This window comes from Motacilla alba, chromosome 2 (genome assembly GCF_015832195.1).
Source record: "Motacilla alba alba isolate MOTALB_02 chromosome 2, Motacilla_alba_V1.0_pri, whole genome shotgun sequence".
Taxonomy (NCBI): domain Eukaryota; kingdom Metazoa; phylum Chordata; class Aves; order Passeriformes; family Motacillidae; genus Motacilla; species Motacilla alba.
In genome coordinates, this window is record NC_052017.1 from 15,119,999 (window position 1) to 15,191,235 (window position 71,237).

The following is a 71,237-nucleotide window of genomic DNA, read 5'->3' on the forward strand; positions in this document are numbered from 1 at the left end:
TATTATTTTAAACTCTGAATAAACTGTTACAGAATTGACTTGAAGGTCTAATTCTTTAGTTTGCCAACTGCAAGAAGATACTTTTCTTTGCCCAGTTTTTACAAGTACTTGAAGTATGCATTATTATTGACTACAGTATTTCCAATTAATAATGTATCAGAGAAAAGAGAAAACAGACTTGTAAATTGTTCAGATCACACCATTAGAAAAAAGTCTACACAAGATCATATACCAGTGCATCATTAAAGAGTCTAAAAGTACTGAAAATGAAAGAGTAATCATAAAATTGATGTTATCTCTGAATACAGTAATTTCCTTTACGGAATTTCTGTTAAGAATAAAGAAAACACTCTGTGGAATTGCTAACATTTAGTCTAATGCATGAGTGGCTCTCAAACTGGACAGGTGAAATAACTCACAAATGTACTTTTAAAGTTTGATATTTGCCTGCTCTCCATTTCCTTCCTCCCCTCCCCTCTCCCCCTTCCTCTGAAGAGACTTCTTTTTAAGTAGATGCAGAGAGCACTCAATGTTTCAAGTCAATAAAAAGCACTGACTCTGCTGGCCCAACTGATCTGGAAAGGGGACGGTCACTGTTCTTCTGAATATCTGAAAACCCAGGCAAGACTGGGATGATTCTCTGGATCTCTGCATAGGACAGATCCCTCTTCGGGAATGCTTTGATGTCACCTGGTAGGCAGCAGCTTTGGGGAGAGTGATGAAGCAAGAAGGGCATTCAAGAACCCCTGACTGAACCTGAAATACAGGTTTAAAGTGAAGCTGAAGGCAAAATAAGAAACAAGTGTGGGTGGAGACCAGTCCTGGGTAGAGAAAACAAAGGAGAGTTAACTAAAGACATTTTAAATCAGGTGGTAAACACAAGAGCAAACCCATTTTTCCAACACAAAACAGTGGCCTATCCTTGGAGAGCTATGGTGGTGCAATGCTTTATGAAACTGCACACCTGACTATCTAATTCCATTCTCTTTATTTTGTCTTGGCATTATCTACACGAATGGAAAACAATTGCAAAAATAGATACATGCACTTCGGTTTTACTGGCTTCCAAAACACGACTGGATTGGAAACAATGGTTCCAACACATTTATCTTCTTTCAGACTGTGGTTTCATGGAAAGGTGGTTGCTTCTTGAGCTTTTAATTAGCATATCATTTGTATGCTAACCAAGAGAATTCCCAAAGGCTTTTTCCCATACTGCTCCTGTCAGCCTTTTTTACAGAAGAGTGCCCAACTGAAAGCTATTTCCCAAATGCATCTGTAAAACTTACATTTGAATACTCTTCATTCATAAAACAGATGGAAAAGTGAGGAGTAAGGAGGAGAAAAATGTACAGAAAGAATGCAGACCTGTACAAAAATCATTATGATGAAAAACAGAGATTGCTTGATTCTCCATTCCTCATAATAGAAATTTTAAAATTTATGTTCTTTGGACTGCGTGTCACATTCAATTCCTAAAACAGAATATTAGCTATTATGTTTCTGTGCTTAAAGTCATTTTCCCACTGCTTTTTGTTGACTGCTTGCATTATTTAACCTTAAAGAGTCCAAGAGGCTTCTGATTGTTTCACTTCCTATTCCTTTCATCCTATTCTTCATCTTGCTGGAATTTTTTCCAAATGGTATCAACAGAGCTGCCAGTCCCCAAGGTTCCTTATTGATCATTTGCTGAGTTTTATCTTCCTTCTGTAAAATCCAGGCACTTTCTCTGGCCATAGCTATAAATTTCTCCAGCTGTGGCTGATTAACATTCTTGCTGATATTAAGGTCTTGTTCAAAGGGATTCCAGATATAAAGAGGAGACGACTCAGGCTTATTTACTTCCTTTCCCTGCAGACAGCATAAAGAAAAAGCCAAAGTTGCGTGTGTACATTATAGGCTGAGCAAATAACGAACCACTTGAGTTATTACATTAGAATTAAAAGTGTTTTGACCTATTGGAGAGCATTTTACAAAACACCCAGTCATTATTAATCAAGTTAATTTTCTTGTCAACTTGTCTGTATTATTCCTGTTCTCTGAATCCTCTCAGTGGTAGTTTTCTTTGCCACATTTAACTTAGATATCCTTCAAGGTAAAGAACACACAGCTACAGCTTAACCTATCTTTTTGGCCATTCTCCCATGTGCTGTCAAACAAACCTCCGACCTCACCTACTGTAACCTCCTACTCTTAATTCCACTTGCGTATGGGCAGCATCAGTGTGTCACATTAACCTGCACAGCTCAGTTTGATAAAATACTGCATGCACTTAAACTGTTCAAACCATTCCTCCCACACTGCTCAGAGAGATCAGAGTGCTGGTGTAAGTAAACAAGATTGCTTCATTGGCTGAAATTCTTCCAAGTTTGGTCTGTCTTTTAAGCACAGAGCTATTCAGGTCATGGTCCACTGTTAGGCACCTGTACAGTACAACACAAATAGCTGACAACTGTGTAGTTTGTTATTTAAATGCACTTCCATCCCAGTGCTTATGAGTGTTTCTTAGCTGACTGGTTCTGTATAGCAGAACCTTTGCCAAAGCTCCAGCAGGAATCCACCAGCTCCTGCTGGCCCAGGAAGTGTCTATGCACACCTTACACACACTTGCCCCAGGGCCAAGAGCACTGTCAGAGCAACAGCAGCAGCCCAGGTACCTCCCCTGACTAGCTCAGGCTCCAAATGTGTTTTTTCTTGCCTTTTTCAGGTAATAGCAAACTGAACTTCTTCACCTAAGTTTCTAGGATCAATCTGCAAAAAGGGCTCTTGAACTAGTGATCCACAATGCCCAAATAGGAAAGAGAACAAATGAGCATCCACACAGCAACGTGGCACTGAAACCCCACTCTGGAAGCAGCCCAGCAGGAACAGGTGTGAGTTACGAAGGTTACTTTTTCATGTATTTCTATTATACCTGCATGCACACACAGATCAACAGCATGACTAAAACACATAAAGCAAACCGAGGTGCTAGCACAGAATTATCACGCTGTGGCATACCTACTGAGCTGCAGCACAATTACTGTAGGCTGATACACACTGCAGTAGAAAACTGCAGTGTCAAAAGCATACCCAAAACTCAGCTGTAAGTTTTAAAGTAGGCTCTGGCTGGGTCTGGACTCCCAACTTTAAATGTGAATCCTGCCAGCTCAAAAGTGTTTGTCACAGACTTTTGCTATGACAGACATCATGACATTTTAAAAGTTTTCCTCCCACAGGAGCAAAATAACTTCGATTTTTTAAAACTGCCACTTTTATTACAGGGCTTTTCATTAAAATCACACTAGCTTTGCATCAGTTTCTGCCTTCCAGCATATCCAAGTAATGACACTGTAAATGCTCTTAATGGTATTGTAAGTTACTGGGCTCCAAGAGGAAAACACTCCTCCTTCACAGAAAGAACTCTGTTTCCATATAAATGGTTTCTTATATATAATTAAAGATTACAGAAATTGTTGCTTAGCATATGCAGTTTGTCAAATGGCAGACAGAGATTCAGCTGATAATGATGAGCAATTAAAATCCATTTACCTTTCGAAGATTTATGGAATTCCTTCTGAAATCAAAGTTTCCAAAATATTCAAAAAACTCACCCAACAATACATCTAAGGCAAAAGAAAAACAAGAGCCATCAGTAACATTAAGGAAAAGCTTGTTTTCAATATGGTCATAAAATAAACAAAATTTATGAAGATCTACCTACCAAGTGTTTCTGTGTTTTTTGTAGGTTTAATCTTCCTTAAATCACTGACAAATGAGCAATCATATCCTCCAATTATATGCTTGTCTTTTTCACCTGAAAGAAACATTGTGGGCATATTTTGAAATGCCATTTAGTAAAATGCCAGTGTATTTATAAAATTCAGATAACAAACTGAAATCAATGCTACCATACTACACAAATCAAATTAGGAATTCACACGTGAACTTTTAGGTTAAGATTCAAATTAAGTGGTAAAAGATTTAAAAAAAAAAGTCCATAGATGGGCAAAAGAAAAGCATCATGAGCAAATGGCACATTTTAAAATGTGATAAGATAAATGACATCTTTGTATCTCTGAAAACTTCTTATAAGTAACAAGCAGGGTATTTCTGCATAGAGGGCTGTATTACACACTTGACTGCACAACTCTCTGAGGTTACTACCTAGGTGAGGGTTTAAAAAAATCAGACTCAGAGCATTCACTGTCTTCTTCTGACAAACTTCACAGAATTAGGAACACTGTTGTAAATATCAGAAGACATGTTTTATGTATAAATCTTTCTACAGAATTCTGATGGAAATGTTTAAAATTATTTTAAAGCAACTGAACACAGACCTTTTCCTCCACTTCAAGCAATCAAAGCTTCCAAGGAATCAGCCAATAAAAAGAACACATGAGTAAGAAATCAAGAACTTGGGGTGTCATTCTCAATGCTTTCATACGATTCACTGAAGATAACACAGCCTGAATGCTGTGTTAGAAACCTCCAGAACAGCTTGTTTGTGGAGAGACAAGAATTATTTGCAAAGGGCCTGAACAGTCTCAAGGATATTACAAATTAGGAGGAGAAAACACAGCCTTTTTTTTTAAGCATTTGGTAGCTATAAAACAATACACATCATATCATCATATTTTGTGCAGTTAAGTCTGCACAAAATCCTTAACTCCAGAAATGTTCAAGACCCTAAAAGTCTTCTAAATAACAAAAAAAAAAAAAAAAATTCAGGAGCACTTAGCAAGTAAATTACATGTAATTATCTAAGGGACAGAATAAGTCTAACCCCTCTAAATCAAATCAGTATTGTATTGAAAGGGGATTTATTTTACCTTTAAAGATGCATTATTTTCACAAAAAAAAACCCATGTAAAACTTCTCTATTCCCTCAAACTTAAAACACAAATAATATTCATTAGTATTCAAGAGCATAAAGAAATTGCTTGGGTTTCTTTATCACTTTAGATAAAACAAATGTGCAATAAACAATCAACTGCAATAAACACAAACAGCTGTGCTTACCTGCCAGTTCTTTAAGCTGGTCTAGTGTTGGAATGATAGGTGGCGATCTCCTCTGCAGAAAAAACATGACCATCATGGTCAGGGAGAAGTTGGTGATCCAGGTGCCAGGAGCACTGTTAGTGAGCCCATGAACCCGGGCCCAGCAGCGCACAGTGAACACTAACGCTCGCACCCGGGAATCGAGACAGCCGTAGATGTACAGGAGCTCTGAACTTCTGATTGCAATGCTGAAGGAGAAATGGGATGACGCGTAAATGATGAGGGAATTATGAAGTATCAGATGCAGTATTCATTATTCATTATAAGAGAAGGGGGCTTTCATTTAAAAAAATTAACTTTATACATTTTAAAGAATAGAAGAGAATCACAGAATAGTAGAATAGTTTGGGTAGGAATGCATGGAATTATCCAGGATTAAATACGTTGTAGTTTTTCATAGCAGGAATTACACAGTTCTGGGTAAATAATATGCATTTGCACTGTTTCCTGTTTCCTCGATCCACATCACAGTGGGAGGGAAAAAAACCCCAAAATAAAAAACAACCACCATCAAGTACTGTGGAGTCCAACTATGCAGAACTGAGGTGAAAAAATGTAATTCACCTACAATTGCCTTTGGTATCTTAGATAATATCTTTATCCTAACACATAATAAAATGCAACTAGAACTTCTTTTACTGCTTTTATCTAAAAAGTAGTAAAATGCTGCACTGAAAAATAATCTAAGTGCAGAGACACAATGAAATCCACAAAACAAGTCAGTTTGGTAATTTTCAAATGATTACTGCTTAGTAGAGCTGAAAAAAACAACTAATCTGGAAGGATAAAGGTTTTCAGATGGATCAGTTTTTGATCTCCTTTATCACGCTGTTACACAACCATTCATGTATTGTACAAATGGGAGGGCAAGAAAAAGTAGAAAAAAATGGAAGTACAGCATGAGAGCAAAACTAACTTTGATTCAGTTTTAGCCTGAAGTGCTGAAAGTTGTTCTACAAATTCAGCATAGCCTTTTGGGGACATTTACTAGGTCAACATTTTGTAACACCTGGGCTTCTTCAATTTCAGCTGTGAGGTGCTTTAGGGTGTCCAGAGAGATGTGTTTCTAGTAAAAATTATAACAAGACAAGACATGCAGTCCCAACCAGCCAAACTATCAGCAGTGAGGTACAAGGAAGCTTGTACAGAACTACAGGCTGACTTTCACTGTGGCTGCATATAGAGAAGTAATTTCATTGTAAGAAACTTGTTCAATATTGCCTTAGCAACTCCTGCATATTCTGAAACAAAACTTTGGGTAATTCAGAAATCCGAGCGTATCTGATGCGACAAATCACAAAACTGCACTAAAACTCTTATCACAGAAACACAAAATAATCTGAGCTGGAAGGGACCCACAAGGATCATCAAAGTCGAGCTCCTGGCCCTGTACATAACAGCCCCAAGAGTCACACAATGTGCTGAGAGCATTGTCAAAAGCTTCTTGAACTCTAACAGGCTTGGTGCTGTGACCACTTCCCTGAAGAGCCTGTTCCAGGGCTCAACCACCTTTGAAAAACCTTTTCCTAATATCCAACCTGGATCTCCCAGGCCATTCCCTTGGGTCCTGTCACGTTTATCCTAAAGAATAATCACTCACATTTTTATATTCCCCAGCAACAGTGGAAAGGGTCAGCAACTCATTTTCGGCTATGTACACTTATGGCAGAGCTGTTCAGTGCAGTGCGGGGTTATTCTGACTGTAGCACGGGACAGCAGCAGCACAGAGGGGGCGGCGCAGCCATTTCTGTCACCGAGGGGCATCTCTGGGCAGCCGGCGCCCCCTGGCGGGCAGTGCTGCGAGCGGCCCCGCACGGCGGGAACGCCGCAAGCTCCCCCTCCCCGCGGGAATTCCCTCGGCATCCAGGGCACCTTCCCAGCAAACACGGGTACGCAGGCTCTTAAGAAGAAGGGAAGGACACCAAAATAGCTAGAAGCAAAATCCCTAAAAATTAACATTCTGGAGCTGCTTAATCTGAAAAGCAATCAAGAAAGGCTGTGCATATGCCATGGGGAAGTAATGACTAATGAACACTGACTGCCTTCTTTCCTGTTTTATAAGCCAACCTTCTTCCATAGACTGGTTTTGAGGCTTCAGCTTCAGCTAGCAAGTATTTCCTATGCTGGAAAAAGGAACTTAAGGACATCAAACTCTAATCTCTAGAAGTCAAAAAATATCCTTTTACTTTCAGAGCCAACATTCACATTTGTTAAGAACACAGAAAAGAGAAAACAGTTGATATTACAGGTTTTCAGAACACTTTAGGTACATGAGAATTCTCTGCAAACTTTTTAAAACCAGGTCTTACCTGTTGCTCACTGACAGATCACACTGGAATCCTGTTGGCTGATGGGAAAACTTCACAAGTGGACAGCGGGCATTGAGGATCTTCTGGACATTCACACACCCAGGACCAAAATTATCAAGGCAGTCACCAATCACAGAGAGAATCCTCTGAGTTGCTAATCTTTCCGATGGTAATCTTTTCATCTGATACTCCATTTCAAAGGGACCTTTTTTCTAACACAGAATTTTAAAAGCAAGCTGTTAGCTCTCAAACAAAAGAGACATTTAAAAATACTTCTGAAAGACCACCGCAATTTGCAAAGGAGTTTGTACAACTGGAACTGAAAGACAAGAATTATTCAAAGCAGTCCACAGAATTTAAAATAGGTTAAAAAATACAGCTCTCTCTTTTACATTATCTTCTGGTGATTCAATTTTTCCAGGCTAATAGTGATCAACTTACTATAAATCTACATGTTCAAACAGAAGTATAATAGTACTACATCTCATTACTGGCTAAAAACCATTATTCTGGAATTACCAGGAGAGTATAAATGCTCTGACTGAAAGAGGAGCATACGTTTACAGAGGGGCAACACAACCAAACTACCAATCATTTCAAACTAGCAGTAATTCCATGTAAAACCCTCAAAGAACAATGCATTGTTAGTAAATCAAGTAGCAGTGTAAGGAAAAATGTCTTCTTAATTTTAAAAAATAAAACAATTCAGCATGCAAATTACTTAAATTGTTCAAAATCAAGATACGATTCTGGAAAACTTAAAAAAATTACTTCATGTCATATATAGTTTCCCTGAAAGACAAAAATATTGTGAAGATATATTCTAACATCAGAAATTAACTTCTCTGTAGGTCTTCGTATTTTGATTTGCCATATTTGTAGTTTTTACTTCAATAAAATACCTGTGAAATCTCAGTTTTCTTTATAGTCTTGTGTTTGTAAGACATCAGCTAGTTTTATTTGCTAATCCTACACTTGACACTGACTTATCCTCCCCCTTGGAACATGTCATGGGTGAATGCACACTGTACAAATAAAATTACAGTGATGTAACAGTAACTGAGACACCAAGTACGTTCCTTCTGTCATCCACAAATTGGTGACCTCAGACAGGTGAAACAATTCAGAAGTTACGGACCTTGCAACCTTTCCCATAAGGTCAGTTCAGGGGCTGAATTTCTGAGTGTGGCAATCACCGAGGTGACTGTTCCAGCTCCCCTCCTGGAGTGGCTCTCCAGTCAGCAGCACGTGTGGTGGAACATGCCAGGACAGCAGTCCCTAATCCCATCTGGCTGTGAGGCTGCATGCTACAGTAGGGCTGGCTCTGAGTGAAAGGAGCCTGTAACTATCAACATCGAGGCAGTTAACAGGAAAGATAAAGATGGGTACTCAGCTGACCTGTAGGTGGGCAGGTGTTGATATTTATATTTGTGACAAAAACCACAATGGGCCTTTACCGACAGCAACTCACTAGTTCTCAAAATCTGAATGAAGACTGTTTTATAATGATAAAGTAGATATTCTTAGCAATTAAATGAACCTTCACACACAGCTTTGGCGCTAGCTAGGGGCTATGAAGTACTGATACACTTGCCACAACCCTGTGGTTCTTCCTCAGTTCTTGTCATGTAGGCGGAAACAGCAAATATGAAACTATTACTATTATTAAAAGTAAACAGTTACTTTTTGGTAAACTGATACAGTAACCTAAGCAAGAAGCACAACAGTTTAACAAAAACTGCTACTCTAAAATATCACAGAGCCCTGTTTAAAATCATTCACTAATCTCCCAAACAGCCCAGAGGTTAAAAATGCCCTATCTGTGGTCTAGCATTCACTCTTCGTAAAGAATGTTCCCACTCCTGCCCCTTTTCTTAAATTACAATTAGTAATCAGTTTGCCATAAGGCTCAAAACCAGTTATTTCATGTAAATAGGTGCTGAAATGCCTGATCCTCCTCATTGCTGGCACCTCCTGAAAGGCTACAGAAGTGAAGAAATCAGAACATACCTTTTCCACTGCTGCCAAATCACCCTGTATCTAAAGCTACCTCTCCTTTGTCTCCCCAGAGTAACAAGTCTCTCAGCTATTCACAGGCAATCACAGCTGCTCACTCATCAAATACTCTACATTTCACAATAGAACTTCTATGTCTACTGAGGATACATAAAAAGACAGCTAGTTACCAAAGATACTTTGAAAAAAGACATTTTATACTTAAAAGTTATTCCTTCAAAATTTAAGAGGCAACTTCACTGATTAAACATAAAGATTTTAACACTTCACAAACACGACAATCCTTCTCTTCAGCTGACATATTTGCTTTCACTGTGATTTATCACTGCAGTAATACTAAAAACTATATACATTTGAAAGATTATTTCTTTAAAAGTAACTTACATGGCAATATACAAATTGTACAGAAAAGCTGAGAGAATTTTCAATCTTCAAAAGTTTAAGCCCACTGTCTTCTAAGGAAAACTTAAAAGACAATGGGCTTAAACTTTTTTCCCAAACTTCAACAGTTTTTCCCAACAGCTTTTCCCAACAGCTTTTCCCCAAACTATCTGTCACCACGCAAGTAAAAAGAAATGTTTTCACAACACGAGAATCCCTTGCTTGATTATTCATTCAGACTCCGTCACCTGTAAGTATTCACCATGACTATCCTGTGTCCTGAGCTTTCACATCCAGTAACCATCCAGTTACTGGATTATGTACTGGGGTGTATATAGATTTATAGGCACTCAATATGTGCCTATAAATATATATACACCCCAGTACATAATCCAGTAACTTTCCTGGAGCATAAAGTCATCTCTTTAAGGTAAGGAAAAGAATGACAATCTTTCCAAAACACAGATGTGCACATGCACAAACTTACTTTGCTTTAGGACATGAAAGACCCTAAAAAACAAAGCCAAGCTTTAACAGAGCATGGCTGAAGTAAAGAAGCTACAGAGAAGAAAACACGACAATAGAATGGGAAGGTCTTTTCGGAAGACTCTGCTGAAATAATTTTGGATGATGAGGGTCTTCTTCATAGTGAAATTCACCCTAATAGTGCAAAGTTTTGTAAACACCAAATAATTTTCTTCCTATTGCAAAGAACATCATGTCGAGGTTACATTCAGTTTTTGAAAGTCTTCAGATCCAAACATTCAAATAAACTTGTTCACACCCTATAGTATGAACCCATTTAAAACCTAAATAAAAATAAACTGATTCCTGTGTGTGAAACAGCAAATGAGCTGCTCTGTTTAAGAAATCCAACAAACTGAAGATGCACAGCACAATCTTACCATTTTTGTAGCATGCTTTCCTGTATCACGGAAGTCCAGAAACATGTCCACATCAGATCCCAGTTTGCCAAATGTGTTGACTGAAGAGCCAAATGGCTTTACTGTGCTGTCAGGGAAATATGCACGTGCAAAATCCCGAACCAAAGAACAGGCCAGAAATCGCAGCTTGATGTTTTCTTCTGTAAGCTGATACTCATTCAGGAGAATGTACATCTGACTGCTTATCTAGTTCAGAAAAGAAACACCGTAAAAATACAATGACCCATCTTCATTAACATATATTTTCATCTATTTAATATCAATGCAATTAGAAGCTTATTTTTCAAAACTTCAAAAAGGTTTCTTTCATACAGAGAAATTATTTTCATAATTAAAATGAATAATTTCATTTATTTACTTCAATGTAGGAGAACCACTCACATAAAATGCTAATATGTTACCATTTTAATAAAAATAAATAGCTTTATCATGACCACTAGCAAATCTGAAATGAACATGTCTTATTTTTAATTAAGACAGATCTAGAAACCTCTACTTACACTGTCTGCAAGACAAAGCTTTTCAATGAGGTCTTTTACTGGAATGTGACACTGAGGAGAGAGGTGAAGCGGTGTCTCTTCAGCGTGTTGACTCACTGGGTTTTTCAGTGTGAAAGTAAAAAGTCTTGATTTAAATGGAACAACATGATGCTCTGAAGCACCTGGGATCCCAACAGCATCCTGCAATGAGGCTATACTGCTCTTTTCTGAAAACTCTATTAGAGCACTGATGCCCTGAAACATTAAGAATGGAAATACAGGGTGAGATAAATGCAGACAATGCTTGAACTCATTGTACTGATATTGCTCAGATGCTCCTAGGGCTCCTGAGACAGATTAGTATGAGAGCCCTGAAGCCAAATGCTAGGTTCCATATATCAAAACATTTTAGATGCTTTTTCACAACAGATTAAAAGTATTTAAGATCTGCTATTCTTGGAAGCAAGCACTAAACATAAAAGTTCTGCACTATATTCATCTTTAATACTCAAGAAGCACATAAAATAGAGCTACCACTATTGTCAGAACAATGAATGGTGCTATGTGAAAGTTTCAAAGATTTAGAGCAAAACAGGTTGCTGGCTATTCCTTAGAGGTGTTGCTTAGCTGACTTACGAATAAAAATCAACTGCTCAGCAACTTGTGAACATTAGCACAGACAAAAACAGATTTAATACACTAAGTGCATATAATTTGCTTAGCTTATGTATGAGGTCTAAACCAAATTTTTTTTCTGGTATTTCTTTTCATCTAAGTCTAGATTTTAGTTGACACCATTAATTACTTACACGATTTTCAAAAAAGAAATGACTCTTAACAGTCCCATGACTGGCTAAGTACTGCAATAATTTTTTTTCATTAAGTTTTGATGGGCATTTAATTAAAACAGTCCGTTCAGCTTGATCCAGTCGTTCTGTCTGGACTTCAGCAAATGTCTTCTTTCTGGTACTGACTTCAGCATCTGTGAGAAGAAACAAGCATCAAGGCTTTTCTACGTAAACAGAAAGATGTGTGGCTGGTTTTAATATACCTTATCTCTTCCTCTGGATTGAACAACTGAACAAAGGTTTGTCCTGGCTCTACAAGATCATGACAGTGAAAATGAAAAGACTGAAGAATAAATGAGGGACAATGAAGAATGAATGAAAGAAAGAAATGTACTTCTCTCACAAATGCATACATTTGCAATAACAAGGAGTAGGAAAGGTAGGAAGAAAACAATACTGACTTCCCTTGGTGCACAGGAAGCTTCATAATACAAGGAATCTTTTGTTCTTTAATTTGCTGCTTACCATCAAAAAACTTAGCACACCCATAAGAGTTAAGAAATGCCAGCTAGGCTGTGAGGCAGGTCTAGACCTTTGGCAAGCTTCACTGAAATTACAGTCTCTCCTAACTACCACAAAACCAGCACTTTGGAACAATTCAACACTTGCTATTTTTACAAAATCAGCACCTTCCTTTACGGTTAACACCTACTCAAAATTTTCACTTAATAATATACTTTCATCTACTCCAGTACAATAAACCCACAGCGCAGTCATATCTCATCGCACTACTGGCAATCTGTACTGCTGCTGACAGCCTCCAGAATTCACATGGAATCGAGGCATGCTGAACATCCAGAAACATGGAACTTCTTTCTCTCTTTGCATACAGGCAAAGAGGCCATCTCCCAAATCTGAAATTATGATCTTCCCTGCATAGCTATCAAACTAATCCACTGACCACATCACATCAGCGGAGCCTGTGAAGCTGTTGCCTGTTATTACTTCCCTTCTGTCATTTGGATTGGGAAGCTGGGGAGCATTTCCCAGCAGCTACCACCTGCCACAGGGATATTTAGTAAAGAGCTCTTTATTCTGTTTTTGGTTCTGAAGAACACATGGGATATCATAGCCTCAAGAAAACCTTTAAGTAACATTACATGATACTAGTATTACTTGATAGTATTTATTAAAAAAAAAAATCTTTCATTTTATAACTTTACTGAGCTCCCACAGTATTATTTACTGTTGTAAATAATAACCACAGTTATTATTAACAATAATAATAACTGTGGTTAATTAATAATAATAACTCTTTTAACAACCAAGTTTTATACTAGCATTTTTCATTTTTTTATCAGAAAACTAAGGAAACGCTTTATGAAGATGATAAATATCACAGGTTCCATGGAAACAGAGAAGGATCAAGTGACCAAGATGCATAAAAGACAAGTCCCATGGATGGGTGACATGGCATTAGGCCAGAAGGGCTGTGATTTTTGCCTGATTTACTACCCGTACATGCTTAGACACTACAGAGATGATGTGATCTCTCAACTTCTGGCTCTGCTGCCCTTTGCAGTCTTGAGCTCGGCACCGATGCTCACTGGTTCTTGGCTTGTACTGAAGACACAGTGCCAGTCAAACGCTTCCTATGCCCTTTTGAGGGGGTCTCTCAGGATGAGCCCCGTCACTTGATTCACCTCTGGCTCGTATCTACATTTAACAAGCCGCGTCCCGGGCACTGACAGCGGACTCCGGCCTCCTGGGCTGCAGCCCCAGACGGCCCAGGCCGACCTCACCGCCCGGCCGGGCTGCCCGAGCCCTGCGGGGCTCCTCACGCCCAGGACGCGGGCGTTGCCCCGGCGCCTCCGGAGGGGCCGAGCGGGACAGGCGGCCGCTCCCCTCCCCACGCCCCCCGGCACAGTCGGCTGCGCGGCACCGAGGCCCGCGGCGGACGCAGCGAGGCCCGGCGACCCGTGCCTACCTTCCCCCGGCTCCTCGGCAGCCGGCTGCGCGGCGGCGCCGGAGCGGCCGAGCCGGGCGTGCCCGCGGGCGCCGGGCCCGGGGAGGCGCAGGCGGCCCCGCAGCAGCGCCAGCGCCGGCCCTCCCGCGCGGAGCGCCATGGCCGGCAGCGCCGCGCCGCTCTGCGCAGGCGCCGCGTTCCACGGCGGCCGGCGGGGCTCAGCCCGCTCCGTGTGCGCCGGGAAGGGCCGGCGGTGCCCGGGGCGCTTGGGCGCTCTGGGGGAGGGAGCGAAGCTGATGGCCGGCCCAGGGTGCCGCCTGCTCCGGGCAGGCGGAACAAACCGCTGTCAGCAGTGTGCCCTGGCAGCCGGGAGGGCCAGCCCTGTCCTGGGGTGCATCAGGCACAGCGTGGCCAGCCGGGCAAGGGAGGGGATTGTCCCTGTACTGGAGCAGCCTCCCCCTGAGGCCTGTGTGCAGTTTTGGGCACCACAATGTAAGAAGGATATAAAGCTTTTAGTGAGCATCCAAAGGAGAGCAGCGAAGATGATAAAGGGCCTTGAGCGAAAGACTTAAAAGGAGCAGTTGAGGTCACTTTGACTGGTCATCTCCGCCTGGAGGAGATGGAGGGGAGACCTCATGGAAGTCAACAGCTTCCTCGGGAGAAGAGGAGGGGTGGGCACTGATCTCTGTGGTGTCCTGTGACAGAACCCAAGGGAATGGCCCGAAGTTTTGTCAGGGGAGGTTTGGGTTGAACATTAGGAAAAGATTCTTCAGCCAGAGGGTGGTTGGGCACTGGGACAGGCACTCCAGTGAAGTGGTCACAGCAGGAAGCCTGAGAGTTCAAAAAACTTTTGGACAATGCTTTCAGGCTCATGATGTGAATCTTGGTGTTGTCTTGTGCAGAGGGCCAGGAGTTGGACTTCAATGATCCTTGTGGGTCCCTTTCAGCTCAGCATATTCTGTGATTTTGTGAGCTTCCCATGTCAGGCTTGAGGCGTGGGTGTGAGCAGCTGCTTGCCCTGTGCAAGGAAGCACCCAGCAGTCCAGGCCAGGGCTGGCCATCAACCCCTGCGTGAGCCCTGCCAGACAAGGGCAGGAGGGTGAACATGGGCTTAGGGGTGAACCTGAAGGGTCAGATGGCCAAGGTGATGGGGGTCTAATATAGGTTTTGGAAGACCGACTTAAAAAAGGGAAGTAAAACCTTTGGCTTGTATCAGCGATGTTGTCCAGTGGGGCTAGGGAAGTGCACTTGGTACTGGTGAGGCCACACCTTGAGTGTGCCTCAGTGTGTCCAGTTCTGGGCCCCTCAATTCAGGAAGGGCATTGAGGTGCTAGAGTGAGTCCAGAGAAGGGCAACAGAGCTGAGAAAGGGTCTGGAGAATGAGCCATTTGAGGAATGGGTGAGGGAGCTGGGGTTGTTTAGCTTGAAGAAAAGGAGGTTGTAGCCAGGTGGGGGTCAGCCTCTTCTCCTCAGGTAACCAGTGACAGGACAAGAGGACATAGTCTTAAGATGGGCCAGGGTAGTTTTAGATTGGACATTAGGAAAAATTTGTTCACAGAAGGAGGTATTAGACATTGTAATGGGCTGCCCAGGGAGATGGTGGAGTCACCGTCCCTGGAGGTATTTAAGGACAATCTGGACATGACACTCAGTGCCATGGTCTAGTCAGTGTGGTAGTGCTTGGTTATAGGTTGGACTTGATGATCTCAGAGGTCTTTTCCAACCTAACTGATTTTGTGATTCTGTTTGTCTGGTCTGGGCCGGGGCTGTGAATGCAGAGATGCTGCAGTGAAGGCAGCCTGTGGGATCAGAAATTAGGGCAGAGAGCTGCAGGGCACCCAGCAAGCAGTCATTGGTCTGCAGCATGGTTCCCCAGGCATGTACTGAAGAAAATGTCATTTTCTTTGGTCTTAAAAAACATTTATGTAAATGTTTTTTACATAAGGGGCACATCTGTAGTATATGTTAGGGCACTTTGTGTGTTAGTAGGTCTTCAGAGCAGTGCTGTGTATACTCATGGCAGCCTCCCAGTAAGTCAGGGTCTGTAAGAAATTGCTATAACCTAATTATTTTGGTTTTGTATGCTAGGATGATCATTAAGACAGAGAGTAGATTGCTTTTAAAATAGAGCATTTCAATTTATATCCTACTTATGTACGCTATGGGGTACAAACTTGTGTTTCCTCCATCTCTCCATGGCAAGTTTCCTCTGGAATCCTAAGACTTGTCCTGCCTAAATTCATTGATGTTGAGAGAGGACCTCCTCCTCTTTCCCTCTTTGAAATTGGTCTAAAAATAGAAAAGGGTTTCATTAAAATTAATTGTGGGTTTGGAAAAACTAATAGGGCAAGCAAGTTCCTGAAAGAGGATACCCAAAGTACCCTAGCGTGAGAGCTGCTGCACATTAAGGATGTGTTACTCAGCCTCCTTAACCTCCCACTTTCAAGGTGCTGCCAATTCCGCCCTCTCCTTGGTCTGGCCTCTCCTATAGCCTAATTTATTCTTCAGTCCTTCCTCTCTTTTTTCTTTCTATAATCATCTTCAGCTTTCTTGCCTTTCTTTTTTCACATTTTTTTTCAGCAAATGCACTGGGTGGTGCAATTGAACAAACTCAAATGCAACAAAGAAGACATCTCTTTCCTTGTGGAAGCTTGACAATATATTTAACATCTGTATAGTCTGGAAAAGAAACTGTACATGAGCAAAGGTTAACCCTGCTAGCTGAATTCCATATACATAGTTATGATGCTAAGGAAAAGAAAATCTTACAGTGAGTCTAAAACCTTGCATATTCCAGAATGTCATTTGTGACATACTTTGGACAATTGTGAATGTCCCAGGAGAGGCAGCAAACATAAACCATTTAAGCAAGGGAGTCAGGGTATCTTGATAAAATAAAGAGAAAAGGAGTTGTATGAACTACTAATAAATACTGAAGCCTAGGGTGAGTGTTTGTCCTGAAACTTTATAATGACGGTTTTGCCATTGACTTCAGTAAGCAAATAGTCATTACACTGCAGATAACGAACCAAAAATCCATCTGGGGTCTCTTGACACCTTGAGATAGATTCAACTCATCAGCTCCTAGTGCTGTGGCAGCTGGTTTTGTTAAAGGTGCTACTTGTCTCCTTTAAAACGAGCTGGCTAAAGAGGAGCTGTTGGGCAGCACAGTTTTGCAAGAATTTCTTCCTTATGGATAAGAAATAAAAAGTAGTCGTTCCCAATTTTAGCAATTACCCAACTCGCACCAGTGTGTCCCGAAGTATTTTAATACTCCTGCCACTAACAAATTCTTCACGTTGTTGTCCTAAATTCCACCCGCGTGTCAGCTGAAGTGTAATTCAGATAATGTTTAAACTCGTAGGACGCTGGTGGACGCCCTCTAGGTGCGCACGGAAACATGAGGCGCTAGGAAAGGGCTTTCCCGACGCCACCGCCGGGAACGAGCCATTGCCGCCGGGCGATGCCGCGGCTGGAGCGGGAGGCGGTCGCTGGCCGGGCTTGAGGCCGGGCTGGGACAGCGCAGCGCTTGCTCCTGCCGGGAAACCGAAATAGAAACCGGCGCCGGGGCCGCCCCGGTCCCCCGCCCTCGGCAGGGGCGGGCGGTGCTACCTGCGCCCTCGCCCGCCCCCGGAGCTCCCCGCGGCAGCGGCGCGGCGGCGCGGGCTGCGGGCAGACGGGCGGCGCGGCTCTCCCGCGGGTGAGCGGGGACGGGGCCGGCAGGGCAGGGGGAGCCTTGGCGGGACGGAGCGGAGCGGGACGGGGCTGCGCTGCCGGGCGGAGGCTGCTGGGGTTCCCGGCTGCCCTCGGCCTCCCGAGCTGCGTCGTGTGGCGGGGCAGCCGCCGGAGCTGCGGCACCTGCGCTGTCCCCGGGGGCTGCGGGGCAGGAAGGGGCTGCGGCTGGGCGCTGCTGCTGCCAGCGCTGGGAGAGTCGCGGGTTTTCTTATTCCAAGGGAATATGTGAAATGTTGTTGAAATTGAAATTGTGGATATTTCTTGTTTCTTAACAGTAGAAGTATTTTTTTCGGAGGGGTTGTGTTTTTCAAGTTCTGTCGATAAGTTTTCTTAAAAGTAATGAAGGACTTTTTTCTCGTGGGCAGTCGTCACTTAAACCAGAAAATTCTTCTCTAAAAGCAGCACAAGAGATCTTTATTATGTGTGTATGATTGTGTTGAGCCAGTCTAATGCAGTTAGTGGCTAGCTTTTTTGGGGGACGAGGGGTGTTGAGGTCTTTTGTCTGTGTGGTCTTGGGTTTTAAATTTTATTTTTATTGTAGATTTTGTTCAATTTTTTTCCACCACTGACCCTTGACACACAAAATGTCTCACGGGGCTCAGAAGTCTGGTATCCAGTTACTCTTATTTAATATGATGGATATAAGAGTGGTCTCTTGCAGCACACTTCTTAGGCAAAAGGGGTTGAAAGGCTACGCAGAGAATAGAGAAATAAACCTTTGACTTACAAATTACTCATGTGATGATGTTGAAATATTAGCAAAACTGGAGAAGGAGTCTTGTGCTTTAGCAACTGACTTAACTGTTTGCATGCAGTTTTATTTTTCCACTGCAGGTAAACCCAGTTTTTTAGCTGAGAATCTAAGTAAAGCATACTTAGTGCTTTCATTTCTTCATGAATCTAGTTTATATAGCATGATTTAGAATACTACGTGAGTGCCCACCACTGATACTAGTACAGGATTTTAGGGATAAATAGGAGGAGTGAATTCCCCATTGGAAAATGGACCTTTTTTTTTGTCTGTAGGGGAAGTATAGTACTAAATTGTTGGATAATTAAAAAAATTAGCTTTTATAGTCTAGACACTGCTTTTATTGTGTGAACATTTAGTGATTAGAATTTGCTAGATATAGGGAAAAATAAAACCCTTTAGGTTGGAAAAGATCTGTAAAATTATCAAGTCCAATGCAGCACTGTCAAACCCACCACTCATCTGAGTCACGTCTACATGTATGTCTCTTAAATCCCCCCCGGGATGGTGATTCCACCACTTTCCTGGGCAGCCTGTTCCAGTGTTTGACAATTCTTTCAGTGAAGAAATCTTTCCTAATATCCAGCCTCTCCTGGCACAACTTGAAGCCATTTCCCCTTGTTCCATCATTTGCTATTTGAGATAAGTGACCAGCTCCCACCTCACTACCTCTTCCTTTCAGGTAGTTGTAAAGGTGAAGGGTTTGCAGCTTTTCTCAAGCACTAAAAGAACTGAGAGTATGCAGGTTATAGTCACTTCTTCATGTTATTCAGAACTTTTTGGGCAGTACTGAAACTGCCAAGAGTATTATTATTATTATTGTGCTCCAGTTTGGGAACATTTCGAGGAATGAAGTAGAGCTGGCACTTCCAGAAAGCTGCATTTGGTCTAATCTGTACAGATGCCTTGTGCATGAAAATGCTGTCGGAGAGTAAATTAGTTTAACTGTGGCACGTATTTGTCTTTATCCACAGAAGACCAGAGCATCTAGAGGCTCATGTTTTTCTTCAGAAAGTCCCTCAGGACTAGTTTGTAACTTTACCTGACTTTACACGTGAGGTCTCTTGGTTCCTTTTATGACAGCACTGTTTCTTTTCTTTTGAATCACTAATTCAGCACAAAAAAAAAAAAAAAAAACCCCAAAACAAAACAACAACAACAAAACAAAAATCAGACAAAAAAAGAACCCTAAAAACCAACAAACCAATGAATAGAAGTCCTGCTCTGGGGAAAAATAGAAATCTCATTTCTATTAAAAAACACAATCAGACTTTGTTAACAGCCTATAGTTTGGTCATGGAGCAAGCTGAGGCGATAGGGGCTAGAAAACACCCACAGCTTCTTTTCCTTTTTGTGATCTCTCTGGGCACCCAGGATACAAAGCCTGGGGCCTCCCCGATCATGTAGTGCTAGTGACCACAAAGTTTCCAACCTGGCTGCCCTAATGCTGGGGGTGTGGGTTGATCAGGGCTGGGTGAATGGGTGTAGAGTGCTGGTGAAAGTCACTGTGCCCATTTTGGGTAATGGGGGCTGCACTGCTCTGCCACCGTCACTCTCAGGGTTTGGGTCTGAGTTTGAAAAGGAACAGGCACTCCGTTTCCCTTTTCTGATGCTGCATCTGCTGTCCTGTCCTGCCTTTCGAATTTTCAGCACGTGGTCTGGCTTCTTTGCCAACTCAGACACGTCATTTTACTTGGTTTTCTTCACATTAGAGCTGACGTAAATACTCTAACCCATGAGAAATATGTGCCACAAAGCTTCCACGTCCTTGTGGTGAGGGTAAGAAAGATAGTGATCATAACCAGAAACTGTACCTGGGTAAATGCATTGCTCCATGGCCTCAGGGGACCGAGTCTGCTGCTTGTCCTTGAGATAAGGTTTTGTTTGCTGCTTTTCATTTTTTATTTTTTTTAAAGCGTCTTTTTTTTCCTAGTTGTTGTTATCTTCTGCCCAAAAACGATAGTGCACTGGATTATGAAAAAGGGAAGTGAGAGCTCTCTAACGAGGGCAGGCTGTAGTCAGTTCTGCTAAAGGAAAAGGAGGTCCTGCTCTTTGCTTAAGCAAGCATGAGACAAAGAGAATAAGACTGGGGACCTAACCATGGAAAAACTATTTTTCACTACTACTTGGAAATCTGGATGATACAGTAGCTTGATTCTTTCTTGAGTTGTCTTTTTTTTTCTGCAGAAAAATCCCCTGTTATCTCAGCCTTGTGATTACTAGCTCTTCTTTCCGTGAAGCAAATTATCTATATGAATACAAACCAGTCCTTCTGCTTGAGCTGGTATGCAATGGCTTTATTTGTTTTGCTTTTTTTAATAGACTGCCACAGAACACTGTGAAATTATCATCAGTGGTAAATACGGGTTCAGAAAAACGTGATGACTTCAGGGATTCTATTGAGACGTTTTTAAATGGTTTTGAGTGATGTAATCAGGTTAAATACAAGGTAAGTGCTCCAGACATTTATGTGTTGGAAACTATTTGTGTCAGTATTTTAATGACTGACCATGCATATGTTTTTAACTTGAATATGTAACTCTCTGGAATAGAAAGGGACTTTTTGGGAAGTTGAACTCAGCTTGCTGTAAATCCATTCCAGCAAAATAGTTGCAATAGTAATCTAAAAAGTTGTTGTTAGGATTACTGGGAACAGAACAAACTGTTGGAAACCACTTCAAAAGCTTATTGCTTTTATGATAGCTCAATTTCTGACTTCTTTCTGAAACTCAGAGTAAAAATTTCAGTTCAAGTCTAGTTCTGGCCAGTTAATTGCAAAAAGAAATATGGATCTTGTGTCTCAAGTGGTGATAGTTGTGCCTTGTACAGTGATACTAACAGATGCCTATTACTAGTGGAATGACCTTGGTTTGTGACCTTTCCTTCTTTCTGGATACATCACATAAATTGTCAATACAAACTTAGACATAAAGTAATTGAGAATGGTAATGTCTCTCTTTGTCATTCTTTTCCAAACAATAAATTCCTTTGTTTGTCTTGAGGGTGCTCCTTTATTTTTGCATATCTGTCACAATGGTGTATTCTTACTGTACGTGTTCCTCTTAGGGAAAGCTTTATCATAATAAATTCTGAGAGTGAGTGACAGGGGAGGTTAACTAGTAACTTCTAAATAAATTTCACTAGCAAATACTTCTCCATTTTGTCTTCACCCAGGATAGTAATTATGATTTTCTTCATAATACAGGTTATTAATTTTAAATCTGTATAATGATGAGCTGCTGATCACTTCTGATAACTCCTTTTCATTCTTACTTTGCTAAATCAAATTTAGGTGAAAAGTGTTTTCAAGTTTGTTTCTTTTTTTTCCAGGCGTGATTTTGCAAAGTGGACAGTAATGGAGTATATGAGCACGGGTAGTGATAGCAAAGAGGAGATTGACTTTTTGCTAGCTGATCTAAATATGTCTGAGGTGATAGCCATCATGGAAAACCATTATCCAGGTGAAGACATTGCAGTCTATGAAGACAGCTTAATTACCATGTGTGAAGAGGCAAATCAAAATGATGAACATGCAGAATCATTACTGTTTTGTGAAGGGGAGGTCTCTTTGATGTCCTCTGTCAAATACGGGACTGTGGAAGACCTGCTTGCTTTTGCCAATCAGGTGTCTAACACTGCAAAGCAATTTAAAGGATGCAGACAACAGGAATCTGGAATCCTCTTGAATATGGTATGTATGTCTGTTTTCCTTTTACTTGGCATTTCATAGACCATAGGAATTGGAAGTTTTTAATGATTCTAAATAAAACTCAGTTCCAGAACTAACAGGCTGTGGTTTCCTGTGCAGAAAGGGTTTCTGAGCCTATCAAGTCTAGGCCCTGCAGTCTCAGGCAGCTATAGAGAAAGGTCTGTTGTTCAAAAGGATCCACTCTATTATCTCCTAGTATCCCTGGAGGTTAGAAAACATTTCCCAGTATTGAAAACAAACTGGAGACAAGCAGTCAAAAAGCAAAATCTTCAACCCATTTTGTCCTTTCAGTACTTAAATGGGACTTATAATATCCACAGCTTGCATAAAAAAGAGGGAGAGTGACTTTTTAGAAGGGTGTGTAGTGATAAGACAAGGAGGAATGATTTTATACTAAAAGTGTAGAGATTTCTTTACTCCGAGGGTGGTAAGGCTCTGGAACAGACTGTTCAGAGAAATTGAGGATACCCCATCCCTGTGTGTTCAAGGCAAGGCTGGATGGGGCGCTGAGCAATCTGACCTAGTGAGTGACATCCCTTCCCATAGTAGGGGAGTTACAACTAGATGATTTTTAAGACCCCTTCCAACCAAAGGCTAGCTATGATTCTATGAACTATGATGGTTTACAGGTCTGGGAGACAGTAAGAGTCTTCTAGTGCCTTGTGTTCATGCAGCAAAATGTTCATTATGTAAACTCCCAAAAATAAAGATCTAGGATCTGACAATATAGTTCCTAAATTTGCTATATCTGTACAAAATGTCAATAGTAGTAATGTAAGGAGAAAAAGCACATACTATCAAGTGTGATTTTAAGAGTTACAATATTATGTAATGTCTCACACTGCTAAATTCAAGCATATAAATGTGTTGTATTGAGATGTTATTTTTTTCCCTCAAATTGTTTGTGTTCTACAAGCATCTCTGGATATTAGTGTCATTACACTTTTGTTTAAGATCGGTTGCTCTGGAAACAATCAGTGTTGCAAAGGAACTCTGTTCATGCCTGTTGGTGTTGCTGCTGTATTTTCCTAAGATATCCTACGTCTATAATCTTAAATATCCTACATATCATATATTTTATATGTGAACACTGGTTGCTTGAGGCTTACTGGTTACTCAGGTGCAAAATTCCACAAGGTATTGCTTTATTCTGATTTGGAAGGAGCATTGCAGTATTGCAAAACAATCACTTTTCAACTCTGTAACATTGAAATGACACTTAGTAATATTAAATGTTTCCTATGCTTAGAGTAGACACTGTTCTACATGCTCGTGGTTGTTTTGCTTGCATATTGTTTCCACAGATGCAAACAATTGGTATGAACCCAGTACTATTAGGTGCACGTGATCCCATTATGCAACTGAGGGTTGGAGGCAGGGTATTACCTGTGCATGCATTTCAGCAGGAGCACTGCTCTGTAAATATCTACAGCATTTTGGTTGGGGTCAGGAGTGTTTCTAATTGCCTGGTGACCCTCGCTGGCTGCACCATGGCTTGCATCACAAAGGGTCTTGAAGTGCACAAGCTGGATTTCTTTTAGTTAAAACTGAACTGAAAGAGGCATTGCAGCCACAGACAAATGTTCACTGGGTCAGGCTAGGAACTAGTCCTAAAAGCCTCCTGAAAATGTGAATAGTGTGGTGATCATTGCTGTCTTGCTCTCCAAATCAACTTTGCTCGGCGTCTCTTCCTTTCCAGGATAAGGTGTAACCCATATGGATTAGTCTCAACCCTTTGAAATGCAGAAGTAGGCAAGCAAGATGTACAGATTGTTAGACATGTGCAGATTGCTTTACCCTGGCTCTCATAAGTAGAGGGAAGGCTTGTTCTCTCTATTCTAAGCAGAATCCTTTATATTGAAGGAGAGCCCCCCATGGCCCCTTGGCCAAAGGTTAAGAACTTATCCTCCCCAGATTTAGGAACTTAAAAGAATTAATTTATATCATGTAGGTACAAATCACAAATGACAATTTTAGCAGTCAAGAAGGTACTTTCCTAATTGAAAAGCATGGAGGTAGATTAAGAGTGAAAGATTATATGTTATGTCTTAAATAGAAATCTAAAACAAATAATCTTCCTGATATGCTGTTATCTTAGAGTAACTGAAGAGCTGAGTATTTGAGGCCCTGTGACAGACATGAAATGATAAATATCCTTGATGTGATTTTACATCTCTTCAAGAATCTTGATAAAGTACAGTAAGGAGATTAATGATATTCCAGATACTGGCTGAAATAATTAGAAGCATATTCATAGGAAATATTATTAATTTTGTAGCTGAGAGACTGAAGAAGCAACATCAGGAATCAAGCAGTACTCACATGGCTGTAGTTAGGCGTTTGGTCTCTCTCTGTCACGTGCAGAGGGAGGGAACTGTTTGGGAAAAAGATTTAGAGCAAGATACTGACTTAGGTGCCCTGAATCCCCTCCTTGCCTAGTTGGTGATACAGAAGAAGCAAAGCTCCCAACATTACCCACCTAGAGGAGGCAATGTTACTCCCACTCTTCTTTTTTAAACTATGGTATAAAACTAGAGGAAAGTGGCTGGTAAAATCAAGGCAGACTTCTTTGACCTTTTACTAAGCAGCAGAAACTCCAATACAAGATGGGAAATTAAACTCCTAGCAGTACATGTGATATTAGGAAATGCTGAAACTCTTGCTCACATTGTATAAGATAACCTATGAGTAACAGGTATGTGGCATAACAAGTTAACAGATTACAGGAAGCACAAACATGTGCAGGTAAATCTAATAACAAGAGGTGGGTAATTTCATTAACCCAGCTGCTGTTGTTGTTGTTTCAAGACAATTAATTGCAACTTACACTTCATAAGTTAGTCACTGGAGAGAAACGTGGATGCCTGGGCTGTGAATGAATGCCACACCTCACATGCTGTTCCCATTTGGTGTTTCTAAATAAAGACTGCTGAGCAGATTGTGTGCATCATACACATAAGTGATATGTTTTTTTTCCCACTATATGTATAAAATTAATTAGATTTGTAGTGGTTTTAACTTCACTGTGGTTTTTTTTTATTTATTTAACTCCACAGATCACACCCAAGAACGGGCGCTATCAAATTGACTCGGATGTGCTCCTTTTTCCATGGAAGTTGACTTACAGGAATATTGGTTCTGATTTTATTCCTCGGGGAGCTTTTGGGAAAGTGTACTTAGCCCAAGACAGAGAAACCAAGAAACGAATGGCATGCAAATTGGTATGTTAGCTCAGTGGTTTTATCTCTGAGCAAATATTGTATAACATACTGCTTATGATGTATTTTCAAATATGTCTGCATCAAATTCCACTGTTGGCTGATGATCATCTTGGTTTTGTTGGCCTAAACAAGGTGGGGAACATGTACACTTCTGTTAGCTTGTTTAAATTTTTTTGCTCTAAAGCTGCAAATATTTCAGCATTTTGAAAGTATGTAGAAGTGTGTGGAACTGGCACATGGCCTGTTGTGCAGAGTGGATTTTCTACTTGTCCTGCTGGGGTGAAATATCAGGGTGAGATCCTGTCCCTGCTGAAGGGAGGTAGTAAAATCCTGCTGCTGCAGAAGTTTTAGGCTCTTGTCCTTTAACTGAGGTCCTCAGACTTCCGTTTTCTTTACTTCAGTGCCATTAAAGTCCCTGAGAACTCATTATGTGCAACTCTTACTGTGTTTTGGGCACTGATGGGGTTAAGGTTGTGAGATGCCTCAAAAGAACTGTTGAGCGCCGTCCTACTTTTATGCAAGCCAACATTTTCCTTCAGCTGTGCCTTTTAACATACTATTTGGAATTGAGCAGTAAATATTCAGGGCCAGTAAAAGCTCAGTTGGGACATTGCTCTATATCCCCCAGCTCATGAATAAGTACCTGTATTAATTCTGTGTGTCAAAGAGCTGGGCAGGCAGCTGTGTGTCCTTCCCCTGCTGCCTGTGTGTCCACGTGGGGACAGGTTGTTAGCTGCTCCTGCATAAGCCACTGCAGAATTAAAGTATCCTAATATTTCTGAAAATACAAACAGTATTTCTCCTTTAAATAAATGAGCCTCTTATTTGGTTCACAGACACGAGTCCAAGGGAAGAAAACTAAACAGAGCAGTAGTAGCTTTTCTGTGTGTAAGCAAACACTGCTTTTATTGTCTCAGCAATCTGCTGTCAGTACTTTTTAAAGAAATATCGTGCTGCTGGCACTCCCTTCAAAGCAGCTTTCATTTCTTGTAAGCCATAAACCAGTGCTGATAAGGACTGAATTGAGGTCAGTAATGGGCCTGAGCACTGCAAGCACTGATCCACCTGTCAGGTGGGTGTGTAGTTCTGTAGTGCAGATGAGTGCACAAAGCTAATGGAAAAAGCAGTGGGAATTTTATCTCCTTCACCAGGAAGTTTGCATAAAGCTTTTGCGTAATCACTGGATTTTGACGGGAATAACTCTTGCTACATTTCTTTTTCTGGAAGATTGCACTTTTTATTTGGGCATGATTCCAAAATGTCTCTCAGCCTTTAACAGGATGTCTCTCAGCTGCAAAGGAAGAAAAGTCACAAGAGCAAAGTAAAGCTCAGTATTTTAACAAGTGGATACAAGTGCTATGCTTCCTTCTTTTCTGTTAATCTATAGGATAATTAGTGTCTGCATGGATAACTTGTTTTTGTTATGGATAACTGTGGTTTTGCTTCAATGTCCTAGGTCCCAGTGGAACAGTTCAAACCATCAGATGTTGAAATACAGGCATGCTTCCGTCATGAAAACATTGCTGAATTATACGGCGCTATTTTGTGGGATGAGACAATCCATCTCTTCATGGAAGCTGGAGAGGGAGGATCTGTCATGGAAAAGCTGGAGAGCTGTGGGCCTATGAGAGAGTTTGAAATAATTTGGGTGACAAAGCATATTCTGAAAGGACTTGACTTTCTCCACTCGAAGAAGATTATCCACCATGATATCAAACGTACGTCTGTGGGGTTCCTTGGGGTGCTTTCTGGTCCTGGCTGGGCTGGGGCCCTGCTGGAGTTCCTGGGACTGAGCTGGGGCACATAGCCTTACATCTCTGAGTGGGAAGGATGGGTAATGCTTTACAAATGGCAAGGTCAGTTTCTGGAGGTAATAGTTACTTACACTATTTATTAATTCATTCCAACAGAGAGGGTAATTAGAAAGTCATAGATCCTATGCCATTCATGAGCAACTCAATTTAAATAAAAACCTAAAGAGTGAAGTTATCAGTCTGTGTTCAGCCAGAAGTTTCCTGCTTTTAATACAAATTCATCCTGAATGTTTCCACACTTCAACTTGCACCTTCTTTTAGGTTTTACATTTCTATACTGCTGCTCCTCAATTTGGAAGTAAATACATAATTTGTGCTGTTTTTTTCTTTCAACAAGTAGAGCAAATTTTAATATATATTTGCTTATAAAAAACTCTGGATATTAACATCTATAAATAATCAAACATATTGATTGATTTTAAGTCCAAATTAAATACACTGGTATTGAAATGCTTTAAAATTAAATTTTATTGTGTTGCATTTAAATTAGTATTAAATGCTATTTCTCCCAGTACCATCTTGGCCCACAGATAGATGCATCTCTGTGAGTTTATTCAGCTAAACTTGAGGGTTAAAGTAGAAATATTCAGACTAAAGCATTACAATAGTTCACAGAAGTGAACTATTAGGAATTACTAAATTTTTATCTCAGTTTTACATTTTTGGTTTTTGGGTTTTTTTATTTAGTATGGGTCAGTACTTTAGAATAAGCCTTTCAGATTCTGACAGCTACAAAACTGCTTAATTTTTCCCTTTATTTTTCTTTCTCATTTGTAGTAAGAGTCTTTCCTATGGATTTATTTTAATTTGCAGTAACAAAGACATTAATTAAACAATCTAAAAACCATACATCTAGGTAGTGAAAAGGAGAACCAGCCCATTGTGAATGTGGTGGATATGAGTGTGTTTCACCTTTTCCAGCCATTCCCTGTGTTGGTGGATGCAGGGCAGATGTTGGGGCAGATGTGGTTGCCCAGAGGTGCCTGGGCTGAGCCCTGACCATGCTCCTGCCTGTTTGGTGCCAGGGTGAGCTGGGTACACCAGGCCTGAGGTTGAGCCATGCCCACTGCCTGGCCAGGCAGCCTCCATGCAGGGAGCAGCGTGTGTTTTCCCTCCCCAGGTGGAATTAATAGAAAAGACTCTTTCCCAAAACCTCTGATTTTTTCCTCACTTCATCTGCTGCTTTTGATCTGCAATTGAGTCTGTTCTGCTGATACAGAAGATGGGGATTTTATTGAGAGTAAAAAATCCCCTGAGCAAGGAGTGGGGGAAGACATTCTGGTTCCTGGGAGGTGTTCAGTGCTGCCACTTGTTTTAACCCTTGGTTGGAGAGCAGTTAAACCATCAGGCTGTTTGGTCAGGGGAGCTTCCGTCCAAAACCAGCTGCAGCTGGGGCTGTGTATGGTCCCAGGCAGGAAGCAGATCCTGCTGCCTTGTGGCAGTGTGACCCTTTGGATGATCTATTATGGGGTGTTTCAAATCCATATCTTCAAAGTTATCCCTAAAGTGACAGATTTACGTCGTCTATAGCACTGGTAAGGAGGCAGCTGTGTGAAGCATTGCTCCAGGAATCAGTACTGCTGAAATCAAGTCTGCCCTCCCACTGGGTGGTCATGGTAGTCACTGTCAAGACAGAAAATGGCCCACAGTTTCCTGTAAGGGAAATGTGTTACTGTTGTGTAACTTGGAGACTTCATTTTACCACATCTTCTGAAACAGCAAACAAGAATTTCTGAAGGCTCTCACTGAGCACTACATTCTTAAATATTTGATCAGAAATCCAGCTGCAAACAAAGCCTCTGAGTACAAAGTTGTGCCTTAGGCAGAGTTTTATGAAGAAAAGTAAATTAAGCTCCTAGATACTGCTGCAGTTCTGAGGGAATTTGAAATGCTCAGTCTTCTATTAATTTTACAGCCATTGTCTGTCCTCTGTTGACATGCTGAGCTGCTCTCACAGACCAGTGCAGGTGACTGGTGTGGCTGCTGTGGAGGGGCCCTGGTTACTCTCTGTTTCTATCTTCACTTAAATTGTTACTCTAGAAAAACCTCTTGGTGAGCAACAGTTGTGCTGTTTCTAGCCAGAGCTGCACAGCATGATCTCCACCTTGGAGACCCTTAAACATCTTCAAAACACTGTGCTGTAGTGGCTACCAGTCTTCTACCTTCCTCCTCTACCCTCAGCTATTTTCCCTCTTTGTCTTTCTTTAAATTTTAAGCTAAGAAAATGACAAAATATTGGTTCTTTTACATAAACCAGACCAGTTTGTTTTTTAAGATACAACTTAAAATTGAACCAAATCATTACCAGACCTATTTTGACTAGAGGGATATTGGCTGTAGAGAGTGGTTGTGCTAATTTCTCTCCCTTTTCAGGCAGGCATCTGAATGAAACAGGAGTGTTGTAAAATGAATACCAAACATGCCAGATGCTGAAATGATGTAATTTTTGGTTTTCTTTTAGCAAGCAACATTGTCTTTATGTCAACTAAGGCTGTTTTGGTGGATTTTGGCCTAAGTGTTCAAATGACTGAAGACATTTACTATCCCAAAGATCTTAGAGGAACAGAGGTAAGAAGCTGAAGGGACAAAAGCCCTTACATTGCATTAGTCCTATGGTTGTGGTGTTTAGGCTCAAATTTGAAGCTGGAGGGTTAGAAGCATGGGTAAAATAGTTACTATAAAACCTATAAAAAACTTACAAACATTAATAGTCTCAATTATATTTTTATTTTCGACTTGCTGAATGAAATGCATTGAAAACAGTGTCTCTGCAGTCTCATTTGTTAGCAATTGTTCACTGAAGTCAAACAGTACTCTGAGAAGGGTTGTTTGCAGTGTTTCAGCTGCTGATCAGAGACACTTCAAACAGGAATTTGTTCTTTGCTGTAGCAAAGATTTCTTCTGAGATACTCACTATGGACTGGGGTGACCTGTTCCACACCGTACTTGGATTCCTCCTTCAAAACCACAGAAATTACAGATATCTGGGTTTCATCTCTTAGCCCTTCTAAGCTCTGTTCCCCATCTACATGTAACCCTTTGGTTCTTCAGAGGTTGTGCATGGCAAGGTTTATGATTATCTGCTAAAATTGCTTAGACATTACAGTGGTGGAGGTGGGATCCTTTTAAATGGTCTCAGTGACTTTGAGATTCTGCACACCACTTGGGCTGCACTCCTGCTGAGGTGTTTCCAGGCCTGGAGTTTTAGCAAACAACCAAGCAGCAACAATTAGCTTGGATAGCTGCTGCAGATGTGGCATTTGTGCTCTCTGTTGCTGGAGGAGATTGTTTACAGGAAATGCTTTAGCTGAGATGTTGGCACTTACCCTTTTAATAGTCTTCCAGATGTGTAAAGAGGAAATCCCTATGTAACTGACAAAAAACTTTTCACTTTTTAGAAGGGGAGGATAAATTAAGATTTCACAGAAGGTCAGATTTGTTTGTTTATTTTTTGCAAGATGATTGAGAAAGCACTTGAATATTTGCTTTCACTGTCTTTCTAGTCAGGGCAGTTAAGAGCTTAAAATGCTTGCTGAACTGGAAGCATCATGCTTTCTGGCACTTCATGCATGAGCTTTGTGCGGTTTTTACTTTGGTTTGGGGTTTTTTGTTTGTTCAAGGGGGTTTTGTGTGCTGTTAATAAGAACAGTGGTGGGTATGAGTTGGTAGGGTATTTCCCAATGATGGAGATATGTGTAAACAGGACATTTCCATGATTGTGGAGCAGACTAGTGAGGATTCACTTCTGGGTCTTGAAGGACAGGCCAAGGTTGTGTTAGTAAGAACAAGTGAAAAGTGAAAACATTTTAGTGTTTGCCGAGTGAAAAACACTTAGTTCTTCATTTAATAGGAGGAAAATTCCAGGCACTTTAACACCTGCAGTCCCATCTTCAGAAAGCTGATAATCCCCCCAGCCCTGAAATATAGGCATGTTTGGTGTTTGCTGTCTCAGGGGAGCAGCAATCCTGCTGCAGCATTGCAGCCAGAAATGAGGTTGGAAAGGCAGCACTGGGAAAGGAGATTTTCAGACACCAGTGAAAGACTTACAGGCTAATGTTTCTGATGCTTCTGTAGCTTTTTCTGCTCACAGTCTTCATTCTAGGCATCTTCTTCTCCACAGTGCCTAATCCTGTCACCCACAAATGCCCTCTGTAGTCTGGCTTTCTTGATGATTTTTTTTTTCAAAGTAAGATCTTAACTCTCCAAAGTCCTCTTGAGTTTTGCACTGTGTATTATGCAGCCTTGAGAAGTGGTGCAGGTGTCCTGCATGTAATTGTGCAATCCCTGGTTGGGGATTGTCACTGCCAAGCAGCATTGTGCCTGTGAGCTAGCTGGTTTCTCTAACATCTGCTATTGGCAGGGACTTGTGTCCTTGAGGGAAGAGGCAGGTGGAGTAACCTTTGTCCTGTGCATGCTCTCTGGGAGTTAGGATTTCTATTCACTTCTGTAGCACAGGAAGTCTGAATGTAGTGAATCTTCTTTGTGTTTATAAAAAATGAGTAGTTACAATTCTGGGCAATGGGATTGAAAGATAGTTAAATTTAGTTTAGATAGTGTAGTGTGAAAAAAACTGGTGTTCCTGCTTTTGTGTACAAGTCATGCAGAAATTAAACTGTGGTTGTTATGAAACTGCTCTGCAGGAAATACTTTTTCTAGGCAGTTGCTACACTTTCTGTTATGCTTCTATCACTTTGTTAAAATATGTAAGCTTCAGTTACAACCATTTGAGGGTAAAAAGTTGTCTGCTAAAGTTTATTGAGTGTGGAAGGTATGATTCATTTTCAGGAATGCTAAACTAAAACTAGTGCAGCATGAAGAAAGGACTGGTTTTTAGCTGGGCTGTGACTGGTCTCACTGGCAGGCAAGTGCCACCTCACCAGTCTGAAGGAACGAGAATGGGAAGTTATTAGTGGCTTGAGCTGTCTGCTTTGGTGACAACAGAGTCTTAGACCAGTCTGAAATCAGAGCTTTGGAGCTCATTTTTGATTTTTGTCACTGTGCAGTCAAGGTGCATCTTGAGTATTTTCTGACCTTAACTGCAGACAGGATCCTGTGCCAGCATTCTTTTTTGAAGGCAGCTGATTTTAGCTTATGTAGATTTCACTCAAGTTGCACTGCATTTGCCAAAGACTTCTTTTTACAAAATTAGAACTTCTTTTCTCCTTATGAGGCTTAAAGCTGGAGGGTGCAGATGCACTGATTCTCTCATAGCCTTGAGGAAAGCAATGGATAAGTCAGTAGCAGCTCCAGACACCTGCAGAGGCTTTGCAGACATTTCCAGTCACAAGTTCTATTTGCAGATAGGGAATGTAATTTACTGGGAAGTTTTCCTTGGAATTTGGTGAGCCCTACAGCCATTCTCAATCTATGGTGATAAGCAGTCAAACCATGTGGCAGTGACTTGACTTCCTGCCCTTGTGTCAGTTAATGGCTTTTAATGTGATTCTTTGTGTCAGGATGACTTGAACTAATTAAAGTTTGTTTGAATCCTTTAGAGAGAAATTGGGTGAGGAAAAAGTAGGAACCAGAAGCAAATATGGTAGCTTGCTAACCCGGTGTGCTGTGGGCTGTGCCCATGTGATGTTGAAACCTGCTCCCCAGGCCAGTGGCAGTGGCAGAGCTGTGCAGGGTGTGCCTCCTGCATCCTGCCTGTCTGGTTCTCCTCCAGCTGCACTCTGAGCTGCCTGTTGCTGGCAGGAGCTTTCAAGATCCTTCTTTAGACTCTTGGCAAATTCAAAAGTTTCAGTGAAGTGTTTGGATGGAATCTATGTTGGTTTCCATCAAGAAAGATTAGAATTTTTGGTTTGGAAAAAGTTTAGAAGAGGGATTCTTGTCTTCATAGCTGCTCTGGGGGTAATCTAGTGGAAAGGGCACCTAACTTTTAATTTATGCATTGCCTAGACCTCGCTTGTTCCTCATTATCCCATTTCTCAGGATAATGCTCCATCGTGTAGGTTAGTGGATAAGAAGGAGGAGGTAAGAAGAGTAAAGAAGACAGGAAGGTATATATCTGTCAGTGATGCTCAGAAGGGTTGTGTAGTATTCTGTGTAACAGGGATCTGAGGAGTGGACTCCTACCCCTGTCTGGGTGACTGACTGTCAGTACAGTTCACCCTCTCTCTTTAGCTCATGCCCGGCCATTCTTCAAGCAGAAAGGAGCAGTCCCAGCAGTGCCCCACAAAACAAACTGGCAATTCAGGCACCTCCTTTTGCTATGGAGGGATGAAACTTCTGCTACTCATCTGACTAAGGCAGAGCCATGGCTTGAATTTCATCTTCTCAGCTAAGGCCCATAGCCACTGACCTATGGCCTGTCTGAAGAGGGCAAGCCTGGAATATGAGTTTGTCCAGGTACTGTCTCTTTGGGTGTACTCATATGCAGAGCAGAACAATCTTATTTCCCAAATGGTGCTTGCAGGTGCACTACTATGCACCCCTTCAGAGCGGGGTTTCCAGGATCACAAAATGCCACTGAGTCATCTTTGGTTGTTGTTTTCCCCTGTTGAGTAATCTTTTTTTTTTTTAAACTATTTTTCACAGATTTACATGAGCCCTGAAGTTATCCTTTGCAGAGGCCACACAACAAAAGCAGACATCTACAGCATGGGAGCTACTATAATTCACATGCAAACGGGCATCCCGCCCTGGGTGAACAGATACCCTCGTTCTGCATATCCCTCCTACCTCTATATTGTGAGTGTCCTTAGCAGAGCCAGCTCAGTGTCAGTTGGAGGGTTTCCTGTACTCTTGTTGGGAAAGCTCCAGTTGGATAAAAACTATCAAAATATTTGTCAGAGAGATGATATCATCCTTTTTGCTTCAGGGGTGGGAGGGAGGGAGAGAAGAAGTGGGTTTTGATCTCTTGGGGGAAGACAGAGACTGAACTGGAGTTGTCTTTGTGACTTGTGTTTCAATTTACAGGCCTTGGGTTTACTGGAAGGACAGGGTTAGATCAGTGCGAGACTTGATTGAAACAAGCCCATCTGTCTTCTACTTGTCTGTTTTCCTTAGAAGTTGCAGATAAAAACTGGAGCCTGGCAGATTTGATTCTCTGACTCTTCCAGTGTGGTGCAGAAATCTGGTGAATTTGCATTGCACTGGATTTTAGGCTTACTTGAAGTTTCTTTGAGTTTTTAAATTTATTATAAAATCTGATTTTTAAAAAGTGGATGTTGTGTAGTTGCATGTTCTGTTCTAGTTGATCAGCCCTACTTGGGGAGGTGATGAGTCCTAATTGGGGAATTCCCAGACCACTCATGTGGTTTTCCATGACTTCCTCTTTCACTGTTTTTGGAATAACTGTTTCCATGGTCTTTTTTCATTCCAACAGATACACAAGCAGGCTCCCCCCTTAGAGGATATTGCTGAGGACTGCAGCACTTCCATGAGAGAGTTGCTAGAAGCAGCTCTGGACAGGAATCCTAATCACAGGCTGTCTGCAGCAGACCTGCTGAAGCACGAGGCCTTACACCCACCCCCAGAGGAGCAGCCGCGGTGCCAGAGCCTGGACTCGGCGTTGTTTGAAAGGAAAAGACTGCTCGCGAGGAAGGATCTGCAGCTGCCAGAAAATATCACAGGTAATGGCATCAGCCTCACCTGCCTTGGACTTTGTAGACTTTGCTTTGTGTCAAATCTTGATTTGAGTGAGTGGTAAGGAACCAACAAAACTCCCAGCACATCTGGAAAGTGACCGGTGAAAATCCCAATCAGATGAGATCAGACCCCGAGGTCATGAAGTGATCTGTAAAACACCCATTGACCAGTGGGGAGGAACCTAGCCTGACTTCTGTGAGCTCCTGAAGGACTGGCTCTTGGAAAAGCCATGGCAATCATCCAGGGCACTTCATGAAGTGTAGATTGCTGTCTGAAATGGACTCAACTTGACGCTGTGTACTAGAGATGTTTTATAGACACTCTTGATTTGTAAACAATGACAAAGTCCAGCAACCACCAGGAAATCCAACACTTTTTTGCCTTTTTAAAGAAAAACACACACACAAAACCATAACTAATGTTGCTGAGTGTCAGCAGTACAAGCTCTTTATTTTAAAACCAAAAATGACTGTGGGATAGAATGCTGTTGCCCTTGTGCATTAGGAAGTGCTTAATGAAGGATAATACATGAACTAGGTAGGAAACAGCCCTTTCAAGCCCAAGCAAGATTTAGTGCCAACAACCTGTCAACAGGCTTCAAAATACTTTTCTTCTACTTACTAAATACATTAGGAGGGTTCTGACAAAAGGCATTGAAAGACTCTTCCCAGACAAGTGGTTTATTTAATTGGGAAAAATATTTTGAAAGATGCCTGTGCAAAGTTTTGGGTACTGTAATACATAATTGTTGCAACAAATTCACTGAAAAAAATCAGTCACAGTTTTTGAATTTAGAATGGTATTGTACCTTCTGGATTTTGCCTTGGGGATGCATAATCCTTTGACCAGCTCAGACCATCTGAATCAATTATTTTGAAAATGAAGAGAATATTGGACCATTAAGCCTGGACTTTATTGTAGGTGCTTGAGTTTCCAAGACACTCATTATACAAGTATTCAGAGGAATTCTGCCATTGCAAACCCGATCTGTCTTTTCAGACCTTGATTTAAAAGGAAAAAAAATCTGGAACAGATGGTCCTGTGTTTGTTCTCTATGGTCACACCCAGACAAAGATGACGTCCTGTGTTTAGATGAAAATTTCCCTAAGAGGAAGCAGAATTCTCAGATGGCAGAAAGTTACCAGGTTTTTCCTTGCACCAAACTCTCCTTTACTCTATAGCTCAGAGGATGAGAAAGCTCTGCCTAACTGTCCCAGCTGATGGAGACTTCTAAGTAGTTGAACACACTTGCTGTTTGCAGTTGCAAACTGCTTCCCTTTCTTTGTCCTAGAGTTGTGAGTTGGTTTGTTAGATTTTATTTTATTTGAGATTTGACTTATGTTGTACTTAAAAATTTTCTAAACCACCGATTAATAAGATCAAATAATAGGCAAAATATTCCAGTAATACCAACAAATATGAAAATGATCTGATACAGCTAGTTTTGCAGTAATTACATGGTTTCTCTATTTTCTTTTTAGATTCCTCATTGTGTAATGGGAGCATGGAAGAGTCAGACCTGCTGAAGAGACAAAGATCACTCTACATAGACCTTGGAGCTCTAGCTGGTTACTTCAATATTGTTAGGGGACCACCAGCCTTAGAATATGACTGACTCAGTAACATTTTATGTTGATGAGTCAGAAATGGACCTCTACCTCTTAAAACTTGATTTTAAGACTTGATTTTCCAATTTGTACATAAAACTATCGCCATTATAGGCTGTAAAATGTGAATAGTGTTTAATTGCACAGATGATTAAGCTAAACCCTTAGGGGGCTCTGATAAGCTGATCCCAAGCAGTGATGCTTGTGTGTCTGCTGGTTGACCAACAAGAAGATGGCAAATAAACCACTGCTGCTGGGAATGTCTTAATCCAGGATATCTTCCTGTGCTGGGCCTTGCACTTTTGTAAAACTTATAATATATGCTTGCAAGTAATGTCAGGAAAAAAATATAATATAATTTAGCATGTGGGCTGTAAGATTCAGTCTCTCTGAGCTGTCCTTAGAGAAAACCTTCCTGCCACTCCCCACCCCCCCCCCCCCCCAAAAAAAGAAAAAAGAAGTCCTTGATTTAACCAGTTAAAGATTGGTTCGGTCTTTTTCTGTCTTTAAGACTTGGTCATTCTTGGTCTTTAAGATTTGGTCAGCCTCTAGCCATTCTTAATGAAAATTAAGAATGTCTGTGGAGTCAGATTATCACTTGTTTGCAGATGTGTTTTAACTTTGCATCTTCCCTGGGCAGTGGGAGTGAAGAAGGAGGCTCTCCCCTTCTCTGTGGGTCAAGGGAATCTTTCACTGGCAGTATCAGTTACCTTTGGGATTTGCACAGCAAGTTGGCCCTGGCAAAGTATGACAGTGACTTCAACTCCTTCCTATGTTACAACTACTGCAAGGGTATCCATGATCGTTTTCAAGGGTAGATCAAATGTTATTCTCTATTGGTAACAGTGGGCAGGCTCCAAACTCTTGCTTTTTAATACTTAAAATTGTACACATGTAAAATTGCTGTGAGTGCTATGGTTTGGAAAGCGTGTCATTAGTGACAAGCGGTGTTTATGTTCCTATGGAAATGGAATTATATTGTTCTTGCTGTGCGTCATACATTTGAAACATGATGTTTTGGATGATAGTAAAACTATGTAAACTGCATAGTTCTGTACATCCCATGGGATGAGAACGTAAACTTTTATAAAACTCTTTCTGATGCTTAGGATGACTCTTTTATAAGCATTTGTGTTAAATGGCATACTGTGTATGTTGTACACTGAATCTTTTCTGAAGCACAGTCTCTTTTTCATGTCTGTTATTTAATGCTGCTCCTCTCTAACACATGGTCTTAAACAGATGATTTCTAGTTTGATACTGATATGGTCAAGTGAATAAATCCAGCTCAGTGCCTTGAGACGTGGTCATTCTTCCTTCATCTTCAAACACAGCATGGGGCTGCGACTGCATTTGGGCCAACACCCCCTACCATGGCCCAGGTACACTACAGGCATCATCCCACTTGTTGGGAAGTAGGGTGAAGGTGATTGCTGATGGATTTTGGACTCTGGTAATAGATGGTAAGTATTTCTGGCAAAATCTCCTTCACCCCAACATTGCTTATAGACTGCCTGGATGATGCACAGTAGTTGTGTACAACGTGGAGCACTTCAGTCCTGATGTTAATTGCTGCCAAAAATGCTGTTGGGAATAACCCACTTGCTCTAGTGTTTTGTGCAAAATCTCTAGATAACAAGTTGCTTGGAGGAGAGCTGTGTGAGGGAGCCCTCTTAGTATTTATACCAACTGTAGTGATCAGGATATTCAGGGATCAGACTTTCACTGTAGCTGACTTAAACAAAACATGACCTAATGGTTTGGATGGTCACCTGTGGCTTCAGAGACCTGTGTTCAATTTTATGATCTTTTGCTGATAGCTTTTGATCTTTAAGGAGATTAATAGAATTTGTAGGAAGCAGCTTTTCACATAACTGGAGGTGGGTTTATGATCTCTCCCCCAGTTTCCCTTCTGTAAAATTAAGGTGTTTGTTCTCACCAGACAATGGCTAGGGGTTATGCAAATGCTTATCAAATGCCTGTATACTTAAAAAATGAGATCCATGTCAAAATTGCAGCCTGCTAGTGGTCTTTTACCTTTGCTTTAAAAATGTTACACTGACTTTTCTTCTATTTTTTTTTCTGTAAGGCCATTCTCCTTTCCCCCACCTAGTTAAATATTTTAGCATGGAAATCTGCATATGGTGACACTATTTAATATAGGATCACTATTTCATATTTGGGCTTAGTTATGGCTGTTATATATCTTCTTACTAAGAAAGTAGTAAGTGACCAGGTTATTCAAAATAATTACAGTGTATGTATTGCCAGACATAAGTAATAAGGTTTGGCTGGGTGAACCAATAGCTCTTTATAGATACAGCCACATGTCTGAACAGTACGAGGGCTTCAGGATAATTATCACTTCAGAGGACTGGTACACAACCAACAAGCAGCTGTTCAGGTATGCTGAACACCAAGCATTGCTTCCAGCTCTGTCAGCTTTCTAATAGCTGGGGACTATTTCTCAGGTGAGCCTTAGGCTGCAGCATAGCAGGAATTTCTCTCTGGAGCAATACATCACATCCCAAACATCCCACATCCCTCAAGCATATCCCACACTAGTGATCCCTGCATTGTGTAGGTCCACTTGTTTATACAAGCACCTGGGGAATGAGGTCAGGGAAATGAACCGGGTTGGAAATATCCTGGGAGGGGGAAGATTACTCCTCTAATCTGGTTGCCTGAGCAGCTGTGTACTCACAGCAACTGAGGCTGGAGGTGAGGGGGAGGGAATGAAAATGGATGGTGGGAAAACCCTGTGCTAGTAGTGCAAGTCCCAGGGTTTGACTGGTCAGTGCTGAGCCATGGGATTTTGCAAAGGGTTTGCCTCTGTTTATGTTGATTTTAGGTGTGTGGTTTCATTTTCTCTTGAGGGAATACTGAGACTCATGCTAACCTGCAAAAAACACAAAGTGCACAGGGAAACCCACTGCTCACCACTGATTGTGCTGGTTTTGTCTGGGGTAGAGATAATTTTCTTCACAGTAACCAGCCCAGGGCTGTTTCAGCATTGTGCTGAGAACGGTGTTGATAACAAGGGATGTTTCTGTTATTGCTGAGTGGGGCTCACAGTGTCAAGGCCTTTTCTGCTTCTCTCAGTGTCTTGCCAGGCAGGAGCCCGGGGGTGCAGCAGGAGCTGGGAGGGGACACAGCTGGGTCGGCTGATCCCTCCTGACCCAAGGGATATTCCAGGCCATACGATGTCAATCTCAGTGGATAAAGCTGGGGGAAGGAAAGGAAACATTCTGAGTGATGGTGTTTGTCTTCCCAAGTCACCATCACATATACAATGGAGCTGTATTGTCCTGGAGATGGCTGAACACCTTTCAGCCCATAGAAAGTGGTAAATGAATTCCTTGATTTGCTCATGTGCACAGCATTCATTTTACTCTTTGGACCGTATTTATCTAATCCATAAGTTTTCTCACTTGTACCATTTCAGTCCTCTCCCTCATCCCATCAGAAGGGAGTGAGTGAGTGGCTGTGCAGGATTTGGTTGCCTGCTGAGGGTAAATCACAACACTGATGAAATTAGGGAGTCAAATGTGCCTTTTATTCTCCTGGGCTTAGCAGGTTTCTTATCTCAGCCTGTGACCCTGGGACTGAGATCACTGTGACGCTCCTCAGCAAGGCTTCCTGATGTTTGGAAGTTTGACAGAAGCTGCAGGAGAAGTACAGAGCAGCTCCCTATGTGCAGAGCTGATGGGAATGGGGAAGGAGGCCCCTGGCCAAGCATTAGTCCCTTTGTTGGGACCTTGGGGAAAACAGTGCCTTGCGCTGGCTAACTGGCAGAAGCAAAGAAGCAGCTGGGAAAGTCACTGGTGGTGTGACCCTGCCACAGCTGGGAAGGCCAGATTGGTTGTCTGGGAAGGACTGGACATAGGGAGATGCCTGGTGCTGTGCATGGCCAAAACTGGGAATATTGGCATGGCTGGGAACAGCTTCCCTTGGGGCTGTACTAGCAGTTTCCGAGGCAGGCTCAGACACCATGAAGGCTTTCCTTGCTTCTATGCTTTGCTTTGCATCCCATGCCCAAGGACTTTGCACATTCCCAACACAAGGGCACCAAATCACTGTTTGGAGCCCACGCAGCCTTTTCTTTTCTTAAAGGAAAGGGCCAGCAAGGTCCATTTCTAAAACTGTTACCATCTAAAGCTAACAATTCAGGCAAGGTGAAAAAAAGTCTTTATAAATTGTGTGCTGACTGAAATCAGCAACGCCCAAAAAAAATTCCAGCCAGACTTTGGGAGTGGCTCGTTACAGTCCCATGGGTGCACCCATGCTGCTTCAGGCTGGTCACCAGACACAGCCACACTGACAGATACTGGGGCGTGGTGACTCACCAGGAAGGAGGTGAGCTGCTGTGACAGCTTTGCTCACCTGCACCCACACCTCCTGGCAAGGCAGCAGCACGTGGCACCTGAGCACGGAGGTAGCACGGCCACAGGGGCAGCCTGAGCGTGTCCAGGGGCAGGTGGGTTGGTCCAGAGAGAGGCAGTGAGGGGGAGGATGCTCTTAGAGTGAGGTGTGCAAGAGAAAATGGCTGTACCTGAACCTCATGAAAGCTACATGCAATGGCAGCCTCATGCTTGCCCGCAAATTGGGTCTCGAGTGTGAACCCTGCTCCTGTAGGAGCCATTGTCAGAGGAGGGATGTTACCATGATGTCCATGCACAGAGACCATGCCCCACTTGCAGGCTGTGACATTAAGCATAGCTTTGTCACTATGAAAAAGCCGAATAATTAGTGATGTTTGCAGAGTTTAAATCCTTCCTGGTGCTCATAGCAAGTCACATGCTGAAGTGTCATGCAGCGAAAGAAGGGTGAAAGATGGAAATGAGAAAAGGCAGAGAGGGACTCCACGAGGTGTATGTGCAGCCCAGGAGGACAGGGTGCCAGGAAGGTGTCCATTAAACTTCCAGAGGTGAAGTGCCACAGAGTCAGTGCTCAGCCCAGGGGCTTATCAAGGCTGCTGGCAGTGCAAAGGGTTGCCTTCTTCTCTGACTCTCACAGTAAGCCAAGGTCAACTTTTCTTCTCCTTCCCTAATTGTTTAACCACAGCTGGCACCCAAGTATTGTGCAGCTGCTTGCTCAACCCCTCCCCATCCGTGGAGGGAAAGGAAAAACACAAGGGACTCAGAAAAGAAAAAGGAAAACAAAACTTGTGGGTTGATTAATAATTGAAGCAAAGTAGAATGTGATAATTACAACAATTGTAATTTTAAAAAAATATATAAAACGAAGAAAAAATTAATGATGTACAATTCAGTTGCTGACCACACCCTGGCCAATGCCCAGCCCATCCCTGAGCAGCAATTGACACCTTCTGACCAGCTCCCTCCAGTTTATACACTAAACATGATTTTCTGTGGTGTGGAGCATCCCTTGACCCAATTTGGGTCAGCTCGCCTGGCTGTGCTCCCCCCCAGCTTTTTGTGCTCCTCCTCACTGGCAGAGCATGAGACACTGGAAAGTCCTTGACTTTGTGTAGGCACTGCCTACCAACAGCCAAAACATCAGTGTGTTATCAACACAAGTTTCATTTTAAATCCAAAACATGGCACTAAAAAGAACTTAGCAGTACCAGCTTTCTTCTACTAAGAAGAAAAATAATTCTATTCCAGCTGAAACAAGAACACCTCCCCCATTAAAAAAAAAAAAAAAGGAGAAAAGCAAACACAGTTTGCCTAAAGAGGAAGTCTACAAAACTTGTGTGAATTTCCAATGCGGGTTTTTTCCCTTTGTCAACTCCTCTCTTGCCTGTTCAAATGGCAAGTGAGCAGGAGCTGCTGCATGTGGTCCTGGTACAGGTAAGCTCATGGCAGTGCTGACCCTGAGCAGAGCCTGTGCCTGTATCCCACCATCCCTGCAGATGCTCCTTCACAAGCCTTTATTCACAAAGTGGGACAGAGATCCCCTCACATTACCTGTTTCTCCTTAGTTTTGTGCATAATGATTGTTTCCAAGCCTGAGCTGGTGTCCCCATCATCCATGCAGCTTCCCTCCCATCTCACAGTGCTTGCTCTCTGTCTGCAGCTCTGTCAGGTCCCCACAAGTCACTGTCTGCACTGCACATCCTGCACTGCCAGCCAGCCTGCTGGCCCTCTGGCGCAGATGCAGAGGGACTTGTGGGAGGCTGGCACATGGATCTGCCTCTGCACTGGGCCACCAGCCCCTCGGATGGCATCTGCCAGAAGTGACTCAGGTGGAGGTTTTAGGGACCCCGGGCTCCTTCTCCCATGGAGCTCCTGCCACAGAGCCTGGGGGTGGCCGGTTCCAGCTGTTATCTTGAGCAGAGCCAGAAGCATGGCCATGCCCCAAGGATGACAGGAGCCCAGTGACACTGTGCTGCCATCCCCAGGTGCTGGTGGCCCAAGGATGATCTGGACCTCTGGGAGCACTGGGACACTGGGGCTGGACACTGGGAGGACCATGGCTGTACTTTCTGGCATACAGAGATGGTAAGAAGCCAGCAAAGGCTTCCAGTAAGGGATGTGTTTGAAAAGTGGTGTAAAGACCCCATGGGATGACTGGTCTAACTGGCTCCCTGCCCACCCTGCAGACCCTCTGAGGAGGGACACATATGGTACGTCCTTGTGGGTTTGAGTGTAGGTGGTTTTGAAAGAACAGAAGACCAGATATCACTGTCTCAGGCAGGGCTGGCCAAACACCATGGCATTTCCAAGTACACACTGGGTTGTCTCAGGGAAAATCAGACCATTTTCTGCAAAGGAAAGAATATTTTAAAGCAAACGACAAGTACCCTTTGAGGTTAAGTTGGTTTTTCCTTAGAAATATGAAAACATCTTTCGCTACAACATATCAGCAACTCATTTTGTTAAAAGAGCAACATTTCCAGGAAGGGAAATAAGCCAAATTATGTCAAAAATGTTCAGGAAGATCTGACTCCCTTTCTGCACTGTTTTAGGCAAGCAATACCCCAGCCTTGCAGCAAGACTTTAGTATTAACTGTGGAATCTTCTCTTGGCCTCCTCTGTATGTGTGGGTAAGTGCAGATGTGATGAGAAGCCAGAAATTACCTGGAAGGAGGAGGCCTCAAGGTGTGTCTCTGAGCACATGTATTTCAAAAAGAGGTGTGGTATTTCTTTCTGCACCCATGAAATCTGTAAATGGAGCTAGAAGCATTCCCTCTTCCATGGTGAAGGGGGAATGACTTCCAAAGCTAATTTGGAAGGTGGTTGCTGGGGCAGCATTGCACATTCAGAGCCCTGAAGCCAGAATTAGTGCATGTGCCTGTCCCTACCCACCCCTTGTTCCGGTGTACCAGAGGACAGGAGGGACCACCCAGCAAACCCCTCCATAGGCAGGTCTTGGGCCAGAGCCACTTTTATTTTTTTTCCTCTAGATCCCTTGTTAGGACACATGGGAAACCAAACCAGCATGTTAGGAAGGCTGCTGGAGATGGGCAGCAATAGAGACCTTTCATCATTTAGCTGCCTGGAGAAAGGAGGGAAATTCTGTATTTATGCAAGGAAATACAGCACTCCTTCCAAACTTCAGCTCCTTGCAAACCTCAGCTAACTCCAGCTGTTGTATGCTGGAATTTTGCCTTCCCTTAGACTCTAATGTTTTGCATACCCAGCCTTTGCATGTCAGTAGATACTATTCCAGATTTTGCAATAGTTCTGGTTACAGGACTTCATTGTGCCTTTTTTATCAGAAAGGCTCTTACTCATATTTAGGAAGTCTTTTACTGAATTGGATAGGGCTGCTATAAGAAAAGTCATCATGTCAGAGTCAAGCTTCTCAGAGGAGTAATTAGTACCAGAAGCCATGAAGATAGATCATCTTCTCTGAAATTATACTCTTGGTGTTGTATTTGTAAAGGTTGGCCCAGCACGAACACCTCTGCCCCTGAAAGATTAAGAAATAAGGCAGAGGTTAGACACCAAGGAAACATGGCCAGCTCTTAAATATGGGCCTGCTGAGGATGACTCATCTCTTGAACATTCTCGGGTGGACGGGTGCTCCTCTCCCAAGTCCCTTGAGGGATTATTCAGCTGAAGTCATGCACTGACAGTGACATAACAGTTTCAGACCCGAGTTTTGAAAATACAGACAAACAACTGGGTGCATAAGATTGCAGACACAAATTCAAGCCTAATTTATAAGGTCACTTTAAGTCTCGAAATCTTTATTTTTACAGACATGGGGATATATTTTCAAAGCTTGAATGGAAAAGCCCAAATAACTGAGTGTGACCTTGCAGTCTGCCCCATGTGGAGCAGGGCTTGGACTAAAGATACTTCCCGATCCATGCGGACCTGAACCCTGAGGGGAAGCAGAAGAAAGCTGGGCTACCCTATACCCTGTTGCCCACTGACACATGTTTTGGAAAGAGAGTAGAGGCTGGCACACAAAAAAAGCAAGCACAAAACCACAAACCTTGTCTCCCTTCAGCATTTGCCTCCAAACTTGCTTCTGTCTGATGTCCCAGAGCATTGGGATCCTGCCTCTTCTGTGCTTGATTACTCAGCTTCCTACCTGATATTGCAAGGTCTCCGGAATGGTTTTTATAAATTTCACCTTCTCAAGACACAGTGTTTTTTATTCTCTGTCCCTGCCATTCTCCCAGGATTTTCCTTGTGCCTGGATAAAGCTACAGAAGGAGACTTGTTTCCCCCACTCAGGAAAGTTTTGACATGCTGTGGGGCATTGCTCCCCTGTGCTTTCCTCTGCCTGACTCTGACACCTTCTGTCCCCTCTCCCCTAAAGTCACTGGGAGAGGCACAGCCAGGACCTCAGTGCCTTTCTGAATAGTAAAGCCCTCATCATAGCTCTGTGGTATGAAAGCCACTCTCCTCTCTCTGCAGGGTTTTCCTGGGAGAGGAGGCAGGCAGAAAGCCTGGAAGGATACAAGCCTTAGGTTGAGGTACAATACTTGGCATGGGTGCACTGTGTACCAAAATGTGCTGAAGAGCAGAAGTGACCTGTGCCCTGTGCTTGCCCCGAGACAGCTGCCCTGACAGTGCTGGGCTGGCTTGGGTGTCAGATACTTTGGGAAGCCAATGGTTTTGGGATCAGGTCCTGTGCTACACATCAGCTGGTGCTGAGCGTGGCTCCCAGCATGTCTCCTGTGGGGGCACCAGCACATGGCTGTGATACAGAGCAGAATGATTAAAGATTATTTCCACTTTCCAAGCCATGTCAGTGTCTCCACCTCATTTCCTCTCAGGACATGAGAGTACATCCAAAGCTGTTCCAGTGCCAACATGTGAGTCAGAGCCAGCGGGTGATGCATGCACCAAAAGGAAATGGGGATGCAGAAGCTGACCAGAGACACAGGATGTAGTCTGAGTCTGTTTATTTGCCTGGTGCATTTGCTAACAATATCCACCTAAGTTTCTTTTTAATTTGAAATAAGACCTTTTCAGGCCTTTAGTTAGCACTGCTCACTTTTCAGGACACTTGCTGGCAGGTCTCTGTGCCATGCCAAGCAGGCTGGTGTTCCTCACTTTAAAGCCCTCGTCTCGTCTAAGGAAAGGAACAGTGCAGTTTGTGCTACCCTGCCCTCAGGTACCCTGAGACATATACCTTTCCTAGGGTGAGTCTTTCAATTCCCTTGCCTTGCACCTGCCCTCATCCCACCAGTCTGTATGGAGCTGTCTAGGCAGCAGAACAGGCCAGCTGCCTGCTGTCAGTGAGCCTGCTCCTGCCCCAGCCCAGCCATGGCAGCTGAGCTGCCTCCTGTCTCTCAGCCACTTGAGCCCTGGGTCACCCACGGACAGCAGCATCCTCACAACGATCTCCTCCCCAGCAGCCAGCAGCACAGTCCTGGGCATGCACCTCAGAAACCCCACACAGAGCCCACTGTCGCATGTCTGCTGGGTCAGCAGGCAGCCACATCCACTGCAGGAGGCATGCTGCTGCTAGTGCTGAGCTTCACACAGCTTTCCACCCCGGGTGGTGCATGCAGGACTACTCACAACCTCCACAGCTCCCACAGGCTCGCTCCTGGTGCATCGCTGACTCCCTGTGTCACACCAGTGACTGCACAGGCCTGCTGCCGGGAACAGGAGATCTTCCTGCATTTGTCCTGCTTGCTAAAAGGTCTCCCCCACTGAAAGGAAAGCTCTGGCCCTCAGGACTGCAGGGGGAATGTAGCTCTCCCCAGTCTGGGCTGGATATTTCAGCAGTGGCATATTCCCTGTCTTGTGCCTTCCTCCAGCGTAGTTCCCCAGCCTCTGAGGTGCTTTTCACAGTGAGGTTTTGGGGAGTCCCTGAGGGTTGGTGGAGATATCCTGGGGATCAGGCCTTGCTGTAGCTTGGACAGAAGAGAAAGCTCTAGCATGGGGCAAAATGAATGGAATAGATGTGTCAGATAAACAATAGTTCAGAACCCTAAAAGATGAAAGGAATAATTATCATTTTGTCTAACCTGTTGTGTAAGACAAGCTAAAAGACTCCTCGAAGAAACTCCTTCAGCTCCCTGCCCCCAGAGCAGGAGGGATGGAGAGCACTGGACAAAGTACTTCAGAAATACAAGAAGACCCAAATGCCATGGCTGAGGGATCCCAGCTGTAAGAACTGGCCTCATGGACATGAGCTACGTGCATTTCTGCTGAGACACAGGAATGCAGGAGGACCTGCACTGAGCAGGGCTGGGCAGCGTGGGCACTGTGAGCACCCCTGGGCTGGGACAGGAGCAGCAGAAGGTCCTCTCCTGCCTCTGCTGATGGGCGTGGGAAGTGCTATGCTCGAAGGACTCAGGAGTCGCCTGTGTCAGGTCCACTCCGTGCTCCTCCCAGCATGGTGCTGGCTACTCTAGGAACCACATCCCTGTCTATGGCTTCCTCTGTCTCATGTCTCCATGGATTTGGAGTCCCAGATCCCATCTGCTCCCCGTCTTCTCCTGTATGGAGCAATGAGATTCAGGCTTTGCCTTGTCTCCCAGGCTGCTGCTGGATGCCCCAATGGTCTTGGTGTACTTGCAGCAGCTGGAGTGAGCGCTCATGGGCTCCAAAGAGTAAGTACTGCGCTGACCACCTTCCCTGTGACTTGCCCACCCTGTCCACCCTGTTTCCTGGACAATGTGAGCGCACATGAAGGAAGAAAGGGAGGTGACCCCTCAGCAAGGGGCTGCTTTCTTGGGGAAGATTTTGCACCTTCTTGACAATTTTCTTGGAAAAGTCTCTTTCAGGCTGATGTTTTCTTCTGCATGAGATGAATGCAGAAATGAGGTGGCAGTGAGGAAAGTTTGCTTTAGAAACCACTTTCAGACTTAGCTGAATACAGAGAAAATTTTTTTTGTGTTATATTTTCAAGTGTCCTGTACTCTGGTAAATCTAGGCTAGTTTTATTTTCAACCCTTACAGCCTGGGGATTTCCTGAGAGCTCAAAGGAGGAAGGTGTCTGAAGCCAAATCCTGGGCATAGGAACTGATGTCCAGCACCTGATCAGCTGATGCCAACCCTTGATCATGTCTAAATGATGTATATTTTTTCTTTATGCCCAGACTTCCCTAGAAACTGGAGGAAATCTAGAACTACAGAGAAACTAAGAGGATGTAGTAAAAATATTGCCAGGGAAAATGTCTGTGCAGTAGCGCTGGTTATGTGCAACACCCCCAGCACTGCTGCACCACACAGCAGCCCTTGCACAAAAGAGGAAGAGTTCCCACCAGGGAGTTCTTTCTCCACTTCATTTAACCCATACTTTGCTATTTGTTTTGATATCCTTTGACTGATCTTGCATGCCTCACAACCTCTCTCCCCTTGCACGGTAAAGTGCCCAAGGCATGAACTCAGAGCCTCAGTGCCTCTTCCTTGCCTCTGTAGGCTCCTGCTTACACCTGAAACTCTCACTCAGCTACCAACTCTTCCCATTAGGGTTGGAATCTTTCCACACCTTCTTATTTCTTTGAAGAGGTTCTTCTCTGAACAGCTTCTGCATGTTCTGCTTGCTGGAGGTTTGAATAGCATATAGCCTGCAAGCTTGTCAACATTTCCACATGGATAGGGAATTGCCCTGCCAGCCCTCAGCCCATTCTCTGCTGCTCAGGCTACCAAGGGCTCTGTGTTTTTTCTCTCCTATATGATCTGTGAGCATCTGTCATGAAACCAAAGAGACACCTCTTGGGCATACAACAGCTTTCCCCTAGAAGAAGGGGTGAACTGTGGCAGTGACACGTCTGGTTCCACAGCAGGGATGGATGTCACACATTGGCCCTACACCTCGGCACATCCAGCACACAAGAAAAAAAAAAACAACACTGCTGGTCTCCAAAATTGTCATTGTTGCCCCTTCTCAGGAGAGTTCTATCACAAAGCAAATTTAACCCTAAGAAATTTATAACAGATTCCTAACACTGCCCTGCTAGAACTTCTTTATGACCAGTGCAACAAACTGATTTTTATACACGTCAAAATAAGTTTTTTCCCATTCCCAAAGTGAAGAAATCTTTCCATCCCTTCCCCTGTACTATTCTCTTCCCTGCTCAATACTGACCCTATAACTTCAAGTCAGACTTCTGCTGCTGTTATCTTTGTACTAGCTGATTTCACGCCTTTCACTGGAAGATCAAGATACTCCTCTGTTTTATTACCTGGGCTGACTGCATGTATGTATGATTGATTCTATTCTTTCTTTCTTTCTTTCTTTCTTTCTTTCTTTCTTTCTTTCTTTCTTTCTTTCTTTCTTTCTTTCTTTCTTTCTTTCTTTCTTTCTTTCTTTCTCTTTCTTTCTTTCTCTCTCTCTCTATTTTTCTTTCTCTCTCTCTTTTTCTCTCTTTCTCTCTCTCTTTCTTTCCTTCTTTCTTTCATCACCGTATTTCTTAATGGAAACAGGCACAATTCTCTCATTTACTGTAACATTTCCTTAATAGTTGTCCTTATCAGCATAGCAAATTAAGTGCTTCAGCAACTGACATTTGGAGCTGGATGGAAAGTTCCTCTGATGATATGTCAGAGGCTGCAAGAATAATTCCCTGTCCAGATCTAACTTTCAAAGTTTTCTTTTTTTCTTTTTTTTTTTATTTTAACTTGAAGTATCAACTAGGATCAGCTAGGACAGATCGCCTCTAAAGTTTAGTCTTTCAGGTACACAGATTTCATGTTGTGAATGTCTTTTAAGTTCTCACATTGCCAAAATGTCATTACAGCATGAAGTATTGAAATATCTCTTTGTTTTCACTTTGCAGTCAGGGCTTCACACTCCTTTGTGGCCAGAAAACTCCACTGGACATCACCTAGACTTCTTTGCCGTGAATCTGCTGTAGTTGTGCTGACCTACTCCAGTATGAACAGTCATTTGGTCTAACAAAAAAACCCTCAGGCTTTCACTGCTCTCAGATGACCTTTGCACTTTCAAATCTTCTCTTGGTGTCATTCCTCTTGCCAAACATGTTTGCTCTGCACAGAAACTTGTCATCCTCCCTCATTAGAAGAGTTCAGGCAGATACATGGGTCTGGGTATCATGTCTCCATCCTGACCAGTTGTTCTTTTGGGCTTTTTTTTCCTGGAACCTCTTTGTTCATCTTTGATTTCTGGGTCCAGGCCATCGTCACTGCATGGCAGCATTTTACACTGGGCTAATTTAGAGCAACAGCAAAAATCAGAGCCTTTCTGTCTGATCTATTCCAACACTTCCCATGATATTTGTGACTGAAGTTACCAGAGGCTGTATCAAGACTTGGTCCCCCTGTACATCTTTGATCTGTAGTAGGAGGACAGCTGGGACAACAACTGGGAGGACAGCTGGGTGAACTGCTGAGGCACAGCTGTGCCTCCAGCTGAGGCACTTCAGCACTGTTTTCATCTCTGCCACTGCAGCTCTGGGTGGCTAACACAAATCTGTACAAAAGAGTGACTCTCTTGTTACTCAGCTCTTACTTTGGCAAAATTTAAATTTTGCAGTTCTTTTGAGACCTTCAGACAGAAATTCTGGCTGAAGAGCAGAATATTATTATTCTTAAGCACCTGCTAGGCAAAACTGGGACTGAGCTGTAGGTGCTGATATAGAGTAGGTATTCAAGAGGGAGGAGAATTTGTTGCTAGTTCACAGGATAGGCAAGCGTCAAAGTTTGATTTGCCTTTAGCTAAGCACAAACCAAATTATCTCATAGTGCCCCTGTCTTCTTTCTAAAACCTCCTGACTTTGCTTGAACCTAAAATACCCTGAGAAAAGCTTTTCTTTCTGTTTTTCACTTCTGCTTTTAGTAGTAACTGGAAACCAGAAGCTCCAGCACACACGAAAATGGTAGTGACAGGAGAAAGAATTACGTTTACTCCTTTGAACTACCAATGGAAAAAAAAAAAAAAAAAACAAACCCTGAAACTTCCTGGATTGGCCTGAGCTTTCGGTGGAGCCTGAAGGGAGGAGGCTGGTGTCACTTCAGTTTTTTCTGCCAGTGTATGAGTGAGGGACAGGTTATTTGCCTCCAGTCTGGCTGGGGAGCACCCACCTAAATGCAGGGATTATCTGACTGACATTGACTGTGAATGACAGCTTTGGAGCTTGAGGGAGTTTCCTTTTCCCTTTTTCCCAGGTACACATGTCCTTCAGGGAGGAATTCTCAGGATCCTGCCTTGGTCCCAAGCCCCTGCTTTTGGCAGAACACTGCTTGCTAGGTCAGCCTGAGTGCTGCCAGGGTGAGCAGGGGTTTCTGAGCAGTTTCCACTGGTATGAAAAGCAAGTGGTGCAATTCCAACCTTCCCTCAGACAACCCTCTAGAACCACGGGAAACACATCCTTGGCCCTGGCAGGAACCCATCCCAGACAGTGGGTGAGTTTTGGTGCACCAGCCCCTGCCTTTCAAGGTAACATTCTGCCCTTTCACCCACACCAGATGGGCCCTGAGGGTTCTGCCCTCTGTCTCCTCAGTGCTCCCCACCAAGGGCACCTCTGCTGCACCCAACTCTCCACCACTGGGCTGTGCCTCTTCTCACTCTCCTCTCAGGTTGTTCCTGCTCCTGTTCTCAGGTTGTTTCAGCTCCCATTACCAGTGTGAGGAGCAGGTCAGGAATGACACAACATGACTGCATTCTCTTTTCATAAACCACCTTAGAAACACAGAAATGTGCTTTTAATGGCTTCTGGGATGTTCCAGGATTTCCAACACTTAACTATGTCACAGTTAGATGCTTGATGGGTACTAACACACCTAGATTACCACAAGAGGTGAGAAACAGTACCAGAAAAACCCATAAAATTCTCTCAAACAGTCCAACATGTTTTCTAAAAAACCACCTGGCTTCTGAACAGTGACTGAGGGTGGGGGAGTATGTGGTTTGGGTTTCCACTTCTGGGGAAAAACAGAGCAACTATTTTGGCTGTCACCTGTGAGCACCATCCTGATGAAAAAAGCCATGCTGATACCAGCCTGGTAATGGGGCACATGCCAGGCTGTCTGCCCCAGCACAGCAGATGCTCACTGATGAATTTCCTGCAGGGCAGTGCCCTGCCTACTGGGTTCTTGCAGTGGTTGAGCCACTTTTGCAGGGGCAACTATCTTCTCTATTCTCAGTGCTACCAAAGACTCTTTCTCCTGAAAATGTCCCAGCCATGGCTGAAAGGGTGGTTCAGCAGCTGGTGCAACTCCCTCCTCTGCAGCAGGTTCTCAGGACACTGGTGGGTCACTCCTGCTCCCAATAGCTTGTTATCCATCTGTACTTTGCTGCTCATAAAGCCACTGAGAAGAGAAAAACTTGGAAGTCTAAGCAGATACACTCTCTGGCTGAGACCTGGCACTTACAAACCAAAAGACTGTCATCTAGACCATGGTCACTTCTTTCTGTCTAGCTCACTGGGTCTAGTTTCATCCAGACCCACCTGTGTGATGTGGGGATTCAGGGTGTATAAAACAGACAGGGCATTTAGAAGGTGGTACAAGAACATGAAGCCCCTGAGAAATTGCTTTTGTCCTTGGTTTCACCCTGGCATTGAAAGAACTAATTTCCATGCTGCAGAGGCCACCAGACCCTGCCTGTCCCTACATGCCACCTGGACTCCCAGGAAGAGAAAATCTGCTCTTGAGGAGGGCAGTTCTTTCCTGAGCAGTTGAGCTTCCCAGGGAAATCTGGAGCAAGGGCACATATACAGGCTGTCAAAATATGTCCCTGCAGGCTTGTGAATATCATGTTGAAGATGATGTGCAATGGAGGAGCAGGGGTCAAGTTCCAGTGCCTCAACAGGTCCTGCTGTCCCTGCTGTGAGGCGGTGACCTGCCATCACTTACAGATGCCACTTCTGTTCCCATAGCAGAGCACAGCAAGCAGTAGTAATATAACTACTTCTGTAGTATTCCAAAGGTGTTTCAAAAATTAACCCTCGTGTGACTTTACAGTTTTGCCTCACGGGCCAGAAAACACCAACAATTTGCTCAACTCTTTTTTTTTTAAATTCAGTTGGAACTGAAACTCTTGGCAGGTTGTCTGACAGCAATGAATCACGAGGTTTATTTATACAGAAAAGCAAATTAATCCTGTTTACAGCATATAATAAGAAGATATGCTTCCCACTGCTTCCTCAGAGAGTAGTTTAATACCCAGAATGGCAAGAGACTTCTCTGAAGATGGCTTTTATTTTATATAAAGTTAAATTTAATTTTTCTTGGATTCTCCTCTTTTGACCTTTTTTTTTCCTTTTTTTTTTTCTCCTCACCCTTTTGCCATGGAGTTAAACTAAGCCTAAGCCTGAGCACAGAATGGAGATGCCCCGGGCCAGCACTACGGGCAAGGCTGGTTGGTGAGCCCCACGACTGATATTCCCTAATGACATGGCAGATGCCACTCCGGGCACCTCAGCATTATTATTCTGGTCCGCTGACCGAGCTCACGTTACTCAGCCAAGTCCAGGAGCAGCAGCAGCTGTAATGGGCCGTGATTACCTTGCATTGCCTCGCTGGCACAAGAGGCCCTCCAGCTGCCTCTGTGTCTCCAGCCCAGCGTGCTGGCTCCTTGCCCGGGAGCAAAGGCGCAGCGTAACGTGGCGTTTCGGCTCCCTAGGAAGGAAAGGGGAGATGCCAGAGCCAAAGAGACCTCTCACAGCCCAGGCTGCAGGTCCTGCCCCTTTAGGGTCCGGCTGAAGCCTGACCAGCAGCCTTGTGCCAGCCCTCAGGAGACTCCGATCGGTTTTAAAACTTCTGTCGCCATCTAGTGACCCCTTGCGAGGGCCGCGCGTTCGGGAGGGGCGCGGCCGGGCCCGGAGCCCGGGATTTCCCCGGCCCTGAGGGAGGAGGGCGCAGGAAGCGGGGCGGGCCTCGCTCTGCGCCGGCTGCCTGCGTTCCCCGGGAATGCTGTGCCTCCGGACTGTGCCCGAGCCTGCCCAGGGGACAGGGACCGCACGGGGGTGACGTGCTGCCGGTGGGCAGCTGCAGCTGACGCTTTGTGACGCTCTGCTCCGCTGGCAGCCATCGGCTGAGCTGCGGCTGTGGCAGCCGAGGGACACGAACCAGAGCTTCCCTGCCAAGGAATAGCGAGTGCTTAAACCCCAAGCGCAGCGTGGTCTCCTTTGTGTTTCATGGATTAAATTAGGAATATAAATATCCTGGCAATATGGAGTTACGAGCATTTCATGTGCATTACTGCCACAAAATAGAGAACAAACTTCAGATGCAAGAATTGATGTGACCCAAAGAGGAAAGATGAACTGCAAAGCATATAAACATCCTCTATGCAAAAAGAACTCTTCAAGCTGTTAATTAGAAAATGAAAAACAATTCTCAACTCACCAGTGATGTAAATTTAATCCACTACAACTGAATTTTATTAAACAGAAAACTCTTAAGAGATGACCCAAGATATTTGTACAGTAGGAACAAGAGAATCTAGATTCCCAAAATGAAAAAAAGAAATATAAAAACCTTCAATAAAAGCATCATTGTTATGTCCTTCCATGCTATCTCACCTGGTGCAGTTCACACAGTGAGCGTGAGCACACCCCTGCTACGAAGCTTGAACAAGGAGCTCTTGGCTCTGCTCCTGACACTTGTCCCCATCCCCTTGCAGAGTGTGTCTCCCTCTTTCCTGGTACTAGATCAGATTTTAAAATGCCATCACAATAAAATTGAATGAATATGAGAATGAACAGCAAGGATAGGGAAATGGAGAGCTGGAGAGCTTTCTGCTGCACTGCTGCTGAGCTTCCAATCCCAGCCCTGCAGGCTCAACGTGCTGTGGATGGACTCCCTGAAAACTGTGGCTTGCTTTCCATCCCATTTTAGAACCCAATTCCATTTTCTTTTGAGTCCTCTCTTCTTACATTCCAGTCTCTTCCTTCATCTACTTCCCCATGGGGTACCCAAGTGCATCTCTGAGCTCTCACTGGTGGCTGGCTGGCACTGAGAGGTTTCCAGGCATGGCCCTGATGCTGATTCACCACACTGCTGTGCAAATCCCAGCAGCACTTTCTACTCTCTGCACCTCTGCTGATACGCAGCATTTTACTTCTCCCTTGAGTTTTTGGTCTCATTTTCTGCCAAATGACTTTTCCCCTATAATAACACCACCCAGAGTTTCACCAGGCATGACTCAGCCCCAGTTGGTTCTCTCTGCACAGGAGGAAGCAGATATTTGCTCTTGCAGGCTGACATCAGACCGACCACAGAATGTTTCTGCTGCCTGGGGACAGCACTGGAAAGAACACTGACAGAACCACATTTTATCACCAAATGGAAAGTAATTGGGGAAGTAGGGCAGGGAGAAGGTTTCTTGGAGACTTGGGAGAATTTGCAAATTTTATGTTGAGACAAATCTGGAATTTCTAGTGAGATCACTCAGGGTGGAGTGCAAGGGGCAAAGCCACAAAAGCTGGCACAAAAATAAATAAACTGAAGGAAGTGGCCTTTGAAAATAAGGAGAGCTACAGGGAGATACAGAATTGTAAAAAACATTCATTCCCTGTTCCCAGTGATGGGTTTAATTAATTTATGCTTTAACCTTAGTTAAAACTATAATACAAGGACTTTGGGATTATTCTTAGTTTGATTCATCACATCAAGGTAGTATTTAGGAAATGTGTTTAGGGCCAAAAAAAAGCCCAATAGATGCAGAGGTTTTCCTGTGCATTCCAAGCCAGCAGTGCAGGAGAATGTAAAAAGGTAGCTTCGACCCCCAACCCCAACCCATTTATCAGTGAAATGTCTCAAAACACAAATGTTGATTATTGCTGTTTTGGCCACAGGGATCAAAACCTTGGATGTGTTGTGCTCATTCTGAAAGGCTCAGGAGAAAACCTACAGACTGAATATTATACAGGATTCCTCCCTCAACATTTGGCAAATAACCTCAAGATATGAGAAAATACCTTTCCCTTGTCAATTCCAGCTGTTTCTGAAGATATTTCAAGTCTTTCTTGAGTATTGATCCAATTCTTGTTGGTAAGACCACTGCGCTGCCTCTGGCTCTTGACACATGGCAATGAAGAATAATTTAATTATTCCTTCTGCTTGAAGAATGCTTGAGCTGTGCTGGCATCTCACAGGGTGGCAGCACTTTCTTGTGCTGTGATATAATGGGGTTTTAGAGCATATGCCCTAGGACAAGACTGAAAGGACAAAAAAGAGCATATGAAGTTATTCTGACCTTTCTCACTAGTGACTCACTCAGTCCCTGATCTGCACTTGCCCTGTAGCAGGTCCTTGACATTCACAATGGGCCACCCACTCCATGTGTGGGTGCTGGGAGGGAGGGCAGCACCCAGGGACACTTCCTGGAGGCCCACCTCAAAACCCTCCTGCAGCCAAGTGGCCCTTCTGAGGCAGAGAAAAAGAAAAAAAATGTTGCATCATTGAGGACTTCCAAGCTTTCAAAGACTTGTCTAGCATTTGTTGAGGACAGGATTTTAAAAAGAGCACTTGTTCTCAAGCTCAAAATGTGTCAAGAAGGAAAAGTACTGTACTGGGTTTTGAGCAAAGATGAAGACATCCCACTCTTACAGGTTGAATTTGCTGAATGAATTGGTGTCCTGTAACAAAAGCATGCCAGTAAGGATAAATTAAGTCAACACCCGTGCTTACGTTCATATGGAAAGATGATATTTCCAGAAGGAATCAGAACTTATCCAGGCGTTGTTATCACTATCCAACCATATAAACATCACCTTGCTTGCACAGCCAGATACAGCCTGCACAACACTGTTAACCTGTTGACATATTAAAGAGGAACTATGGATTTCCCAAAAGTCCATACCACTTCCTTGACAACAGTGCAAGGACTTGAACACATGTGCAACATGTCCTGCTGCCTCCCTCCTTCCTCTGCAGACAGGATCAGGAAGGTCGAGCGGAGCTGTTTTCTGCAAACAACTTTGCTTTGTTCTTGGCAAAGGATGCCTGTTCCAGGTGAAGAGAAATCATACAGCAAGAAGAAGAAGAAGAAGATCAGCTACCTTTTCTCAAAATTTTTGTTTATAAAAAACTGCCCAGTAAGTTCCTCCCTGCCTGACAATGATACAGCTTCCTTCATTCTGCAAATTTAAAATTGCCCTTTGGCTGCTCTGCTCTCTATACACTACAGTCCTTTTAAAATAACATTTGACTGTAAAAGGACCTGGAAAATCAAACAGAGTTTATGACTAGTTAATACAGATAGAGGAAACTACATAAAGATAAGTGCTTTCATGTTTCAATAGCAACAACAAGACATATAAAAATAATCATCAGTGTACAACGTCATTTCCTTGAGGTACAAGCCATTGGTCATGTCTCCTATAAGCCTGGAACAAATATCTTGATAAAACTTGTACACAAACCACTTATCACTGCCATCTTAGCAAAGCTTTAGCTTGCAGTGGTTTCCACCAAAAAGAGTCTTCAGTCACTTGCAGATTTCTGATCTTTTTTTCACTATTAATATTTTCTGTAACTATGTTTTTGTAACTTGGTTTATGGGCCTCTAAGTCTGTCCTTAGCAGCTAATTTCAGAAGCAGGTTTTAAATCCATTAAAGTTTTCACAAACTTTACCTTAATGAATCTTTTACACTGTATTTCTTGTGATCTGGGGGCAGGTGGTCAGTTTTTTTCCATCGTTTGAGCACAAATTGTTATTTCTATTGAAGACTAAGTGAAAATGATACATTTATTATTAAGATTTTTGTTTGGGATTGAAGTGGGGAAGAGCTGGCATTGGAGGCTGGGAGACTCTCTGGTGGTTTTCATGCTGGATCTTGTGGGAATATCTATTGACATTTCCTGCATAGGTGAGCTCACCAGCCAGGGAATCTGGGTTTGGGAACTGGTTTTGCAAGGATGCTTGTGTATCTGTTCTATATACAAGCATTTACAAGACTAAACACTAATAATGCTTTCATTAAAAAATTAAAAAGCTTACAAATCTCTAACATTAAATCATTTATTTGGGGGCTAAAAGAAACCTTAGTTTTGATAATCTAATACATACCTGCAAAAAAAACTTTCTGTCTGGTGTGACTCTAAAGTGAAAATCCTTAGAAAGGGAAATTAGTTATTATATTTAAAGACATTTAAACTATCCTCTAAAATGTTTTATACAACTTTCCTTCCTCCTTAGATAACAGCACTTCTCTATTTATGTTCTTGCAACACTAAAGCTTGCAAATTATCCCAAATTCTGCAATAGCTTGGGTTTTTTACAAATCGTGACTGCTGGAGTCAACAAATATTTATGCAAATTTTGCTTTTATTTAAAAATAGTCTAGTTTGAATGGCTGTGAGATGAGACCACCGCTGTGAAGTTTGTGTGCCTTAAGCTGTCAAAGGCTGGAAAACTGTCCTATTATGCACTGCCTGCCTTAGGAAACTTGGTGTTCTGTGGGCTGGTGCTGGCACTGGAGGGAGGCAGGCCTGGCTCCTGGTTTGGCAGCACCTCAGCCCTGACCAGGCTGATTTCTTCATGCCCAGCTCTGCGCTTCCTCTGCATTTTGAGTGTCACCATGCTGTCCCCACATCCATCAGGGATCATCCTCCCCTTCACATTCTGCTTGGGGATTTCTGAGCATCGCTGTGTCTCTTCTGCCTGAGCACTGTCTCCCTCCCTTTGCCCGGCCCTTTTCCAAGCGGCTCTTTGAAGCCAGGGGAGCCTTTCTCTGCTGGCTTCCAGGCTGGGCCTGGGGTGTGGCAGGACAGACACCAGACAGAAGTGTGCTTAACGTGCTGTCTGAAGTGGGCTGGGAGGGATAAAAGGCATATCTGATAGCATGGATGGAGAAAAAGCCCTACAGGGCACTACCCTCTGTTTTTTTAGCTGTGCTTCCATGTCAGGAGACAGGCAGCACTGGCAAAAATACACACCTGGGGCCTGGGGGTTCTCCTTGATTTGGTATGTGACCTTGGAGGAGATATTTAAACTTTCTGTGATGGGTCTTTTGTGCACATGAGATTTTTCTGTGGTAACCTCCCATCCCCAAAAGACTGCAGACAATAGGATCACAGAATCATAGATTCACTAATGTTGGAAAAAGTTTCCAATATCCTTGCGTCCAACATTTGATCACCACCTTGTCAAACACACCATGGCATGGAGTGTCATATCCAATTGTTTTCTGAACACTTCCAGGGACAGAGGAGCTGGGAGGTCCAGAAGTGATCACAGCACTTGGGCATCTCACCAGTGCCAAGCACAGAGGGACAATCACTTTCCTAGTCCTGCTGGCCATGCTGTATTTCTAACACAAGCCAGGATGCCATTTGGCCACCTGGACACACTGGCAGCTCATGTTCAGCCATCTGTCAACCAGCACCCCCAGGTCTTTTTCCACTGCAAATTTTCAGACACCCTTCCCCCAGCCTGTAGCACTGCAGGGGTTGCTGTGGCCCAAGTGTAGGGTCCAGCACTTGGCCTTGTTGGACCTTATACCACTGGCCTCACTCCGTGGATCCAGCCTGCCCAGATCCTTCTGCAGAGGCTTCTTGCCTCCCACCCAACTAAGCATCGTTCACAAACTGACTGAGGGTGCCCTTGACCTCCTTGTCCAGACCATTTATTAACAGGAGTGGCCCAACACCAAGCCTTGAGAACACCGCTAGTGACCAGCTGCCATCTGGATGTGGCACCACTCACCAACACTCCCTGGGCCTTGCCACCCAGACAGTTTTTAATTCAGCACAGAGGGCACTGCCCAAGCCACAGGCTGCCAGTTTCTCTAGGAGAATGCTGTAGGAGACAATATAGAAAGCTTTACTGAAGTCCAGGTAGATGCATCCACAGCCTTTTCCCTGCCCACTAGCTCTTTTATTACCAGGTCACTTGGTCATAAAAGGAGATCAGGACAGTCAAGCAGGATCTGTCTTTCCTAAACCCTGGCTGTCCTGTATGTGCCATGTGATGGCATTCAAGGTAACCTGTTCCATAACCTTGCCTGGCACTGAGGTTAGGGTCACAGGCCTGTAGTTCCCCAGATCCTCCTTCCAACTCTTCTGGTACATGAACATCATACTGGCTAACCTCCAGATGTTTGGAACCTTCACAGTTAACCAGGAGCAAAGACAAATGATGGAGAGTGGCTCGGCAAGCTCTTCTGCTTGCTCTTTGACCAGCCTCTTCAGCACCCTCAGGGGAATCTCATCCAGCCTCATGGACTTGTGAGAGTCTAAGCAGCTCAGCAGGTCACTGTTTCCTCCTGGGCTGCGGGGGATCTATTCTGCTCACTGTCTCTGTCCACCAGCTCAGGGGGCTTGTTGCCCTGAGAATAAACAGTCTTTCTGTTCAAGACTGAGAGAAAGGGGGCATTAATGCCTCAGCCTTGGTAACAATGTTCCTCATCACTCCAATAAAATATGGAGATTTTCCTTGGCTCTCCTTTTGGTGTTAATGTAAACATAAAACCACTTTCATTATCTTTCACAGCAGTAGCCAGTTCTAGCTGAGCTTTTTCCTGTGTTCAGCTGGAATTTCTCAAGGCTATTTTCCACAGGATCTCACTGGGATGGATCCCACAAAGTCAGCTTGACCAGTTCTGCATCACTTGGAGCCAGGCTTCTTCACTTCTTTCTCCAGCACTCTTTCCAAGAAAATGGCCATGGGGTCAACAGGAAGGTGTTTCCATGCCAAATAATTAGTTGTTTATGGGAAGTACAGGAAGTCCAACAACACACAGTTATGGAATACTTTGAATCACGTAAGAATTTATTATTTAAAAAAAAAAATTCCCCGCCTCATTCTAATGATCTGTGCCTTAATATGGATCTTGTTTATCCATATCTAAGCCCTCTTGGAAAGCTGATATATACTGGGCTTCAATGCAATAATGAGGCATTAAATGCCGGAGATAAGGTGTTACAAAAACCCTTTTGTTCATTTTAACAAAATTCCTAAATGTGTAACTTTTCTGTTTCATTGAGTTACTCAGTTCCAGTGTTTCCCATTGCTCTTTTTTTTACCTCTGTCATCATTTTCATTTCCAGTCTTTCAGCTCTCACTATCTCTGTATCACTTCTTGTGAAAGATTAATGGAGCTGTGCAAATTTTCTTGTCAGGGTAGACTTAAGACTCAGAACATTTTCAAACGCTTTCTTGTTGACTTTGAGTGAACCATGACTGTAGTAGATGATGTTTCTATCTGTGATATCATGATATTTTCATCCGTCTTGGGGCAAAATCCCAAACCCCTTGAAGCCAAAGAACATTCTGTCAGGTTCTAACCCTTAAAGGACCATAAACCCCGTAAGCATGTCATGATAGCACAGCCAATATCATGCTGTGAAATGAGTACAGTCAGAAACACAGCAAGGGCAGCTTGACAGACATCAAGGGAAGCAAATATGTGACTTCATCCCTCTTTGCCACATCCAGTGGAAGTTCAAGCCCTGCTGTTGTTGTGCTCAGTGAAGAGTGTTGACACCTGCCTTTAAAGGGCTGGCACCACTTGCAGACACATGGTGACTGCTGCAGATGGTGGCTGGAAAGCTCAGCTGTGCACAGTTATGCAGGAGCAGCATCAATCAGCACTGGAAAATTGGCTCAGAAGGTTTTTCTGACCTGGGGGGATCCAGCTCAGCCATGTACTTGGTCTGGACATGTGCAGGTGTCTAGACTTTGTGCTGTGCCTTTAGGAGTTCTGCTGGAAGTAAGAATAATCTGGCATGCTTTTAAGAGGAGAAAATGACCAAAGCAAAGCTGTTCCTTCAGCTGAAGGATATGAGAGGAGACACTTTTATAACCATCAGAGTAATCCTAAACAAATCCTGAAACTTCAATGGGAGTCATATTAGCATATTTCCTGTAGTTTGTAATATTTATTTTGATATATGTTCAGAAAGTTTATGTAATATTTTTCATGCATGAACTACTTTTGGCAAAATATAGAGATCTTCACATGCATAAAATTTCCTATTATGATTGGCCAAGATTTAATAAATGATCTGTAATAGCAAATATTGGCCGTGTGTTTGGAACAGAGCTGTGTCAGGGCCCAGTGCTCCAGCATGGAAATATCTGCTTATTACGGATGACCTGACCTCAGCTGGCCTCTCTGTGATTGCTACAGAAATTTATCTGACCTGTGGTGGTACTTTCTACCCAGAAAGCTTTTCCAGGCTACACAAGATCGCAGCTTTAGGGGATGGATTCCTCACTCATAGCTTGTTTTATCTGTCATTTTCCTGTGGCTGTGAAAAAAACAAACAGGAACAAAATTTGATCTCGTTGTCAATCGTGTAGTATCAGGGAAGCTCTCTTTCATTGGAAAAAAGTAATTCTGGATTATAGTCTAGATCTGAATCCAGCATGTCCACTAGCAAGAGAGACTAATTTCTGCCAACAATTGAAAACAGTGTAAGGGGAAAAAATTTAAAAAGAAAGCTGGAATTAAGTAAGTAACATTTAGAAATGGGAGCTCTTGAGGTATCTCCTTGTGTTCTCATGAGAAAGCAGTGTCCTGGGTTTTAACTACACGTGAGAATTGTTTTGTATTAAGTGCATGCCTTCACAATGATCAAACTTTTCAAGTGAAAATGAGACTGAAGAGTTTTTATTAAAATACGAGAGAGAGCATTGCAGTGCTTGATGTCCTCATCCTGCTGGGCGCCTTGCCCCACGGGTCCTGCTGTCAGCAGAGCGCAGAGGGGCGCTCCGGGCACATCCGCAGCTTTCTAGCACCATCTCGTGGGCAGCCAGGCCCCCGGGCCAGCTCAGCAGAATGCTCTCCCCTCGCTGCAGGTTTAAACAAACCGCGATGAAAGTCTGCATTTGATCTCCGCGTTTTCCCATTCATTCCTCACCGGCATGGTTTCGCGAAGTGATGCGCGGACACACGAACCTCCTTGCAGGCACAGTGCTGCTGAGGACCATCAGAAGATCTCAGCCCTTCACGGGAACATGACAGACTCTGACACAAAGTGCATATGTTGTAAGGGAAAAAAAAAAAAAAAGATTTGACAAAGCTGCTACTGGTCTAATTTTGCTGCCTGAAAAACGTGGGAAAGCCAGCTCTAAATAGATATGCAAAACAGACACATCCCCCTTCCCCCTAAGCCACCCCACAATCCTCTGAAACCCTAAACCTAAACTAAAATAATAAAAAAAACACTCATTAATTTTCTATTATTTATAACATAGCTGTCACACTCCAGAAATGTGTCAGGATTTTCTTGGTGGTTGTTTCCCCCTTTGGTGTAAAATACACAAATCATAAACAGAGAACAGACGAGGCTCGGCCACAGCTGACAGGAATATATGAAAAGATGCTGGGAGCAGCAAGAGTACCTGGGGCCTCCGAGTGCTCCTGTAGCTGAAAGTGTGTTTATAGGTTGCACGGAAGACAAATGAAATCTCAACTAAACTTCAACATCCTTTTTGCTCAGTATATATGGAAGAACCAGGTCAACAAGCACCTTTCAGCAAAATCTTAGCCCTGATCCTGTTCAGACTACTCCAAGTAGAACAAGTCTTTTTTTTTTATCATTCAAGAAGGGGATTCAAATTCAAATTCTGTCTGAAGGCATACATAGAAAGGCATATGCAGGAGAAAACTATGTCCTTGTGTGCTTGGCAGCACTCCTCATGGCACAGGGCTCTAACCAAAGGTTAGGTTATGTCACAGAGCCAGGTATTGGAAGTTTTGAAGGTGAAGTTGCCTTAGTAGACATATTAGCCACTCACTTTTGGAGCAGAATTTGGTGAGGAGATTGTTAGAGGCATTTCCAGGGGAACAGAAATGGTGGGAGTCTGTGTGCAAGTGACTCCTGCTCTGGAGAAGCTCTCTGGGTGCTGTTGGAGCCAGCACAGCAAGGGCTTTCCCTTACTGAGCTGTTGGCTACTTTAGGCTTGCCCAAACCTGTGCTTGGAAATCCCAGAGGCTCTTGTTGTTGTACCTATCTCAAGCTTCATCAGGCACAGAAGATCCAGTCTCGCATCCCCAGTTGTGTGGGTTGGTTTGGGGTTTTTTTTGTGAGCAGAACAGCACTTAATTTACACAGCACTGATGCAAACATCAACCTCAAATAATTAGTGCATATGGCCAGTTAATCATCTTGCTGGCTCCAGGTGGAAACATGCCAAGATATTTCTGTAATAGTGAGTCCATTACATTTACACTTTGTTTGATGTTCAAATATTTCTGTATCCTAGTCACAGTTTCCCCCACCAGTTCTTACAAGTGTTATACATGTTTTGGATGGAGCTGAGCAGAAAATATTTTTAGTTAATATGCAAATTCACAGCAGTTTTAGAGTAATTGAATCAATTAATGTCAAACTTTATAAGCTATTTGGATGAAAAGTGGTGGGAATGTCTGGAAAGCATATTGATAAATTTTTATTTTGAAACCAATCTATATTTAAAAATGAAAAAAAAATCAGCCCCACATTCTTCTTTCTGGTTGGCAGTTGGAAAAAAGCTACTTTTCACCCAGTTATGCTAGAGTTTGGTGACCTAGTAAACGTCTTAATGGGAAAAAAAAAAAAATTGTATTATTGGTGTTTGGCCCTGTGATGGCTTCTCACCAAGGGCTGTCACAAAGGGTTTTGCAAACAGGGGTCTTGTAATTTGCATGGTACCTCTGAAGAAATTGTTATAACAATTTGTTGTCATATGTTACGCAGGTGACCATGCCTTCCACATTACCTTTGAGGGCTGATAAATCACTGCATCAGGAGGAGAATATCTCTAAGATGAGAGGCAGAATTCCTTGTAGATTACATCTCTGACAGTCTCTGGCCAGGAAATTTCAGTGGCAGTGCTCATAAAATGACTCTCAGCTCTCACCTGATACCATTTTGGTATCATCAGTATCACAAGGAATACTGTGAAGAAGTGTGTCAGGGTTTGCCCATTCTCACACCTGTGTGCCTTGTTGATGCATACCCACCAAGTTCCCAACATGAGTACTGGTCATGCTCATAACCTGCTTGTAGCATATGGGAAAGATGAAACAAGAATGGGGTGTTGCACTCCAGCACCCATGGACAGTCATTTCCTGCACTTCCATCAGCCTTGCTTATGACCATCTGATAGATGATTCACTGCTGTCAGTGCTCTGGCTTGTGCATGTTTGCACAAGAGCGTGAGGTGTGTAAATTTCCCCCAATATGTATACGTATTTTTTATAGATATAGTGCATTATAAATATTTAAACGTGGAAAAAAAACCAACCTGATTAGTTTAAACTATCCTCTGGTCATGTCCTTACTTCTTGTTCCTTATTTGTAAGCATTTGCTGAATTACACAGGCAAACCATTTTCAGACCATGAGTTTTCTGGGAATCATTTGCTTCATCTATTCACTATTCATCTTTTGTGGTAGCAGACTGGCTACTTAAACCACACAGTGGTCTTCCCCTAATTCCTAACTGGGTATTTATAAACAGTGAAATAAAGGCAGACAAACTGTGAATGCTTTTCTTTGATTGTGAAGATCCTTGTTTGCCTGCCTATGTGGGCATGTGTCCCAAGAGCAGCCCTGCCCGGAACTGGGTACATCTGTACAAACACACAGAAATCTGGGCTTTGAGGAAAGCTCTGTGAATGTGATGGAGCACAGCATGGGCAAGATGTGTTTCAGGGCATAGAATCTGCCATATATATTCTGGATGGGATCTAGCAGCTCTCATGTTTACAGTGCCAAATAACATTGCTTGTTCTAAAATTCAAGGCTTTGTTCTACCTGCTTCCTTTTTGCACACACAGGGATGTCTGTTTGAGTGGATCTTTCCTACCACCTACATCCCTGGGTAAAGCTGTGATGCCAACGTTTAAAGTCATTGAAAAAGGGAGAGATAGAGAGATATTCATCATTGGGGTTCATCTGAAACAAGGATAGCAGTCCTGCTCCCCACTGAGCTGAAGGAGGAGGAGGCTGCCTTCCAGGATGCTTGTGTTGTGTCAGGCAGGTCAGCATCCATGTTTGGCTGGCTGTTGCTCTTGGCCGGGGGCTGAGAATCAGGGAGAGAAGAGAACCGGGTCAGGAAACCTTGGCACTCAGTGTAGTCTGGAGCTCTGGTGTGGTCACCCAGGGACAATTCTGCAAAGAGGGGTGTACATGTAACAGCTGCTCATGGAGCAGACACTACCTAGAGTAACATTGCTTTGCAACACCTCTGGGGTCAGATTTGGGGATTTTTTGGCTTCCAACATTGATGGTTTAGGGTGGACTCCGGGTATCTGCAGAATTGTAAAACAAAAATATCCTTATGTATCCACACAGCAAGTGGCTGGGGATTTTGCAGATTGTATTTATGACTGCGTTTGAATTCTGCTTATGTGCTAGTTCTCGAGGCCATACCTTTTATCTTCTTGAAGCCTAGATGGTATTCTGGGGCAGAGGATGATGGACTTGCTGCCAGTTAGGACAGTCATTTTCTGTAATTTATTTTGACTCGGTTGTATCTTTGTATCTATTTCAAGGCTTATTGCAGAGGCCATCGTCGTAATAAAGAAACTAGATGGAGAAAGAGAAATTGCCATGGTGATATACAAAGCAAGTAGTTTTTGATCTAATAAGTTTTTATTTTGAGTACTTCAGGGTCTGTAATTTAATAATAAAATCATGAGTTGATTGGTTGATCTTGTTGAGTATGCATTTTTACTACCACAGAGGGAAACCAACCCCCACCTTGGAATATAAACCCACTTCAGATAGCTCCTTGCTCCTCCCAGAGCTGCAGGAAAGTTGACAGTGGTTCTTCCTCCCTTACCTGCAATGTTTTTCATGGGCAGACATCAATACATTTTATGAAAGTGGCCATTCAAAGACAGTGACATGGAGACACAGCAAGGCAAGCTACTCATAAAGCACTCATTGTGTTTCCTTACGCAAAGCCCTGCCCTACAAGGCACTGGGGACCAAGAGGGTTTCTCCTGTGCTTTGGGAGAAGACATTACCTGAGTGTAACAGTAAGTCAGAGCCAGGATTATGGGGTTACAGCAGAACAAGGTGATGGAGCTGTGATTACACTTCTTTTGTCAAAGTGATATCAGCACATGGGGACCATAGAGGAGGAGCGGAAAGAGTGCTGTAGACAAGGAAAGAAATATGAGTTAAAATGTAGTGTGTTTTTCAAAACAAAACGCTGAGCAAAGAAACCATCAGGAAGCATCCCTGAACTGTGTGAAGAAAGATAAACATTTACTTTCCAGGCCAAGGACTAAACGAAAAGGGTCTCAAAGTGTGGGGGTGGATCAGCACTAGGAGTGTCACACAATCTGTCCTTCTCTATCTATGTGACTCCTGAGTTATTCTGCTTTCAAGCAGTGAAGGGCTAGACCTGTCTCCTGAAGTGGAGATTTTGTGAATACAGAAATCTGTCTCTGCCTTTACCAGGAGAAGCTGGGACTCTGAAAAACCCGAGCATTTCTTTAGCCTGTCTGGGATGAATGCCAAGGTTTGGACAAGGTAGGCTGATGAACTGGGCTGCCCAAGAGCTGCAAGAACTGAAGGTGGACTGGGCTGCATCTTTTCTGCAGGGTCTCCATGAGGTGGCTCCAACAACCCTGTAATGCTGTGAATGAAGCGGTTGGAATAGAATGCTCCTGGCTCTGCAGATGCATCCATGAGTGAGTGTGCCAGAGAGCTGTGCTGCGTCCGCTGCCCGTGTGATGAGGTACAAGTTTCCATTTTCCACATGAGATGTCTGTAAACCGATGACCTTGCAAGAGAAGTAAAAAAAAGAAGAAGAAGAAGAAAAAAAAGTAAAACAAGGCCTCATTTTGTGTCCCTGTGAGATTCCTTCAATAGTCAGTTTTCAACCACAGTCAACAAAGTACCTTATGTTTATCAAGGCGCATTTTCCATTATGTATACAGACCTTTTTGTTTTTTTAAATTTGAAAGGTCATTTTAAGAGTCCACAATACTTCTCTGTTATGTGGGCCCAATAGAATTTCTGGAAACATTTAATTTGTGTACTGTGTTGAAAGCTCCCAAACAAAGTGCACATCATTTGATCTGTTTATAGAACCCCTTGCTTCTCCTAAATATACTGGCATTCTTTCTCTCAGCTAAGCAAGCCTTACTTTCTTTTATCATCAGTTTTTAGTATTTTATCATGAGCATGAAGGGATAGTCAAACTTATTCAGTACAAGGAAAAATGTCTGAGGTTTTCTGTCTTCTCCCTTTAATTTAATTTTTTTTTATGTTGTTCTGAAAAGACTTTCTCTAAGGCTTGGAAAGACACAAGGTTAATAAAAAAGAAAGAATAGACACTCTGAGGTAAAAGACTCCCTTAGCATACATAATTTTTAGTCTGCTTTGGTAGACTACAAAGAGTGAGGTCCAACTACACCTTCAGCAGTACCTGAGCAGGCTGCTCAAGAAGGCAGATTTGTTTAAGCACCTCTGAGGGCAGCTCTGGGCCCCATGCTTTGTTCTCAGCCATGGGCTCCACTCTGCTGTGGTGAGGTCAGGCCATAGAGAGGGGTAAGGAAATGTCGCAGAACTGGGCTCTGGGCTGGGAGTAAGTACTTCCAGAACTTAATTTGGCCATGGAAATATTCCCAGCACAGCAGTATTCCCTCTCGTTAAAGGAGGGAATATTGCTGTAGCCCATAACCTCGGTAGGGGAGGAATTAACTTTAAACTGAGCACTGCACTTGGATAGGAAATGAGCTTAGTGGGGTCTGCCTGCTAAGGGACCTTTGTGCTTTGATGCAAATACTCTTTTAAGTTTCAATCTATGCACAAAGTAACACTGGTCAAATACAGACCAGGAATTAATTACTATGAAGTAGTTCCCAGCTAAAGAATATCCTTATCAGTTTATCATTCCTTCTCTGGATGCTTTCTAGTGTAATGTAATTGTGTTGAGGACTAAAAGAATTACTGAGATGAACTGTAGAGCTTATTTTTCCAGATGGAGTGTGAAGAGGGCCTTTCTAGCTGCTCTGCCTTGCTCGTGAGCAGGTTCATCCATGCAAAGATGAACTTCAGCCCTGCTGGTCTGCAGGAACCTCTGCTGGTCCTCCCAGTGTAGGGAATCACAATTACAGCTGCAGCAAAGGTCTATGGTCTCCCTGCGCAGGACTGCAGGATTTGGGAAATCTGGAGAGGACAAAAAATGCAGAAATCATCAAGGTTTTATTTCATTCTGCCTTTCCTTTGGTTTTCTTTTCTTGCTTTGGTATGAAAAATAAAATAAAAACTTAGGATTAATTTGTACTTACAGTTGGATTTAATCCTAATAGCAGTATAAATAAGAAGTTGATAATTTAATATCTTTTTGATCACTCATTCTTGCATGGTAATTTTGCAGAATGTATGCTAATGCTCAAATGTCAAACAAATATGCTTCTCCTGAAATTTACTTGAGAAATCTGAAGTAATATTTTCTGATATTTGCTCTGTAATATTGAACCTCTGTGGTGAAGGGATAAATTTGAGTCGTGAAAATATTCTTTCAGCACTCACATAGCTTACTGGAAATGGGAGTACAATTTCTGCCAGTTAATACAGCTGAAGCATAACATTAGGACATTCTCAGTTGTTTAATATGTTTTGTTTCTAACTGAAATGTGGCTCATCTGCTAAAAGAACCAAAACTTAGTTTAATCTTTTCTGGAGTGCTTCTAAGTCCAGATCACTCTTCTTTTTTTTTTGTGAGATTTCATGAGTCTTTAGATGTTCCAGATTATCTTCAGATATTTCATAGCAAAATGTGAGCAGCTTTGATTTTTATATATGTATAAAACATGATTATTTTCAATTTATGACTGAGGCATTTCCAATTACATACTTGATTTGATTAGAAGAAATCTTTCCTTTTTACTGAAGAATGTATTCTGGATATATATGTGAAACAGAATGTGCATCACCCTTTTTCTCAGCTGTTTTTGCCTGATTTTTCTTCATTCCTAGGGAGGATTCAGGAAAAACGAGAAAAGATAGTTGATGTTTCAAGGTGATGTTCCTAATCAAGCTCTGTACATACTCAGTTTATTTATACTGTTGAAGTTTTATTGCCATTTTAGCAGCTTCAGTGTAAATTCAATGTCTTCGAAAGCACCCTTCCTTCAGTTGAAACATCAGGATTTTTGGTCCATGTTCTGGTAGAAATCAGAGTGCTCCAAGGGTCGCGGTAACATGCCAGCTGCCCAGAGTCTAGTAGAATGAGTGTATTTCCTTAAATTTAATTGTCATTTTATAGCTAGAACCAATCTCAGTTTGTTTGGGTTATTTCCATCCTTTACAGAAATGCAGTGCTGTACCCATTGTGCCAGAGGTTTTTCTTCTGGCACCATCACTGCTGAAGCTGCAGTTTATTGCCAGAGCAATTGCAGACTCCTGGTTTCATCAGACTTTGTCAGCCCAGAGCCTTGATGTTGACCATGTCACCTTCTTGGTCACTTTTCCCAAATACCGAATTTTCAGTTTTCCCTCTCATTTGGCTTCTCTGCTTCTGCTGACTCCTGCAGTCATTAGCTTTGCTGTTGTTGATGTATTTATTCCTTTTTTTTTTTTTTGTTTAATTATTCCAAGCATACCAACAACTTAAATAATTATTGCTTTTAAACAGAAATAATGAGGTCATTCCTTTCACTCCTCCAATCAGTCCCAGAGCAGCTTATCTTGTAAGAATATTGTGAATGCTCAGTATGGAGAAATACTGTGTCCTACAAAACATTGCAATGAAATTAGACTTCTCTTCATCTCTGTACTGATACCATTCTGAGTGGTGGTTGCAGAAGTGGCAACCACTTTCTGGTTCAGTGTAATTTTGACCTCTGGCTTTCCAGAATGGTGCCAAGAATTTTGCAGCATTCGGAACCCTACAGTAAGTTTAAATAATTTTCGTCTTTCAGATATGAAATCTGGGCAAACACCCCATAAGGTAGTGTCATAGTGTGTTGCAATAACTGACTTATTTTTGAACATGAATACAGAATGGTTTGCTTTATTAAAATTCTGCACTGAGGCTTCAGTAATGCTATGCATTTCTTATCATAATGCATACTTTATTTTCCTATCCTGGATTTTCTTCATATTGAAGAAAATACCTCTGAGGGTTATTTCTTTACCAGTACCTCACAGTGTGACTGATGCTCCCTCTGCTTCTCTTGGTTAACAAGGAGATGCCATTTTTATGTTGTTTTTTGAAAACTCTCTCATGAAAGTCTCCTGATTTTTCTCCATCACCAAGGTCCAGTTGTTTAAATGTACTGCAGAGAAAATGTAACTCCAGAAAGAGACCAGTCATATGGTCCTGGTGAGTGTTCCCAGAAATTAATTAAGTATTGGGATGGTTTTGCGAAGTCATGGAGTCATAGGATCACAGAATCACAGAATGGTTTGTGTTGGAAGAGACCTTAAAGATCATATGGTTCTAACCCTCCTGCCATGAGCAGGGGCACACCAAGTGTAGAAAACAAATTTAAGGAGCAATTTAGGGAGGGGTGATCATGGTCTTCACTAATCTGTGTGAGCTGTTGAGGTGGCACAGAGGGCCCATTCTCAGCTGCTCTGTGCCTGCACGGCTGAGGATGAGGGCACTGCCATTGAGCCAAGGCCAGACACTCTG

At 43.0% G+C, this 71,237-nt stretch overlaps 2 protein-coding genes across 4 annotated transcripts; one reads left to right on the plus strand and one right to left on the minus strand.

Moving 5' to 3' along the window:
• Positions 1–969: 969 nt before the first annotated feature.
• LOC119697613 (mitochondrial poly(A) polymerase) lies at positions 970–14,113 on the minus strand. The gene is made up of 9 exons (XM_038128570.1): positions 13,945–14,113; positions 11,979–12,151; positions 11,191–11,424; positions 10,652–10,876; positions 7,350–7,561; positions 5,002–5,228; positions 3,704–3,796; positions 3,532–3,605; positions 970–1,851 (listed from the first exon to the last, which is right to left on the minus strand). The coding sequence occupies exons 1-9, from the start codon at positions 14,081–14,083 to the stop codon at positions 1,516–1,518; spliced, it is 1,713 nt and encodes a 570-aa protein (XP_037984498.1). The 5' UTR covers positions 14,084–14,113; the 3' UTR covers positions 970–1,515.
• A 3,301-nt stretch (positions 14,114–17,414) lies between these two features.
• MAP3K8 (mitogen-activated protein kinase kinase kinase 8) lies at positions 17,415–37,653 on the plus strand. Of its 3 annotated transcripts, none has more exons than XM_038129224.1 (9): positions 17,415–17,623; positions 20,732–20,858; positions 21,740–22,100; positions 25,175–25,339; positions 26,796–27,057; positions 29,615–29,721; positions 33,694–33,846; positions 34,484–34,730; positions 36,228–37,653. In XM_038129224.1, exons 2-9 carry the CDS (start codon positions 20,824–20,826, stop codon positions 36,359–36,361), a joined length of 1,464 nt encoding a protein of 487 aa, XP_037985152.1. In that variant the 5' UTR covers positions 17,415–17,623; positions 20,732–20,823; the 3' UTR covers positions 36,362–37,653. The 3 variants fall into 3 exon arrangements, with proteins under 3 accessions (XP_037985152.1, XP_037985154.1, XP_037985151.1); XM_038129226.1 differs by lacking the exon at positions 17,415–17,623 and adding an exon at positions 17,634–20,286; XM_038129223.1 differs by lacking the exon at positions 17,415–17,623 and having other exon boundaries at positions 17,634–20,858.
• Positions 37,654–71,237: the final 33,584 nt, after the last annotated feature.

Coding starts and splice junctions, on each gene's coding strand:
- LOC119697613 (XM_038128570.1), bottom strand. CDS start 14,083: ATGGCGCTCCGCGCGGGAGGGCCGGCGCTGGCGCTGCTGCGGGGCCGC. Junction 11,425..11,978: donor ATTTCTTTTTTGAAAATCGT/GTAAGTAATTAA, acceptor TTAATGTTTCAG/GGCATCAGTGCTCTAATAGA. Junction 3,606..3,703: donor AAAAAACACAGAAACACTTG/GTAGGTAGATCT, acceptor CTTTTGCCTTAG/ATGTATTGTTGGGTGAGTTT.
- MAP3K8 (XM_038129224.1), top strand. CDS start 20,824: ATGGTTTTGAGTGATGTAATCAGGTTAAATACAAG. Junction 29,722..33,693: donor AAGATCTTAGAGGAACAGAG/GTAAGAAGCTGA, acceptor TATTTTTCACAG/ATTTACATGAGCCCTGAAGT. Junction 34,731..36,227: donor GCTGCCAGAAAATATCACAG/GTAATGGCATCA, acceptor TTTTCTTTTTAG/ATTCCTCATTGTGTAATGGG.